Source organism: Pinus tabuliformis, chromosome Q, assembly GCF_031772625.1.
Source record: "Pinus tabuliformis cultivar Carrire ecotype Pingquan chromosome Q, CPIR1, whole genome shotgun sequence".
In the NCBI taxonomy this organism is placed as follows: Eukaryota; Viridiplantae; Streptophyta; class Pinopsida; order Pinales; family Pinaceae; genus Pinus; species Pinus tabuliformis.
Genome location: NC_142296.1, coordinates 328,730,959 through 328,803,047, shown reverse-complemented (window position 1 = coordinate 328,803,047; position 72,089 = coordinate 328,730,959).

Here is a 72,089-nt window from a genome sequence, read left to right as displayed (position 1 = left end):
CATCATAAACTATTATCTTTTAAGATCAGAATATCACTAATTTGCAGCTAGTTTGAGTGCTTTTTGGACTGTTCTTTCACTACTTTCTATCTGTGCTTTACACAGTACATGTGCTTTGAAGCATCGAGTTAGAAAGAGCAAATCATCACCACTAGTCTTTAAAGTAGAAGTTTTGATTTTAAGTGCTTATTAGACTATTTTCTCACTACTTTCTAATCATACTTTGCATAGTACATATGGCTGAAGTAGAGAATTAGAAATAGCAAATCATTATCATTAGTCTTTCAAGCATATTTTTCTCACTTTTCTAATTCCACATAAGCTACTTCCTATCCGTGCTTTACACAGTACATGTGCTTTGAAGCATCGAGTTAGAGAGAGATAATCTTTATTCTTGGGTTTTAAAAGTGACTCTCTTTTCTTTTATTAGCAGCAACTTGAACGGTGTCTAGTGCCATTGGTAGTGGTCATTTGCTTTCAAGTTTATTTCAAGTCATTTCAGTTCACTTATTCTTTTCAAGCATTTCCTTTCAAGCAAGTAATTAGAGATCACTCAACACACACTTTCACTCATTTAGGATTCACTCTACACACACACCATCACTCACTTGTTTATAAATTCTCACTCCATCTTAGGAACATAATTAACCACAACAACACCCCCAACGATAAGAAAAACTCTAAGAGGTTACTTAAGTACATATAGTACACCCTCACTTCATCAGCTTACGAGCCCCGGGTTGACAATAAATACTAGCAATTTAGATAACACTAAATTGACTAAACATTTTGGCGCCGTTGCCGGGGAAGTGAAATTAAGTAGCCATATTCTTAGAAAACAAAAAATATAAAGTTTCAAGGAAAGAAGTTAATAACCTATCTAAGTATGCTCTCCTCTTGCACTTTGAAGTGATCTAGAGGATCAGAAAGGAGAAAGTTATTGATTTAATAGTTTCTTGAGTATGCTCTCTTCTTGCACCTAGAGTGAACTGGAAGATCAGAAAAAAGAACTATTTAACTTGACTTGAAGATAAAATAAAAAATGACATGCATAGAGCTAGAGATTCTAGGGGAAGGTTTTTAGCTAAAGCTCGAAGTTCAATTTTTACAAGTCCATCTGCTTCAAGAGATAGACAAGAGACACCTCCCTTATCTCCAACCGAAACTCCTAGTCCTGAAATTCAAGAGCCAAGAGTTGACTCTCCTACACCTTCTATTGAGTTTGAACTAAGAAGAGACTCTTCTCTTTCTCCTACAAGAAAACCAATTGTAATTGAGGAAATAGACTCACCTGAAGAGGAAGGAGAAATCTCTTCTCATTCACCCTTTGTAGAAGAACCAGAAGATTTTGAAATCCCTAGGAGAATCATCATGGCAGAGGAAGAAGGAGGCGGTAGAGGTAGAGGTAGAGGAGGAGGAGGAAATAATAATAACAATGGAGGAGGTAGAGGTCCCATTGGAGGAAATAGAGATGGGGATAATTCATTTGGGTTTCCCATTGTTGATGAGGACTCCCGAGCCACCATGAAAAATATATCACCATCCGTCCTCCCAAATTTTCATGGATTAAGAACTGAGGACCCTGAAACATTCTTGTTTGAATTTGAAGTTGTGTGTCGAACCTATGACTATCTGGATGATACTCAAAAACTCAAACTGTTCCCATCAACATTAAAAGATCAAGCTTTGAAATGGTTCATGGGGTTAGTTACTCAATCCATTAGGACCTGGGATGAAATGAAACAAACCTTTTTGGATAGGTATTTGGACTATTGTATGCCTACTGATCATAAGGGTGAGGTTTTTAAAATGGTGCAAAAAGAAGATGAGAGCTTAGAAGATTTACTTGAGAGATTTCAATATAATTTAAAAAGAGCAAAAATGAGTACCTTGGATGAAGAGACCTTAAAAGCCCTCTTATTAAAAGCCATTAGGGATGAATGGATAGATATCTTAAACATGATGGGAAAGGGGGATATTTCTCAACTTTCTCTCAATGATATAGCAGAACTTTGTATCCATCTCTCAAGGGGCAAATCAAAAACTCAAAAAGGGCCTAGAGATCCTTCTCTCCTTAGGGCAAATAAATCTGCAACAGGATCAGTGAGTAGGGCTGAAATCGGTAATATGCTAGATGAATTTAAAACTGACATCTTAGGGAGTCTCAGTGAACAAATTGATACCCTTAAGATTCAAAATAAACAAAAAGCAGAAGCCGAGGCTATGACTATCTTTTGCCCGAAGTGTAGAAAGAAGCATGCTTTAAGGGAATGTCCCTTGGAAGCACAAGTTGTGGAAACCTGTGTAATTTGCTCAGAAACCCATGAGACCAAGGAATGTCCTTCAATCCCTGGCCTCAAAGCAGTCTTTCAAGAAGATCCAAGTACGCTTGAATCCCTTTGTTTTGTTGCAAGAAAACCTTGGCAGGGGCAGCAAAATCAAGGGTTTAATAACTCTATGAATTTCCAACCCCCACCAAATTGGAATCCTTGGTCACAACCACAAAATCCTTTCCAAGCATGGTTGCAAAGCATGCAAATGCAAAATCCTTATGGGAGATTTGCCCAATTCTATCAATATCCTCAATCCTTTCAGAATCAGCAAGCTCCCCAACTTCCAAATCAAGGTCAACAATTGTCATTACCATTCCCTCAACAACAACAACCTCCTCCACAAAATCAAAATTCTCAACTCTTGTTACAATCTCAACAGAGGCCAAATCAACTTCCCTCTCAACCTCAACCAAACCCCAATAATAGGAATCCTCAAAGTGCTTACGTGATGGAAGGTCAACCACTCATGGAAGGTCAACCATTCCCTACCTATATGGTTGTTCCTCTCAATGAGGTCCAACTCAGATCAGGTATAATCCTAGACCAACCTTCTACAAGTGCTCAACAACCAAGCATTTCTGAGGAAGAATCTCTCAAAGCCAATAAGGGTTCTGAAGTATCCCTTCAAAACCCAAGCATTAAAGAAAAAGAAAAAGCATCAACTCCCTTGGTAGAGCAACCCACATCTTCAGCTATTCCTCCTTTTCCTGAAAGATTGCAAATTGATAAAGGAGTGGAGAAGCAGATTTGGTTGCCTGACTATAGCTTTCTAGATGAATTGAAAAATGTCTGTATCAAGATTCCCTTGTTAACAGCCATTAAGGAGATTCCCATTCTAGCAAAGACAATAAAGGAGATGAGTTTAAAAAAAGCAATAAAAAGAACCAGAGATACCAAAAGGATACATCTAGTTGGAAAAATTGCAGACATTATGATGGGTAAAATTACCATGCAAAAATATGTAGATCCCGGTAGCCCTATTGTTAAAACTCATATTAATGGGGTTGAAATCCCAAATACCTTGATTGACTTAGGAGCCGCTATCAACATTATGAGTAGACAGACCATGGATCAGTTAAAACTTCCTAACCTTCTCTTTACACCTACTTTGTTGCAACTTGCAGATAGATCAATCATTAAACCTGATGGTGTATTGGAAGACATTCCAGTCTCACTAGACTCTTGGGAATATCCAGTTGATTTTATGATTTTAACTCCCAAGAACAATCTAGGAGGACATCCTCTTATTCTAGGAAGACCTTGGCTGGCCACAGCTGATGCTTTCATAAGTTGTAGGTCGGGAGACATGTATATATCAGATGGTAGTTCTACCAAGAAATTCAACTTGTATCCTCCCGCAAAGGCAACAACAGAAATAGGAGAAGATGAGTGGATTGATGATGAGGATACTCTTCAACCTGTTCTAACCATCTCTGAAATCAGTGAGGATAGTCAAATTCTAAATACATTAGAAAATTTTGAGGTACCCTTAGAATATGACTCTTCACAGTTCCAGTTAGATGCAGATATTGAATATCTCTCCTCTAGACAGATGTCTCTCTTCTCAATGGAAGAGTTTGGTAGTTCTACAGTTGAAATCTTTCCAGGAAAAACATTAAACATTAACAAGAACTTGGAAAGACTACAACAAGAAGAATTAACTAAACTGTTGCAAAAACATTCCACTGCCTTTGCATGGGAATATACTGACATGAAAGGAATCGACCCTAAGACTTGTATTCATCATATTTATATTGAAGAAAATAGCAGACCTATTAGGCAGCCACAAAGACGGATGAATCCAAATGTTAGGGAAATTGTGAAAGAAGAACTTCAGAAATTGCTCAAGGTAAACTTCATTTACCCCATTTCAGATAGCCAATGGGTTTCTCCCTTGGTTATAGTGCCCAAAAAGAATGGTAAATGGAGAGTTTTCATTGATTATCGAGAATTGAACAAGGCAACCTTAAAGGATCATTTTCCTCTACCTTTTATTGATCAGGTATTAGACACTTTAGCAGGTAAAAAGTATTTCTCATTCTTGGATGGTTTTAGTGGTTACAATCAGATTCAGGTAGCACCTGAAGATCAAGACAAAACCACCTTTACTTGTCCTTGGGGAACTTTTGCCTATCGAGTACTCCCTTTTGGCTTGTGCAATGCACCTGCTACATTTCAAAGGGCTGTACTAGGAATCTTCTCAGATCTGATTCATGATTGTGTAGAGGTATACATGGACGATTTTACAGTCTATGGTAATACATTTGAAGAAGCTTTGGCAAATTTGGAAAAAGTACTGGTAAGATGTAAGGAAACAAATCTTTCTTTAAGTCATGAAAAGTGTTTTATGATGTTTACTGAAGGGATTGTTTTAGGACATCATATTTCAGGAGATGGAATCAAAGTTGATAGATCTAAAGTAGAAGTCATCTCTAAGTTACCTGTTCCAAAATGCCAAAGAGATGTTAGAAGTTTTCTTGGGTTTACTGGTTATTACAGAAGATTTATTGAAAACTTCACTAAGATAGCATCCCCTCTTTTCAAACTACTTACTAAAGATTGTGAATTTAAGTGGGATCCTGAATGTCAATCTGCCTTTGAAGCTTTAAAGACTAGAATATCTGAAGCACCCATTTTAAGGGGTCCAAATTGGAAACTCCCTTTCCACATTTCTACTGATGCTTCAGATACAGCTTTAGGAGCTGTTTTGGGACAAAAGGATTTGATCCCTTATGCCATTTATTACACGAGTAAGAATTTGACTCCTACTGAGTTAAATTATACTGTTACTGAAAAGGAGTTTCTAGCCGTTGTTCATGCTATAAACAAGTTTAGACACTATATAACCGGCTATGAAACCTTTGTCCACACTGATCACTCTGCCATTAGATACCTCATGAACAAACCAGTCACTAATGGTAGAGTTACAAGATGGCTTTTGCTTTTACAAGAATTCAACATAACTGTGTTAGATCGACCAGGTAAACAGAACACAGTAGCTGACTTCTTGTCTAGAATCCAAAACACTAATGAGGACTCTCCTGTAGAGGATAAATTTCCAGATGAGTATTTGTTTGCAGTAACTACCAAAACTCCTTGGTATGCTGATATTGCTAATTATTTAGTTACTGGAAAATTACCTTTACATTTATTTCCTAATGAGAAAAGGAAAATCATTCAGGATAGTTCACTTTATTCTTGGATTTCTAATGAATTGTTCAGAACAGGGCCAGATTTGATGATCAGAAGATGTGTACGGGAGGATGAGATGCCTGACATCCTTAAGGCATGTCATGATGAACCTTGTGGAGGACATTTTTCTGATAAGAGGACTGCCTATAAAATCCTTTCATCAAGATATTATTGGCCTTCTCTCTTTAAGGATGCAAAGCAATATGTTAAAAGGTGTGACAGTTGTCAAAGAACTGGGAGACCAACTCTTTCGAATGAAATGCCACTACAGCCACAGGTATGCATCGAACCTTTCGAGAAATGGGCTCTAGATTTTGTTGGACCAATTAATCCGCCATCCAAGCAAAATAGATATATACTGGTTTGTACTGATTATGTTACCAAGTGGGTAGAAGCTATAGCATTAACTTCTGCTACTGAAAATTCAGTTGTTCAATTTCTTTTCAAGGATATTTTCACTCGTTTTGGTGTCCCAAGAGAAATTGTAACAGATCAGGGAAGCCAATTTACATCAAGGATGGTGGAAAAGCTGATGGAGGAATATAAGATTAAGCATAGAACATCTACTCCATACCATCCGCAAGCGAATGGTCAAGTAGAATCTACAAATAAAGTTCTTGAAAGCATCATCACAAAGACTGTTCATCTTCATAGAAGAGATTGGGCAGAAAGGCTTCCTGAAGCCTTATGGGCCTATAGAACTACATGGAGGAACACCACAGGACATTCTCCCTATGAACTTGTTTATGGGAAGGAAGTCCTGTTCCCCACTGAGTTCCAAATCAAGACCTTCAAGACAGCAGTTCAATTGGGGATGAGCTTATCAGAAGCCCAGAAGCACAGAATGGACCAGTTAAATGAACTAGATGAAATGAGACAAGATGCAATTCTAAGAACCGATCTAGTTCAGCACCAAAGAAGCAAATGGCATGATCGACATATCAAAGAAAAGAAGTTTCAAAAGGGTGATTGGACACTCTTGTTTGATTCAAAATTTAAGGACTTCAAAGGAAAATTTCAAACTCATTGGCTTGGGCCATATGAGATTGATGAAGTCTTTAATAATGGAGCAGTTAGAGTGAAGACTATTGATGAACTTCGAACTCCCTTTATTGTGAATGGCCACCGGTTAAAAGTCTACCACAAGCCACTCTCAAAAGAGGAGTTTGTTAAGTTATTCCAAGGCGATTCTGAAATGAGGCCGGTGGAGAAGAATTCTTCCCCTCCATCAGCCTAATCTCTGTTTCTTTCAATTTCAAAAAAAAAAAAAAAAAAAAAAAAAAGAAAAAAGAAAAAAAATGAATAAATGTATGAGCCTAAAAACCAATCTCTGATTGGCAGTCTCATGCAGAAAACATGAGGTGAAAATCAGGGTCACCTGACACCTCATGTTTTCCAAAAAAAAAAAAGAGAAAAAAATCTCTCTCTTTCATTTTCATTTCATTCATTTCATCTCACCATTTCCTTCCATCTTACCATCCTCACTTCACCTCACTGCTTTCCACTCACTCATTCATTCATTCCTTCATTCCATTTCACTTCATTAATAAAGTTTTTTTTAGGCAACTAAAGTATTTTATGCAGCCGGAAGACTTCATTACAGTTCCTGCAGCTATTTAACAATTCTGCAGCTGTTTAGCCTTCCTGCAGCCTTCTGCACCTGCACAAGAAACACAGTTTGTCTGAAGAAAATATTTACAGTTCAAAATCATCAAAGACAAGGAGGAAAGATCATGTGCTAGCAATAAAGTTAACAAAAGGTTAGTAGCAAATCATCAGAAGCCAAATCAAATGCGGATCCGAGGTATGTTTAAAACTCTAAACCTATGGTTACTTCATTATGTGGAATTTTCTGGGTTATGTTTTGTTGACCACTAATCGTAATGATTACCCATCTTCTTTTCCCATGCGACCACAAATCTACGAATCCTCCACGTCTACCAGTTCATAATAACCACGATTTTTGAAATCACACATGGCTGTTTCTGTCATTAAGGTCTCATACCCTAATGACGTAACCTACCATATTACGTCTCTCAGTTCTCGTCCCGCAGCCATGTGTCAATTCACAGCAGAAATCAGAGAATATAACCATCCCATTCATTATTTCGAAACCCTTTGTGCTCATAATACTCCATTCCTCGCTATCATCTCCCTTATTCCGTTTCACTCACTACGATTACCTCCATAAACCATCCTCTGCTTTCCCTCTGCCGTATAGCCAGTAAACCTGTGATACAGTCGTATTACGACTGTTAGTCACCATTTTCACTGTGTCCACGCTGTTATCCTCCGCTTAACTCTAATTCAAGCCGTGAATTCTCGGTGTCTGAGGCTGTTGATGCACCGTATACCCTCTGTTCCACAAAGTCTGAACAGGAACCGAGGAGTTACTGTGTAAAGTGACGGGGTTACTGTGTAAGGTCACCATCAAATTCGTGTTTTAAACAGAGCTGAGGAGTCGATGGGAAAGCTTTTAAGGGCTGAACCAGAAGGTTCGAAATTGTTGGAGGCATACCCTCAGGTTGAGGAAGCATTACGAAAAGCTAATTGGCTACAGTGCATCAGGAAGTTTAAGGGCTACCACAAAGAAGTAACAAAAGCCTTTGCAAGATCATTTAAGGACAAAGACAGTCAAGCAGAAGTGGGTGATTTAACATTTACAGTCAGCGAAGGCAGCATAGCAAGGGCTACCTCTCTTCCACAAACCGGTGAACGTTGGTTCAAAAATCGGGCAGTCCAGGATTAACAATGGAAGCGGATTTTTAAAAACCCAGGTATGGACACAAGTGTTTTCACCAAAGGAATTCCAATCTCCCATGTTAAAGAAGAATGGAAAATTCTATTGTTGTTAGTGCAAAAATTTTTCACGTGTGAAGGGAGATTTGGAGTATTGTACGTTTATCATGGTAAAATTATGCTGCAATTTCAAGGAGAACATGATATAAATCTTCCTTACTTTCTGTTCCAAAGCCTTAGGAAAATGTGTTCCATGGCTCAACGAAATCCACGAAACGTAGAAGCTTACCTCTGTCACCATGGTCTTGTAAAGTTATTGATAGAAGAACAGTTAAAAGAAAAACAAGACACATGGGAGAAATTCCTTGTAAGGAATCATTTTGCAGAACCTAGAGAATCTTCTATACCTAGAAAAAGCAGAAGGAAGAGAAAAGAAAGTATCTCTGAGACTGACATCTTAGAGGAAACTGTTCAAAGACAAACTGTAGAAGAAATAGAAGTCCATCATCTTGAACCTGAGATTAAACCCACTGAAGACAGTGCTCAAGAGGTCATCTCAGAAACCCTCGCTGAACTTGCCAAGGAAGCTACCAAGAAGAGAAGAGAAGACAAAAAGAAACAAAAACAAGACAAGGGAAAATCTATAATCCAAGAAACTGATCAGACCCCAGAGCATTCTAGTGATGAAGAAAGGGATAACCAGCCCTTAGCACAAAGGGTAGCTAAACTCCATGAGAAAACTGCCCTCTCTGAGAAAGTAAAAGTTCAAAAACCAAGGGAAAAGGCACAAAAAGAAACACAGAGTGCTGCCACGGTAAGAAGGAGTAGTAGATTGCAGAATAAAAGGAAAGCCACAAGGACACTCTTCGTTGATCTTAGCACACCTGAGAAGGGTGCTACAAAAGCAGACCTTGAGGATAGTCCATCACATGAGGCAGCCACTCCTCCAAGAGAAGACAGTCCATTTCAGCCGGAGTTTGAAACTGAAATTGAGCATGAATATAGTCCAAGGAAGTCACCAATTGTTGACCCAATTCAACAAGAGGTGTACAACTATTTTGAAACATTGGAGCAAAACACTGCTGGCCCAAGTAATGTCATACCTCATGAGCAGCAAATAGATTTACTTAAACAAGAAATCTATGAACTTGAAGTGCTAAACCATCACATTAAACAGAGAAATGAAGAAATGAAGCAGCAAGCTGAAATTGCCAAAGCAATCCAAGATAACACCTTTCTTCACATGAGCATGTGGCAGAAGAAACACAACAGACTCAAGAAGAGATATAGAAGGCTGAACAGAGCCTTAATCAATTTGAAATTCAGATGCATGTTCAAGAGGCCAAAGGTTAATGTTTCTACACAAAGGAAGAGAAGGAGATTGGATGTCCTAGCTGAGGCATCCCAGCAGATGGACTGAATTGTGTTTTCATTGCATGAGGACATGCAATACCCTCGGAGTGGGGGTATGTAGAGCCTCTATTCTACACCTACCTGTCTACCATTTTCCTCAGTTCTTCCTTATCTTTCCTTCACTTTTGCCTCATTTTCACCATAAAACCTCTCAGATCATTACATTAGGTGTCAATAAGCATGATCAAGCAAGTTTTGCTAATGGATGACTATTTGTTTAGATTTTGACTTACTTGCAGGAATCCTGTAGCTATCTGATGATCCCGCAGCTATCTGAAGATCCTGCAGCCTTTTTGTTAAACACAATGATCCACGTGTCGGTTTGCTAGATGAGCCACATGGGCACTCAGGTATCAACGTGCTCGAGGTTCCCGTCCCATTGTTCCAGCGATCCACGTCATCTCCACCAATGGTCAAAGCTGGTTAAGTTACGGTCAACTCAAGGCTGTTTAAACAGTGATTGAGAGCTGCTTGGTCACGTCATCTTAAATGGTGATTTGTCCATGTTCTACAGGTGGCAGGGTAGACTCAATCCAACATGGGATTTATTATCCATGACGACAGAACCACTAAATTCGTCCACGCAGCCGTGATGTGTCAAGGGACCATAAATACGCATGACTGTTTATTGTTTTTCTGTTAATTAGCTGTACGAGTAGGCTATCTTAGAAACTCCTATAAATTGCTGCGTCTGCGTACACTCAAAGAACTTTTTATTAGTTGTAATTTTCTGAGCTCGTGTGGAATTTAAGAGCTTTGTGAACTCTGTTTTCTAGTGCTATTCCAGCACTCTGTTTTGTATACTTTTTTGCAAATGGAGGAATAGACATAGCACTGTTTTGAAGTTTCCAGATCTCTGAGTTTTCTTGTGGCTGAATGAACAGAGGGCCCCTGCTCATCTCAGCCTTTGTAAAGTATTTTATGTGCAGTATTTCGTTATTTTCTTGTTTATTTCCTTAAGCATGTATAGTTTCATTTACTTGTTTTCCTTTCTTTCAAGCTGACCAGTGTTATTTCTTTGCAGGTTTCTTTTAGCCCGGGATTTATTTTTTTATATGTGTGTGTTTGCTTTACAGCTAATGGTATTTGAAGTTGACAATTCAAGTGCTGCCTTTATCTTTATAGTTGATTTTTAATCTTATTTCTCAAAGAGCTGTTAACATACATGAATGATCTTCATCATAAACTATTATCTTTTAAGATCAGAATATCACTAATTTGCAGCTAGTTTGAGTGCTTTTTGGACTGTTCTTTCACTACTTTCTATCCGTGCTTTACACAGTACATGTTCTTTGAAGCATCGAGTTAGAAAGAGAAAATCATCACCACTAGTCTTTAAAGTAGAAGTTTTGATTTTAAGTGCTTATTAGACTATTTTCTCACTACTTTCTAATCATACTTTGCATAGTACATATGGCTGAAGTAGAGAATTAGAAATAGCAAATCATTATCATTAGTCTTTCAAGCATATTTTTCTCACTTTTCTAATTCCACATAAGCTATTTCCTATCCGTGCTTTACACAGTACATGTGCTTTGAAGCATCGAGTTAGAGAGAGATAATCTTTATTCTTGGGTTTTAAAAGTGACTCTCTTTTCTTTTATTAGCAGCAACTTGAACGGTGTCTAGTGCCATTGGTAGTGGTCATTTGCTTTCAAGTTTATTTCAAGTCATTTCAGTTCACTTATTCTTTTCAAGCATTTCCTTTCAAGCAAGTAATTAGAGATCACTCAACACACACTTTCACTCATTTAGGATTCACTCTACACACACACCATCACTCACTTGTTTATAAATTCTCACTCCATCTTAGGAACATAATTAACCACAACAACGCCCCCAACGATAAGAAAAACTCTAAGAGGTTACTTAAGTACATACAGTACACCCTCACTTCATCAGCTTACGAGCCCCGGGTTGACAATAAATACTAGCAATTTAGATAACACTAAATTGACTAAACAGTATGCACCATGATATCCCAGACTTCTGCCTCCTCAAAGATACTCTGCATTCTCTCCTTCCAAACGCTGTAATTTATATGCCCATCCAGCCTATCCTCCACCGTCAATCCCAATGACATCCTGCTGTCCTAAAACTGAAAAATAGAACTGTTGTAGTAAAGATAAAACTGCTGTTTATAAAAAAATCAGCTTGCTGGAATTTTTTGAGTGAAAAATCAGCAACTGTAATTTTTCCTTTTGCTGTCCCAAACTGCCCTTCAGCACTCAAGCTCTGATACCATGTAGAAATTTATGTTTTCCCACCTCGGTTTTCAGTTTCTCCTTATTTCTCCCATATAGTTAAATGCCCTTTCCCATAACCATACATCTAACAAGCTGAGAAAAAATAAATTTGCTGAAAACACAAATTCTGGAAATTTTACAGAATGCTGGAAATTGCAGAAATAAAAATCAGCAGTAATAAACAGCCATTAAAACACATTTAAACACTGAGATTTTTGGTCAATATGACCATGGAAAAACCCCCTACAACTCTTGGGGAAAACCAGTTTGAGAGCTCTTCTTTATTTTTGAAAATTGCCTTTTACAGTGAGAAATTTTCAGCAGAAAATCAGCAAGCAAATTTACAACTTATCTATTTTCCCATGCTTCACAGCAAACTGGAAATTATAGCAAACAGGACAGCAATAAATGTTGTACGGTCTCCTCGATTTTTGTGCCCACTTTCAGCATTAAATGCTGTTGTATGGCCCTCGTTTTGCGTGCAAAAAAACCAGCAAACTTCTCCTCGATTTTTGTGCAAACCTCTCCTCGAAAATCGTGCCAAAATCTGCCTTTCACTGTGTGCTGAATCAGCTGTACAAATCTGCTCAACGGCTGCCTTGGAATGTGTGCCAAGCTGCTGTCTCCTTCTCCTCCCTGCTCAGAAATCTCTTTTGCTCTCTTGCTCTCCTTCTCCCAATCTGCTCATGAAAGAATTGAATCGAATGTGATCTTTTTCCCCTTTTCCTCTCTTAATATAACTCCAAATGACTTTTGGGTGATCCATGTGACTTTTGGGTGATCTCTAAATCCAATGGCTGAAATAGATTTAGATCAATGGCTGAGATTAAATGCTCATTTAAATCTCACTTTTTATTTTTTAATTCACCCCACTTTAATAAAGACCCACTTAGTCATTTATTTCCAAAGTCACTTTTCCTTTCTAATTTTTCATTGACTTTATAAAAGTCACTTTAAAATTAGACTTAGTAACTTTATCACTTAAAGTCACTTTTAAATTAGATTTAACTTTATAAAATTATAAAGTCACTTTAGGAGAAAAATTAAATTCTTTTGGACACTTTTCCCTAGGCCAAAGATCAAAGCCTAAGGGAACCACCTGTCCTCCGATACCAAATTTCAACATTAATTAATAAATAGATATTTATTCTTTCTTATGTTTCTAGGTTTTTAGTAATAAGTTAATTCTTCACTTTTTTAAAATCCAAATTTTTACTTAATTAAAAGTAATTCTAAATTTTATTTATTGTATAAAAAAAAAAATGTGTATTTATATTTTAGAAAGGAACCCTAACCCCAGACCTTGGAAATTTTGTTGCACGCACAAATGTCAGTCCTTGCATCTTCTGGGGGACAAAACTCGAGGGACGGAAAAGGCTCCCGATAATAATAATCCCCGACTCCCGTCTATTGTCATTCTTTCTCTTTGAATCTGGAGACTTTCCGAAGTGGGGCACCTTCAAACATTCGGGGGACAGAACCTGGTGAACAAGAACACCTTTGTTTCCATATTTTACCTAACTGGCCATGTTTTACAACACCACGTCACCCCGACGTTTCAACAAGTCCTCTTGGCATTTTCCACGTCACACCAACGTCCGTGTCACCCGACACTTTGATGACTAGCTTAGGTTGGGAAGTGCAGGGGAAGATTCTCCGGGGAATATCTGTCTTCTTACTATGCTCCTTAGCAGAACTTCAGTTTTGTTCCCTGGCTCCTGTCAAATGCTGCACTATTGTTCAAAGTGAAAAAGGCCTGAGGTTTTTTGCTGCGCTGCGTTTTGTTCTTATACTTCTTCCTCTTGTTCTGCATTGTCCCTTCTTCGCTTTTCAAAAGACTTTTCCTATTTAAAGGTGTCACATCCTTGCAGTCCTGACCAAGTTATATCGGCCTTGGTTTTTATAAAAAACAAAATCAATTCAACAATAAAAAAAAACAGAGGAATGAAAAGGAATTGAATTTCCATGGCGCAAAACCCTGAGATGAGTACATATGTCTGGCATCATTCCAAATCCAAGGAAATTAATTTAAACGTTGGATGAATACATATGTATGGCATCATTCCAAATCCTATCCAAGGAAGTAGGATTGGATGAGGTTTAAACTTTGCATATACCTTAATAATTATAATAAATAGTTATTTTTAATTATTATTATTATTCAATTTTAAAGTTGCGGTCAAATCAGACACTAAATTAATATATGAGGAATCTATGTTTGTAGGACAAGGGGCCTATCTCCATGCAATATATTACATAGCAATAAAAAAAATATCTATCCTAAATTTTTTAACAAATCTCACACATTGAGGAACCAACTCCCTTAATAATAGATTTTGACCTCCTCGGTCATTTAAGTTTCATGAATACCCATACATAAAAAAGAAAGCCATTAACAATGGAAAAGTAGAATTTGTAACCTTACCAGAATGAAATATGTAGCAAGAGAATTTTGGACTAGTTAATCCATTCAATCAAGCTAACATGTCTTATAATATCTTGAATGACTTGCATAAACTCCATATCCCTCTACCATTTTTGGATGTGATTGAAATTCTTTAGCAAAAGGAAAACCTTCTAAAATCTCTTGGAAATGAAGATGTATCTAATACAAGGGTAAGGGTAGAGGAAGCTATTATATCACATTAACAAAATAATCCTACCCCTCCTATCTAACATCATCAAAGTAAAGTAATTAATTTCTACATCTCATTAAGGTAAAGCAATTAATTTTTACTGGAGACTCTAGAGTTCATATTGCATAACTATTTAATGGATAGTGGTGCAATAAATAACATCATGTCATTTTATATCACGAAAGCAAGAGGTCTAGATTGCACTCCATATCATGAGACCAGTGAAAGTATTTGTGCAATCAATTGAAGAAGGGTATCATCTTAGGGTGAAATTAAATATTTTTACACTTCTATAAGATTGGAACCAAACTTCATCACTATCATTGCCATAGTAGTGGTCAATCTACCTATTGCATGTGGATTTGTGGCTTTGTCTTGGGATGAGAATGAATTTTTTTTCTTTAGGAGGATACATGATGAATGATGGAAGTTGCATGATGTTTCTCATAAGAGTACAAAAATATTTGAGTAGTCTAATCTATTTCAAGAAAAAAGTGATTGATAGAGTAATTGGATATATCAAATGGTCATGGAAATTATGCCATATTAAATGATGTAAATATTGTAAATAGTAGTGGTGTAAATTTATCACAGGGAAAACGAAAATTTTTATTCAATAGTGCTTCATCGAACATCGGATTAGGAGTTGGTAAAGTATTCGAGAATGGTTTCCATATGCATTTTTTATGTAATCTCCATCTACAAATATTGAAGCTAAATATGAGGCATTTGTTTAAGGTTTTCTTCTAGCTAATCATAAAAGAATTAAAAACATTTTTTGTTGTTGTTGGATATTCGAGGCTAATTGTCAAACATATCAAAAAGAATTATAATATTATAAGAATAGATTAAAATCTGATGTTGATAGATTTGGGAGCTATTACAAAATTTTGATTCCTTTAAGATATTTTTAAATACATGAGAACAAAATAAAAAAATAAATTATTATTTAGTCTTGGTAGCTTCTTTGTCCAAGTCAGAATATACTAATAATTCATACTAGCTTCATTGTTGTAATGTAACATTGCAACAATGAGTATTAGATTCATTGTTGTCTTGCGAGAATGTTTGTCACAATGTGATGTTTATTTTTGTACCATGTAAATGTCAAAATATGCAACCCTTTTGTAGTTTCACAATGTGACATTGAAAAATTGCAATTGAAAATTTTCCAACAACGATTGTCATATTTCTTGTCAAATTGCAACAATGTTTTTCATAATGCGACGTTGGATAGATTTCTTCACCATTCAAATGTCACAACATTAAACCCTAATGTTGTCTTAAACCCAAGGGATTAGTAAACCTAAGGGACTAATATTATAAACCCTAGTGATTAAAAACCGAAGGGGTCAATATTATAGACCCTAGTGATTATAAAAACATGGGGTTAATAAACACAAGTGATTAATATTATAAACCCAAGGGATTAATAAGCCCTAATTTTGTAATGTTTAGAGATGACATTAAATACAATGTTTGTCACAATCCAATGTTGGATTGATTTTTGTAGCATGAAAAGTTTCAGAATACAAAGCCCTATTGTAGTGTCACAATGCGACATTGAAAAAATTGCAATGTAATGTAAGGTTCCTATAATGATTGTCACATTGTGACAATGTTTATCACAATGCAACATTGGATAGATTTATGCAACATTCAAATGTCACAACATTAAACCCTAATGTTATTATAAACCTAAGGGATTAATATTATAAACCCAAGGGATCAAAAATTGAAGGGATTAATATTATAAACCCTGGGCATTATAAAGCCAAGGGATTAATCTTATAAGCACAAGGAATTAATAAACCTAAGGGATTAATAAACCCTAATTTTGAAATGTTGAGAGGCGAAATTGAATAAATTGCAATGTAATGTAACATTATGACAATGAGTATTATATTTATTGTCATCTTGCAACAATTATTGTCACAATGCAAGGTTGGATTGATTTTTGTACCCCGCAAACACCACAATACAAAACTCTATTATAGTTTCGCAATGTTTCATTGAAATATTTGCAATGTAAAGTAAGGTTCCAACAATTATTGTCATATTTCTTTTCAGATTATGACAATGTTTATCACAAGGCAATGTTGCATACTTTTTTGCACCATTCAAATCTCACAACATCAAACCCTAATGTTATACCAGATATTATAAACCCTAATAATATAAATAAAATATTATAGACCCTAACATTAAACCCAATAATATAACCATAATATTAAACCTAATATTACAAACCCTGATATTTAAACTAGCATTATAAACCCTAACATTTAACGTGGATATTACAATGTGGCAATGCAATCCAAGAAATTTCATATTGGGTTTCATAAACCCAATATGAAACCCAATACTAAAAGCCTTGATTTTAAACCATAATTTTGTAATGTTGAGAGGGGAAATTAAATAAATTGTAATGTAATGTAACATTGCAACAATGAGTATGAGATTTATTGTTCTTGTGATAATCTTTGTCACAATGGTTCACCATGATAATCGTGTTAACTATTGTTGGCTATGATTTTCATGTTGACTATAGTTGACCATGTCAACAAAATTCAACCATATTTAACATATGTTAATGTATAAATATTATAAATCCTAAAATAGTCAACCACATTTTCTTTTATTACATGTCACATTGTGACAATGTTTGTCATAAAGTGATGATGGATAGATTTCTTCACCAATCAAATGGCTTCATTTGGATTGACTTTTGTACCGTGCAAACATCACAATACAAATCCCTATTATATTGTCATAATGTGGCATTGAAATATTTTTAATGTAATGTAAGGTTCCAACAATGATTGTCATATTGTGACAATAATTGTCAGAATGCGATGTTGTACACATTTCTGCACCATTCAAATGTCACAATACCAAACACTAATGTTATACCATATATTGTAACCCTAACAATACAAAACAAATATTATAAACCCTAACATTAAACCAAATATCATAACCATAATATTAAAACCAATATTACAAACCCTAATATTTAAATCAACATTAGAAATCCTAATATGGTAATGCATAAATGGAACCCAAAGAATTTCATATTGGGTTTCATAAACCGAATATGAAACCCAAAACTAAAAGCCATGATTTTAAACTCTAATTTTATAATGTTGAAAGGGGAAATTAAATAAATTGTGATGTAATGTAACATTGCGACAATGAGTATCAAATTGTATATTATCTTGCGATAATGTTTGTCACAATGGCTCACCATGGTTGTCATATAGACCATTATTGACTATGATTCTCATGTTAACTAAAGTTGACCATGTCAACGAAATTCAACAATAATTAACATGCATTAATGTATAAATATCATTTGTTGAAATATTTTCGGAGAAACCACATTAGAGATAATTCATTAATGTGTTTCAAACCATCTAGTGTGATTCACCATCAGGACAAGATGGAGAATCAGATCATGGCACTAGATTAAATAGAGAAACCAATGAAGAGACCGCTAATATTTTTAATGGCTATATTCAACAATTAGTTTTGAAAGAAATATTTTAGGATATTAAAATTGACTCAAGTCAAATTTTGAAAAGATCAAATATTTAGATGAAGTCTAAGTTAAAATAAATAGCTCTAAAATTGAACTAATAAAATAATATTTTGTTATATATAATCAAATATTTATATTGAATTATATTAAAATTAACTTTATTCATAAGTTATAGATATATATTAAGTCAAATATTTAGATTCAAGAATTAAATTATTTGAAATAAAACACTATATGTCATAATATAAAATATAAAAATATAAAAATAATAAATTAAAGTCAAACTTAAAAATAAAATGAAGATGAAAATAAACCAATAATAAAATTCTTTGAATAATAAAAAGGAAAGCCTAAAAGTAAAAGATTAAATCGAATAAAATTTTAGTCTAGGTTTTAAAGAAATAAAATAAAGTAATTGACGAATATATATTATTTAATTAATTTATTAATTAATTATAATTATATTTATTCAAAAAATTATTAGTAAATTTAATGACCCAAATAATAATAATAATAGTAATAAATGAATAAAATTTAGGAAGAAAGGGTAGGAATCCAATCATCGCTAATCTTTGATCCATCATCCATGTTTAGATTGCAAGGTTTCCTATCAATCTCAATGGCCTCCCTAAACTTTTGATGAAACAAATGATCAATCCTTGCAATGACCTGAGCCTCTTCAATGCAGATATGACGTTTCGTCTTTTTCGCAGGCTCTGCGAAAGTTGAGGAGCATGTCCTCCCATATTTTATGTCAGCCACATGCTCATGGAACCTTTGATTTATCGAACAACCAGTTTCACCAATGTAGGGGGTCCCGCAAGAACATGGAATTTCATAAACACCTTTCATGTTCTTAGGATCAACCAGGTCTTTTAGAAACATTAAGGAGGTTGAATAGTTTTAATGGGCCTAAAGGTAGATGGAACCTCATGCTTTCTCAAGATCCTAACAATTGTATTAGTTGTCTCTTGGATAAAAGGAAGATGGAGACTTGAAATTTGATCTTTGGGTTCTTTCTTAATTGAAGGACCTTTTCTAGCCTCGAGGAAAGATTTGAGCCCTTGGCACCTAATGTATCCATTATTATTGAACAAATTAAGAAGATGGGCTTTTTCAAGGGAAAGGTGGTTTTCATCATAAACTCTTATAGTCAACCACCTTTTATTTTATTTCCTGTCACATTGTGATAATGTTTCTCATAATACAATGTTGGATAGATTTATACACCATTCAAATGGAACAACATTAAACCCTAATTATAGAGCCAATGGATCAATAAACCCAAGGGATTAAAACCCATGGGATTAATATTATAAACTCTAGGGATTATAAACCCAAGAGATTAATATTATAAACTCAAGGAATTAATAAACCGAAGGGATTAATAAACCCTAATTTTTTAATGTTGAGAGGCGACATTGATGTAATGTAAAGTAATATGTTATTGTAATGGACTTTCGGATTTTTTATTGTTCATTTTGCTATTTTATTTCATGTGAGAAGAATATTTTTTGTCATTTAAAACTTTCTATAACTGTGATTTTATTAGACAAAAATTATATAATTATACAAAAATTAAATATTAAACACCTTTATAAATGGAATTTGTAAACTAAATTATTAACTATACATTTTATCAATCATAATACAATTTATTTAAAAAATTAACCAACCCAGTCATTTTTATTTAAGTTGTCAGTCATTTTTATTTAAGTTCTCTAATATTACACGACTTCAATGTTGATTAAGAGAAAAAAGTTGGGGGAGTGGGGCTAGGGTTTTGAATAGGGAGCGATAGGAGCGAGCTGGTAACAATGGAGGGGCATGGAGGGGGGAGCTCCTCTCCCTCCTACAGTAACGTGGTATCAAACAGAAGCAAGGAGGTGAGTCTAAACAAATTATGGAAACCATCGGAGGTAGAAACAATGAAGACAAGCACTCAAGAGCTGAAAAGTAGCAAATCCCTTGAACATGAAGGGATCCAAGATGAAGTCAGGAAAGAAGCAAAATCAAGAGACAACAGTAAGAGAACTGAGAACATATCTGCGTCGGGACCTTGTAAGTCGAAGAAAAACTTTAAACCCCAAGTGGTCTTAAATGATCCTACACTACAGGTGCACAAAGATCACATGGCGACTTACGTGGTCATATGTAAGTTTATGGGCATATGGCCTACGGAGAAGGATCTGTACACATGGATAAGAAACAACTGGGAACCAAAGGGAGAAATAAATCTACATCTTGGGTCCAAAGGTTTTTTCATAGTGGTTTTCACTAACCTAGAGGACAAAGATAGAGTCTTTTAAGGAGGGCCCTACTTCTATGCTGCTGTAGGCCTTTACATCCGACCTTGGGTGATGAACTTTGTCTCGGAGTGAGAAATGTTCACATTGGTCCTGGTATGGATTAGATTATACTCCTTACCTTTAGATTATTAGCTACTCAAATCCTTAAAAGCTATAGGCAACAAATTAGGACATTTTATAAAGATATCATAGGTGAATCTGCAAGGTAAATATACCTCCTTCGCCTGCATATGTGTGGAAATGGACCTATCAGGAGCACTCCTGGATGAAGTCATCTTAGAATTATATGATGAGGAATGAGTACAGGCGGTAGACTATGAGCATATCCCATTCAGATGCCACAAATGTCATGAAAATGGGCACCTCTTCAGAGATTTCTCACTCAACAAAGGGGAGGACTATCTGAAACCCAACACAGGAAGAGACCTTGAAGGTTTCACCAAAGTGGGGGGTAGAGGGGAAGGAGGGGGAAAAAGTACCAAAAGAAACCTAGCGAGAACAAGCTACCAAGTCATAACAGCTTTGGGATCTTAGAAGAAGAAGGGGCAAAAAATGGAATGGACAAGGAACTGGAGGAAAGTCAGGAAGAAAAGGAAAAAGAGGATAGCATGGGAATCATAAACGAAAACAATGAAAAAAAGGAGGATCTACCAAGAACTATGCAGGGACCAGGAGATGACCCCAAGTGAAGGTGGTACGGAGGACCACGAACTTCAGGAGATTCTTGAGAGGGAGAATCTTGATCTAGAAAACTTTCTAGAGCAGGGAACCAACAAGGGGATTGACTCTCTACCACAAGAGGAGTTTGACAGAGTACAACAACTATTCCTTCAAAGGTCTCAAGCAAAGGCTGTTGGAGTCAAAAGGAACCACAACATCTAGGAGAACAGAGGGGTTAAATCAATGGAGGTAACATTAGGACACTCCACCAAGAACCCGGGCAAGAAAAGAGGAAGGAAGAGACAGAATGAATTACTGACAGAATGTTGGAAACTCATGATTAATTTAGGAAAGATGAAAGATATTACGAGTCACTCTTTCACAAGTCCATCATTATGAAGCTTACAACCTGGAATATTAGGGGTCTAGGAAGTAAAATAAAACAAAGAAATCTCGGTAACAGAATAAAAGAAGAAAAGCTAGATATGGTGTTTATACAGGAAACAAAATGCTCAATAGAAAAAATCAGAGAAATACATAGAAAATGGCTTATTAAATATGAGTACCTAGAAGTCAAAGAAAATAATACAGCGGGAGGAATTCTCACTCTTTGGAATCCTCAGAAATTTGGAATCCTAGATGCTGAGGCATCCAGGAACCACCTTTCAATGGTTATCCAACCTTTGGGGGACAAGGAATGTTACATGATCACAAATGTCTATGGTCCTCAAAAACTTGAAGACAAACTTAGGCTCCTCACCTCACTGGAGGAGTTGAGAGAGAGACACCCAGTAATGTTGTGGATTCTGGGTGGGGACTTCAACATGATTAGATCTCTCATAGAGAAAAAAGGAGGGACCAGAACACTAGGAAGAGACTCCATAGCCTTCCAGAACCTCCTAAACAACATGAGGCTGGTGGACATGGAAACAATAAATGGCACCTTCACATGGAACAATAAGAGAGGAGGAGCTTCTCAAGTTGCCTCAAAACTAGACAGGTTCATAATCTCGGAGGACCTCCTTCTCAATGGCCGTATCCTGACTGCTTTTATCCTGCCTTTCAGAGGCTCAGACCACTGGCCTATTCAGCTAGAAGCTTCGTTTATTGGCACTCTGAGGAATAGACCTTTCAGGTTTGAAAATGTCTGGCTTACTCACCCTGACTTCATCACTAATATTGGAAAATGGTGGGTGGAAGACATGCCCATTCAAGGCACAGAAATGTTCCTCTTGCAACAGAGACTCAAACACATCAAGCTAAGGCTTAAAGAATGGAAAAAAAATAGAGTTTGGAAATATTTTTGAATCCAAAAGAGAAGTGGAAAAAAGATTATAGGAAACTAACCAAATTCTAATCGCAGAAGGCTTCACAGAGGAAAGGAAAATACAAGCTGACTCTCTTCAACAGGAATGGGACAACATATGCCAGCAACAGGAAATCTTCTGGAGACAGAAATCAAGAGTGCAATGGATTAAAGAAGGGGAAAGAAACGCTAGGTTCTTTCACAAGTACACCATGGAACACAAGGCACATAATCGGATATCAAAACTCATAGATCCTCAAGGGAAAGAGCTAAACACTCACAAAGAAATGGAATCTGTGATCGTACAACATTTTCAAAGCATAGCAGAGGAGACTATCTAGACATATTTCAATTTATTAACAGCTTCACTCAGGATATTCCAAAACTGGTAACTAGGGAAGATAATTATAATATCAACAGGCGAGTGACTAAAGAGGAGGTCAATGAAGTAATTAAAGAGATGCACAATAGGAAAGCTCTAGGCCTAGATGGTTTCAACGTTGACCTTTTCAAAACATGCTGGGAAATAGTCAAACATGATATTCTTGATGTGGTGGAGGATTCGAGAAAATCAAGAACAGTTCTAAGAGCACTAAATGCATCCTTCATAGCCTTAATCCCTAAGCAAGAAAAATCCATTACATCAGATAGATTTAGACCCATAGCTTTATGAAATGTGGTGTACAAAATCATTTCTAAAGTTATTGCTAACAGACTCAAACCCCTTCTTCCAACGCTCGTGTCAGAGGAGCAAACTGGATATGTTGAAGGTAGACAAATTCTCAATAACATAATTCAAGCATGTGAAGTGGTTCACTCTCTCAAGACTAATAAGCAAGCGGGTATGATCATACAGCTTGACATAGCGAAAGCTTATGATAAGCTAAGCTGGTCTTACATCAAGGATGTTCTAAAAGCGTATGGCTTTGACCACAACTGGATAAGATGGGTCATGGCCCTGGTTACCTCAGCTAGTTATTATATCCTTCTTAATGCCTCTCCATCCAGAACCTTTTGGCCTTCGAGAGGTCTCAGGAAAGGAGATCCGCTCTCCCCCTTCCTCTTCATTCTCATGATGGAAGGATTAGGCAAGGCGATAATTTTAGCCAAGGTGGAAGGAAGTATCTAGGGACTCAAACTAGCTCAGAATGGGGACACATTGACTCATCAACAATTTGTCGATGATACCATGCTGTAGGGCACACACATAGTCAAGAAAGCCAAATCTTTCAAACAAATCCTGCACGATTTTGCAATGGCTGCTGGCACAGAGGTAAGCCTCTCAAATCAAAAGTTGTCCTTTTCAATACTAACATTTATATTTAGAGAAATCTCTCCATAATTCTCGGATTTCAAAGAGATCATCTTCCCTCCAAATATCTAGGAATGCCTCTCATTGACAAACCTCTGAGCAAGGACGTTTGGAAGCCAGTGACTAATAAATTGAAGGACAAAGTCAGTAAATGGACAAGCAGATCTTTGAATTTAGCAGGCAGGCTAGTTCTTACTAAGGCTGTTCTGCAAACCATTCCAATTTTCATGTTTTCAGCTCTTCCTGTCCCAAAAGGAGTTTCTCAACAAATCAGGAACATCCAAAGAGATTTTCTTTGGGGTAAAGGGGAAGAGAAAAAGAAATGGGCTCTGATAGCTTGGGACAAGATATGCTAACCCAAAACCCATGGTGGTTTGGGTTTCCATGACCCGAACACTCTAAGAAAAGTTTTGGGGGAAAAAATTTGGTGGAGATGGCTAAAGGAAACGAGAAACCCCTGGGTTAAGCTCTGGAAACAGAAATATGCAAAGGATTGGCAAGAAAGGGACCACATTCGAATGACAGGACAAATCACGGGCTCCCATATTTGGAATAATGCTTGGGAGAATAGAACCTTAGTTAAGAAACATAGTTTCTGGGAGATCAAAAGTGGGAATTTAGCCTAGTTTTGGGAGGATAACTAGTAGCAGGAACCTAACATATGCAGGGAAGGACTGGACATCATCAAAGAGGATACCATCAATAAAGGACTGGAAATGGTAAGTTACTTTTGGGATCAGACAAGGGACAATGGTAAATGGAGAATATGGAAGGTACTAGTTTACAGTGAAGAGACACCCCTAAAGGCCCAAGATGAAGTTCTTGAAGCGATCTTGGAAAAAAGGAAAATTTTGATTTCAACCTCGAATGACCAACTAGGATGGGGGAGAAATAGTGAGGGCAACTTCAACCTCAAAGAAGCCAAAATAATTGCCACTGGACTTGACTATCCAAGCCTTGATAAGACATGGAAGGACCTTTGGCAGAACCCACACTAGATGAAGATCAAACTATTCATGTGGATGGTACAGCATAAAAAGATTCTGACTTGGGAAAATCTTAGAAAGAGAGGTTTTGTTGGTCCATCAAGATGCCAGTTATGTGGTCTGTAGAAAGAAACTATGGATCACCTTCTCAATCTTTGCTCTTTCTCCTCCACCTTATGGAATGGGGTGGCCTCAATTTTCAGACATACCGATAGGAAAAAAAATGACGTCACTGAAACTTTAAAGAATTTGAGGAAATACTTCTCAGATCATGAGGCAGTCAACACAGCCTGGACTCTGATTCCAGGTTTTTTGATCTGGGGTGTTTGGAAAGAACATAACAACAGGATCTTCAAGGACAAATCTGGCTCAACCCAAAGTATCATTGCACAAATTTTAAGACAACTCAAAGAAACTGTTAATGCCTTCTGAAGCAACCACCAGAGAAACCCCCTTATCACAAGGATGCTCACATTATTGGACTGTTGGGGCTCTAGCAGCATGTCCCTCAGGACATGAACAAGACCGTAAGATACACTATAGAGGAAAAGGCTTTCTGGCAACCCCCTCCCCATGGATTTTTGAAATTCAATATAGATGGAGCCTCAAAAGGAAACCCTGGGGATGCTGGTTATGGAGGAGTCATAAGAGATGAAAAGGGTAATATAAAAGTCATCTTTCATAGTCATTTGGGGAATGCCACCAACAATATGGCAGAACTCATGGCCATCAAGCAATGCTTAGAAATTCTGATTGATTCCAATTTACATAACACAATCATAGAGGCAGACTCTGAATTAACAATTAATTCGGTCAAAAGGGTATGCACTAGCACAACTCCAAATAAGGATTCGAACCATTGGATACTTTTGTAGGTTTATCATCATACTAAATCACACCTAAGAATCCTAAGAACACTTAAATTTGTTCATGTTCGCAGAAACGCCAATAGATTGGCGGATCGGCTGGCTAATGAAGGGGTGCTCTGTATAAGAGACAATGAGAGTTGTTTGTAGGAGTCAGTTCCCACAGGGAAACTGCGTGAGGATTGCCACACTCTGGCAAGCGCAGATAGGGAGAATTATTAGTACATGAAGGGGGAAGAGCGTGAAGCTAAACCACAGTAAAAATAGTTTGGCTACAGTTAAAGTGGTTTTCGAGTGTCCTCAATACCTGAAGCGGTTTAATTGGAATGCTCCCGATGCCACTAACCGATCAACACGTGGCTCGAGGAGGAGAGTGAAAACCACCTTTTTAGGCGAGTATTCCTTGTTCTTCTTTTCAACCTGATATTCTTTATAGTTGTTGGATCTAGTAGAAGCAGATCAATGGCTAAGGACCATTGTGCAAGTTGGAGGGTCCGAGTTATCTTCCTTGCTCATTTCTCCTCAAGGTTGGGATCGGTGGAATTTGGGAAGACTACTTGCTCGAGGGTTATCCCCCTAGAGGACCCAAAATTTGTTTACTGTGGTCTCTATTTCCTCGTCAGGTCCGCTTAAAGACTTTTTGAGTTTACATGTTTTCGTTCCTATATAGATCCTCGTCCGTTAGATCTCGAAAGTTGGATCGAACGGTGTAGGCAGGATTTTTTGTTTTGTGGGCCCTTGGCCCAGATCTCGAGCCGTTGGCTCAGTACCCAAAGTTCAAGGTGCTAGTCAACTCTATGGCCCTCTTCTCCTTTGGGTTTGTTGTATTTTATGTAACCTATTTTTTCAGCTACAAGTGAATAGAAAGACCGATTCTTGCTTCAACCAAAAAAAGAAAGAATGTTGATTAAAGTTCAATATATTTAAATAAATGGTAAATCATAAAATTATATATTTAGCATTTACAATTAGTTTAAATTTAATTAATAAAAAGAAAAAAATCGTTATTTTTTAAACTACAACACAAACACGAACACTATATATATATATATATATATCCTTGTCATTTTTATAAGCTATATATTTTGAAATTATATGAAAACTATATATTTTGAATTATATAAGGGAAAACATCTATTAACTTTAAAAAATGAAAAATATATTAATTAAAAAAAATATATCTAAATCTATACAATACATTTTATTTTAGTTTTTTTAAATATTTCATTTAAAATTCCTTAGCTATTAAACCCTAACATTATTTAAATTTCATTTATATTAATTAAACAAAGAAATATCTAAATCCAAATCTATATAATCGATTTGTTATTTTGGTTTTTGTTTTCTTAATATTTTATTTAAAATTCCTTCGCTATTAAACCCTAACATTAATTTTATATATATATATATATATATATATATAATAAAATTCCTCTTCCCATAACCAATAACAAGTTATTTATATTTTCTTTGTGTAGGACCAGAAAACTTTATTATAGAATCCAACCCACTTTGACTGTGGGATAAATTCAAAAAGAAAAATTGTTTCCTATCCTTGTAAAAGTTTGTATATATAACAACTAATTCTACAATATAATACATTGAACTATACGTTGGTATTGTTCCAACCTATTCTCATTGTTGCCAAAATAATATGTAATCCCATGACTGTCCAGTGTTGTCGGATTCCACTGTCGGTGCTTGCAAGTTGCATCTGTTAACTAAATACTATTCGCCTTCCATTTCATTTAGTTGGCAAGCAAATTGATGAGTATATTTGGCATTAATGTACAAGCTCGCTAAGTTTTGCTTCCATCTGGGAATTTGTTAAGGATTTCGACGATCGTTATTCTACTCAATAATGGTATAGACCTTATCTTTGGTCACTGTTTCAATGTATAACACTTATCTGAAGATACGGGGTAATGTTTAATAGTGGAATTCTCTAGACTTTGGAAATACGTCAGAACATCACTTGATGGCCAGTTCTGAAAGGTTTTATAGTACTCCGTCTAACAATTCTGTATTTTTTAACAGAAATGCTACCTTGTAATTTGCTGAATTATTAGTTGATAGTTCAGTTATTAATGGAAATACTGTGAATATCGGTGTATGTTTTAAGTGCTTCTGTCTGAAATTTCTTTCTCCTTCACGTTTTCTTGTTGTAACATTGGAATGATTATTCTTCTAAAATATTGGATTATTATTATTGTGAGGTATTGTTATGTCACGGTTTACTGCATATTTTTGATAGCCGCCCAGAATAACCCAGAATTTTTTATTTTTATTTACCAACCCCTTTTTACTTTTATTTTTATTTTCCAACGACTTATTATCAACCTTACTACCGCCTTGACCGGACTTCTTTGTTTATGTTTTTTTTCCTACTGTTCTGATTGAGGGTAAAGGGTAACGGATAGAACTTATTCCAGGTTCTGCCCTTCCCCTCTACTATCCGTCATAGAATAATCTGTAATAGGGGTGTTGGGATTGGCACCTACATAGCGAACTGCTTGGATGTCTAACCCAGTTATGTGCTATTATTGATTATTTCGTTTTAAACTCAATGTTGCTGAATGCCTAGCAATGATTTCAGTTCCATTTTTTGTGGCCATTGCCTCAATCTTTTCTATCATTTACCAGGGAACATACCTACTACTTTCATAATAATGCCCAACGAGTCTTTTCATTTTCCTTTTCTGTCAAATTCTTTGCATTAACTTCTAAACATTAATAAATATTCATATCCATAATTTTTTATCCCTACTTTACTACCAGATATTCCATGGTTATATCGGCTTAGTAAAGTTTTACTGCAAATTAATTGTTAATTCTGAAAGTGTTAGATATTAATCTAGTAATTTGCTAGGTATCATTATATTTATTTCCATTCTCTATTAAGTGTTATAGTCACTTCAGATTTACTTCAGTGTAATGGAGTTTCACTTCAGTCATTTATGGTTGATGATTTCTATGTAATCTACTCTATAATAGGGTTTAAATGATTTTTGCTAACAAAAAAAAGTCATAAATCCAGAAGCCAAAAAAGCCAATCACTTTTACCTTGGTGAAGAAAAGCCAATGTGTCTTTTTCGCACCACAGAAAAAATAAAAGTTCTCAAAATTGTCAAAAAGTTCAAAAATCATGCAAAAAAGGCCAATCACTTTTACCCCGATGAAGAAAAGCCAGTGTGTCACTTTAGCACCATAGAAAAATAAAAGTTCGCAAATGGAATCCGTAATTTCCACCCTGGGTATCCTAGTCACTAGTTTGGAACATTTACCAAAATATGAGGGCTTTGGTGTAACAGAAAACCTCTTCATGGTAAAAGCCTAGACCCAAGTTCGATTCTCCCGAGTTACGTTTAAGGGGGGTGTTGGCAGATTTACCACACTTCTATGGAATCCGTAAGTTCCACCCTAGGGATCCTAGTTACTGGGGATCTTAGTTACTAGTTTGGAACGTTCCATTCCCCTAGTTGCGTTTGAAAGAGGTGTTGGAGGAATCACCACATCTCTATATGGAATCCGTAATTTCCACCCTGAGAAACCTAATTACTGGTTTCCTGCAAATTTTAGTGTAAATAAAAACTTCTTCTATCAAAAAGTTCGGAAATCTTCCCAAAAAAGAATAGCGCTGAAGCAGGTGAAATAATGAGTAACATTGCGCATAAAACTCACATCGGTAGATGCTTAAACAACAACCCAAATTTTGAAAAGAATGGAGCGGCTCAAAAGGAATTTAAAAAAAAAAAAAAATGGTTTCATATTAAATTTTAAATAATCGAATAACCTTTCAAAAGTTTAAAAAAAAGAAAAAGGGGTTCATATTAAATTTTAAATAGTCGAATAACCTTTCGAAAGGTTTTTTTAATAAGGGGTTTCATTTAAAAAATAAAAATAAAAAGGGGAAAAAGGGTTTCTCGTTAAAATGGGAGGTAGCCTTTTTATTAAAAAATAATCGTTATTAAAACAAAAAAATAAAAATAAATAAATAAACATTTTATTAAAGTGTTTTTTTTTTAATCTTTGAATTTGTAAAGGGTTAATAGAAAAGAAGGTATTGTTTTTTTAGAGATATTTTTTTATATTTTGAAAAGAATTCTTTTTACATGTTTACATTAAAAAAATGGCTTTTTCTAGTACTTTGCCATAGACTCACATTTCTTTGAAAAAAAATACTAGTTTTGGTCTTTAAGAATGAAGACCTTTTTGTAAGCACCGGAATGTTGGGATATCTTGACGAATGGTTATGTAGAGCCGACCTAAGAACAATTAGCAACGATGAACAATAATCAGAGGAATGTCGCTACAAAAGTAAGAGATAAATAACATAGAGTCAAATATTGGATACATAACTCAGTGAATGACCAGAGGAATGTCGCTACAAAAGTAAGAGATAAATAACATAGAGTCAAATATTGGATACATAACTCAGTGAATGACTCTATCTTCGACAAAATAACCGGTGCATCAACGACCAAAGAAGCTTGGGATATTTTGAAAGTTGTGTATTAAGGTAATGATGTAGTGAACATTGTTAAGTTGCATACATTGAGAGCTCAGTTCAAAACCTTGAGGATGAGGATGACCGCCACATAGAATGTTGATCAATTCGTGACTAGAGTCACGGGAATAGCCAATCAAGTCAAACTCATTAGTGAAACCATTACATATCAAAAGATTGTTGAAAAGGTCCTTCAAAGTCTACCCAAGAAATATTACATGATTATAACAACAATTCTCAAATCCAAATATTTTACAACTTTCTCTCTATAAAAGTTCAATGGATCACTTCTGGAACATGAAACAAGACTCAACTTGGAAGAAGATTCCATGAAACAAGCTTTCAAAGCACAACTCTGTCTTGGTAGAAGAAGAAGTAGAGGATATAGAGGCGGAAACAAGAAAAAAAGAGGCCTGGGCAGAGGCAGATCAGAACATCATCATGCAGCAGAGCAACGGAGACCTCCATAAAACCAAAAAGAGAGAAGCAGAACATGGAGCATATCTAATGTTCAATGTTATTATTGCAAGAATTTTGAGCATTATGAACATGAATGCACAAAGAAATAGTCATAACAACAAAGAGGGAGTGTCCATCTCTCCAACAATGAAGGAGAATCCTACGAGACCATGTGTCTTTCCTGCCATCTTTGTTAAGACAGACACAACGATGACCTTTCGTTGTTTGATAGTAGCTGCAACAATCATACGACAAGTAACAAAACTCTGATTTCTTATCTTGATGCTTCCATAACATCATAAATTACTCTTGGAGATCGTTCGTGTATTAAAGCTGCAGGGAAATGTATTGTCCCTATCCTTACCAAACAGAATCAATAAAATACATACATGATGTTTATTATGTTCCACATCTGAAGCATAACCTTATAAGTGTAGGTAAATTAATGGAAGGTGGTTATGATGTAATATTCCAAGGGAACAAATGTTATATCTATGACAAACCTCCAAATAGAATACTAGTAACAAAGGTTGAAAAATCCAAGAATCGGATGTTTCCTTTGACTCTTAGAAGTCAAAATATTTCCCAGTCTTTTGACCACAATGTGTCAAGAATAAATGAGTCTCGACTATGTCATTCTAGGTATGGAGACATCCCATTCAAGAGTCTACGTTTGCTTCAGAAACATTCAATGGTCATTGGTCTCCCTGTTAAGAATCAAAAAGATTGTAATTGTTAAATTTTTGTTCCAGCCAAGCACAAAAAAGACAACTTTCCGTTACATTGATTTTTGAACATCAAAACAATATTAAAAAAAATAAAATTATATATATTTTTTAATTTAATATTTCATAAAAATAATAACTTTTAAAAATTGAAACTAAAAAATATTTTAATAACAAACTATAAAAAATATTATATACTCTATAGGGCAATAGAGAAAATGAAAATAATAGTTTTATGAAACAATATATTATGATATTTTATATGGAAAATATGAAAATAATAGATTTTATAAAATGATATACTATGATATTTTATAATATTTATTTAATTTCAAAAATATTCTTAATATTTAGAACATTAAAACTAATAATTTTTTCATTAACTTTCAATAACTTCAAAATTTTGATAAAATTTCAATAATGTGAACATTAATTTATGAAAATTTTGAAAAAACAATAAACACAATAAAATTTCTATAACGTCAAGATTAAAAAGAAAGAAAAAGTAAGTTATTTTATAGTTAACACTACAATACAGGCTAACGTTCTTTATAGTTAATGCCACAATACACCGTTACGTTCTCTATAGTTAATTACAATACACCGTAGCGTTATTTATAGTTAACGCTACAATACAGAGTAACGCTATTTATAGTCTAACTTTTATAACGTTATATCGACCTACTACCCAACCCAAAGTAACTCACTCACGACTACACCTCACAAAACTTTCGAGAGTCTTAACTAAGGCAATTACAAGAAGCAGTGCGAATTTCCATACGTTCAGGAACGGAATCTTCATTCCCATAAATTTGCATACATATCACAATTTGTAACAATAAAAATAAAACGTTATGGTTAACCTTGTTATATATAAAAAAATATTAATAAAATTATAAACGTGTACTCTGTAGTCTAATGAGGCCGATTACAACGAGACCGAGGAGTTGCTCGGAAAGTTATAGAAATTTCAGTCATATTTAGAGAAAATCTGATAAGGATTTTTATAAATCTAAGTTATAGTTGTTAAACTTCAAAATTTTAGGTGTCTTAGACGTTTTTGATGATGCGGAATCCATTTCCACCATCGAAAACAAGATTCAAACACTGCCTCTACAAGATTTTTTGAAATTTTTTTGCCCAGATTCCAGCCACTTTTGACCGTCCAGGCAATTTCTCCACCAGTTGTGCAGTGTATTAAAAAAACAAAAAAAAAAAATCCCGATAAAAAAAATCAAAAAAATTTCCGACCAGCGAAAATTCCGGGCAATTCCTTCGCCTGGTTAGAGTACTCCAATTTGAAACCTCTTTTTAGACTACGCTATTAATCACCCTTCGCTTCTGGTTTTTCTAATTCCTTTTTAAGTTATTTTAAATATGTCCGTGTGAACCCGCCTTTTTTTTCTTTGGAAACGGTAAAAAGAAAGTCCCAATCCACCTCAGTTTTCCATCATAATTTCATTGTCCCATCACATCACTCTTTCTTTCCGTTTTTTCAGTCTCACTTTCACTTATTTTTTAATATTTCCCGATCGCACTTGTTTTTCTCGAAATGGGTTTGTTTTACCATTGGTCAGAGCAGAATCTATATGTACCATTTACTGTTTGGCCGAAATGTGACGTCATCCGAAATATTGATGAGATGATTGATCATCAAATATAATCAATAATTCTTTGAAGGTAACGTACATACTGCCACTAATCAGTCTTTTAATAATCCATTATTGAGTTCAGAAACATTTCATGCGCTCGAATCTTATCGATAGCTAAGTAAACAATACGGCGGTCCCGGCGATTAACATGGTCCCAAGGAAGAAAGAGTCTAATAAATTTTATTTTGATTTTATGGGATTGGATGCTGGTCATAACATGGATAGCTTAAACATGTGGGTGGTTTTGTCCGATTACTTTTTATTCAGCGCAATATTTATTCAATCTAAGAGTTTCACATTCAATAATATACGGGAATATTAAGAACGTCCGAGGATTTGACATTAATATACCAAATATATTTGTTTTTAAATTTGATAAATAATTTAATTATAAATGTGTATATTTTAAATTGATATTGTTGTTCTTTCAGAGGATCTTTTCTTAAATTATGAATTATAGAATTTCTAATTTGAGAAGATATTGTTAGGATTTGGTGGGTTTTTCAGATTAATTAATGTTGTTTATTTTCAAAAAAATAAAATAAATGTTGATCAAATTTTGATGATATGATTAAACAAAAAAACATTCATATTTGCAATATAGACCATAAAAATCTAAAATCTAATATTTTATATCCCAATATTTGATGCTAAATATTTGCAACTTTTTTGTATGGAGGGTCATTTTCTTGTGTGTTTTAGTATTAGCTTTCATTTATCTTATTGATTTCCTTTTGTGTTTCAGTATATATTTTCTTGGATTTGTTGGGTCTGAGTGTGCTTTCTTTGGGTTCCTTGTTATATTTGGATTTGCGTTGTTTTGTCTTATAGAAAACACTCAATGTCAAAATAGTCTATGTATCTCATTTCCATTGTTGTGTTTTGTTTCATCTCTCTTTTTCTTAAGCATATTAATGTTATTGAGATTAAATCTATGACTTGTAAATCAATTTAAAAGTTACTATTTCTCTGTGAAGTGCGTTGTTATATTTCAATTTGCTTTGTTTTGTCTCATAAAAATCTCAATGTCAAGATAGTCTATTTATCTTATTTCCAATGCTATGTTTCGTTCCATCTCTTTTTCGAAGCATATTACAATTATTGAAATTAAATCTATGACTTATAAATTATCTACCAATATAATTTACAAATTATTACATAATTTAATTGTTAATTATATATGGCTTGAAGTGATTTGATAGTTGAGAATACAACTTTATTATGTTTAATGGTTAAGAAGATATATTTTCATGCTATGTTTCATTCCATCTCTTTTTCAAAGCATATTAGAATTATTGAGATTAAACCTATAACTTATAAATTATCCGCCTATATAATTTAAAAATTATTATATAATTTAATTGTTCATTATATATGGTTGAAGTGATTTGATTATTGAGAATACAACTTTATTATGTTTAGTGGTTAAGAAAATGTATTTTCAAACTTATACGAGAATAGATTATGTTTGTTTTTATAAATTTTAACAAATCATATTATTGAATCAAGATAAATAAATTCCTTATATCCAACCAAAAGATCTTATTCCCTAATCTAATATAACTTAATTGTCTTAAAATTTTATTATTATTATTTTATTCACCTGTGAAAAGCATAAGTGTAATTTGTAAAATTGTTTTGGCTATAACATGTTAAAAAAATATACTGCGAATTGGAGTAATTAATAATGTCTGTGGATTAAAACTGATGCAAGCCAAAGGGAGATTCTTTCTCTAGTAAATGAGGCCAAAGTTAAAAAAAAAAAAAACCAAGTTCGAGGCTCAGCTTATATATATATTTATGCAGCCAAATGGGGAGTTCAGCCTAAATAAATTCAGATTCACCATCACAATCGAGCCCTTAATATATATAACAAGTGGGAGGAACTTTATGGGCCTAAAAAAACACCAGATCGAAGCCTTTATACGATAGCCACTGGAGCCAAGCCCTTCTGAACACAACAAGGACCAAATTTCTGTTTAAATACCACGTAGGGAGGAGCCCCACAGGACCACACTATACGACCAGCATCCCCGGAACCCTAACCCCACCTTGGAAATTTTGTTGCACGCAACAAATGTCAGTCCTTGCATCTTCCGGGGGACAAAACCCGAGGAACGGAAAAGGCTTCCGTCAATACTCATCCCCGAATTCCGTCTATTGTCATTCTTGATCTTTGAATGTGGAGACTTTTTGAAGTGGAACACCTTCAAACTTTCGGGGGACAGAACCTGGGGAACAAGAACACCTTTGTTTCCATGTTTTACCGAACTGGCCATGTTTTACAACACCACGTCACCCCGACGTTTCGACACGTCCTCTTGGCATTTTCCACGTCACACCAACGTCCGTGTCACCGGACACTTTGATGACTAGCTTAGATTGGGAAGTGCAGGGGAAGATTCTCCGGGGAATATCTGTCTTCTTACTATGCTCCTTAGCAGAACTTCAGTTTTGTTCCCTGGCTCCTGTCAAATGCTGCACTATTGTTCAAAGTGGAAAAGGCCTGAGGTTTTTCGCTGCGCTGCGTTTTGTTCTTATACTTTTTCCTCTTGTTCTGCACTCTCCCTTCTTGGCTTTTCAAAAGACTTTTCCTATTTAAAGCTGTCACATCCTTGCAGTCCTGAACATGTTATATCGGCCTTGGTTTTTATAAAAAACGAAATCAATTCAACAATTAAAAAAAAAGGGAATGACAAGGAATTGAATTTCCGTGGCACAAAACTCACTCTGTCGCTCTACTATATTTTATTAATTCAAACCCTGAGATGAATACATATGTATGGCATCATTCCAAATCCTATCCAAGGAAATAGGATTGGATGAGGTTTAAACTTTGCATATACGTTAATAATTATAATAAATAGTTATTTTTAATTATTATTATTATTATTTAATTTTAAAGTCGCAGTCAAATTAGACACTAAATTAACATATGAGGCATCTATGTTTGTAGGAGAAGGGGCCTATCTCCATGCAATATATTACATAGAAATTAAAAAAATCTTTATCTCAACTTTTTTAACTAATCTCACACATTGAGAAACCAACTCCCTTAGTAATAGATTTTGACCTCCTTGGTCATTTAAGTTTCATGAATATCCATACATAAAAAAGAAAGCCATTAACAATGGAAAAGTAGAATTTGTAACCTTACTAGAATGAAACATGTAGCAAGAGAATTTTGGACTAGTTAATCCATTCAATCAAGCTAACATGTCCTATAATATCTTGAATGACTTGCATAAACTCCAGATCCCTCTACCATTTTTGGATGTGATTGAAATTCTTTAGCAAAGAGAAAACCTTTTGCAATCTCTTGGAAATGAAGATGTATCTAATACAAGGGTAAGGGTAGAGGAAGCTATTATATCACATTAACAAAATATTCCTACCCTTCCTGTCTAACATCATCAAAGTAAAGTAATTAATTTCTACATCTCATTAAGGTAAAGAAATTAATTTTTACTCGAGACTCTAGAGTTCATATTGCATAACTATTTAATGGATAGTGGTGCAATAAATAACATCATGTCATTTTATATCATGAAAGAAAGAGGTCTTGATTGCACTCCATATTATGAGACCAGTGAAAGTATTTGTGCAATCAATTCAAGAAGGGTATCATCTTAGGGTGAAATTAAATATTTTTGCACTTCTATAAGATTGGAACCAAACTTTACCACTATCATTACCATAGTAGTGTTTGATCTGCCTATTGCATGTGGATTTGTGGCTTTGTCTTGGGATGAGAATGGATTTTTTCTTTAGGAGGATACATGATGAATGATGGAAGTTGCATGATGTTTCTCATAAGAGTACAAAAATATTTGAGTAGTCTAATTTATTTCAAGAAAAAAGAGATTGATAGAGTAATTGGATATATCGAATGGTCACGGCAATTATGCCATATTAAATGATGTAACTATTGTAAATAGTAGTGTAAATTTATCACAGGGAAAATGGAAAATTTTATTCAATGGTGCTTCATTGAACATCGGATTAGGAGTTGGTAAAGTATTCAAGAATGGTTTCCATATGTATTTTTTTATGTAATCTCCATCTACAAATATTGAAGCTAAATATGAGGCATTTGCTTAAGGTTTTCTTCTAGCTAATCATAAAAGAATTAAAAAAAAAAAATTGTTGTTGTTGGATATTCGAGGCTAATTGTCAAACATATCAAAAAGAATTATAATATTATAAGAATAGATTAAAATCTGATGTTGATAGATTCTGGGAGCTATTAAAAAATGTTGATTCCTTTAAAATATTTTTAAATACATGAGAACAAAATAAATAAAAATTTTATTATTTAGTCTTGGTAGCTTCTTTGTCCAAATCAGAATATACAAATAATTCATACTAGCTTCATTGTTGTAATGTAACATTGCAACAATGAGTATTAGATTCATTGTTGTATTGCGAGAATGTTTGTCACAATGTGATGTTTATTTTTGTACCATGTAAATGTCAAAATACGCAACCCTTTTGTAGTGTCGCAATGTGACATTGAAAAATTGCAATTGAAAATTTTCCAACAACGATTGTCATATTGCTTGTCAAATTGCAACAATGTTTTTCATAATGCGACATTGGATAGATTTCTTCACCATTCAAATGTCACAACATTAAACCCTAATGTTGTCTAAAGCCCAAGGGATTAGTAAACCTAAGGGACTAATATTATAAACCCTAGTGATTAAAAACCGAAGGGGTTAATATTATAAACCCTAGTGATTATAAAAACATGGGATTAATAAACACAAGGGATTTATATTATAAACCCAAGGGATTAATAAGCCCTAATTTTGTAATGTTGAGAGAAGACATTAAATAAATTTTGATGTAATGTAACATTGCGACACAGAGTGTCAAATTAATTGTCAGCTTGCGACAATTTTTGTCACAATCCAATGTTGGATTGATTTTTGTAGCATGAAAAGTTCAAAATACAAAGCCCTATTGTAGTGTTAGAATGCAACATTGAAAAAATTGCAATGTAATGTAAGGTTCCAACAATGATTGTCACGTTGTGACAATGTTTGTCATAATGCAACATTGGATAGATTTATGCGACATTCAAATGTCACAACATTAAATCCTAATGTTATTATAAACCTAAGGGATTAATATTATAAACCCAAGGGATTAAAAGCTGAAGGGATTAATATTATAAACCCTGAGCATTATAAAGACAAGGGATTAATTTTATAAACCCAAGGAATTAATAAACCTAAGGGATTAATAAACCCTAATTTTGAAATGTTGAGAGGCGACATTGAATAAATTGCAATGTAACGTAACATTGTGACAATGAGTATTATATTGATAGTCATCTTGCAACATGTATTGTCATAATGCAAGGTTGGATTGATTTTTGTACCATGCAAATATCACAATACAAAACTCTATTATAGTTTTGCATTGTGTCGTTAAAATATTTGCAACGTAAAGTAAGGTTCCAACAATTATTGTCATATTTCTTTTCAAATTATGACAATGTTTGTCACAAGGCAACATTGCATACATTTCCACACCATTCAAATCTCACAACATCAAACCCTAATGTTATACCAGATATTATAAACCCTAATAATATAAATAAAATATTATAGACTCTAACATTAAACCCAATAATATAACCATAATATTAAACCTAATATTACAATATTTAAACTAGAATTATAAACCCTAATATTCAACCTAGATATTCCAATGTGGCAATGCAATCCCAAAAATTTCATATTGGGTTTCATAAACCCAATATGAAACCCAATACTAAAAGCCTTGATTTTAAACAATAATTTTGTAATGTTGAGAGGGGAAATTAAATAAATCGTAATGTAATGTAACATTGCAACAATGAGTATGAGATTCATTGTTATCTTATGATAAACTTTGTCACAATGGTTCACCATGATAATCATGTTAACTATTGTTGGCTATGATTTCCATGTTGACTATAGTTGACCATGTCAACAAAATTCAACCATATTTAACATAGGTTAATGTATAAATATTATAAACCCTAAAATAGTCAACCACATTTACTTTTATTACTTGTCACATTGTGACAATGTTTGTCATAAAGTGATGTTGGATAGATTTCTTCACCAATCAAATGGCTTCATTTGGATTGACTTTTGTACCATGCAAACATCACAATACAAATCCCTACTATATTGTCATAATGTGGCATTGAAATATTTCTAATGTAATGTAAGGTTCCAACAATGATTGTCATATTGTGACAATATTTGTCAGAATGCGATGTTGCACACATTTCTGCACCATTCAAATGTCACAACATCAAACACTAATGTTATACCATATATTATAACCCTAATAATACAAAACAAATATTATAAACCCTAACATTAAACTGAATATCATAACCATAATATTAAACCCAAAATTACAAACCCTAATATTTAAACCAACATTAGAAATCCTAATATGGTAATGCATAAATGGAACCCAAAGAATTTCATATTGGGTTTCATAAACCGAATATGAAACCGAAAACTAAAAGTCGTGATTTTAAACCCTAATTTTGTAATGTTGAAAGGGGAAATTAAATAAACTGTGATGTAACGTAACATTGCGACAATGAGTATTAGATTGTATATTATCTTGCGATAATGTTTGTCACAATGGCTCACCATGGTTTTCATATAGACCATTATTGACTATGATTCTCATGTTAACTAAAGTTGACCATGTTAACAAAATTCAACAATAATTATCATGCGTTAATGTATAAATATCATTTGTTGAAATATTTTCAGAGAAACCACATTAGAGATAATTCATTAATGTGTTTCAAACCATCCAGTGTGATTCATTGTCAGGACAAGATGGAGAATCATATCATGGCACTAGATTAAATAGAGAAACCAATAAAGAGACCCCTAATATTTTTAATGACTATATTCAACAATTAGTTTTGAAAAAAATATTTTAGGATCAAGTCAAATTTTGAAAAAATCAAATATTTAGATGAAGTCTTAGTTAAAATAAATAGCACTAAAATTGAACTAAGAAAATAATATTTTTTTATATATAATCAAATATTTAAATTGAATTATATTAAAATTAACTTTATTAATAAGTTATAGTTAGATATTAAGTCAAATATTTAGATTCAAGAATTAAATTATTTGAAATAAAACGCTATATGTCATAATATAATATATAAAAATATAAAAATAATAAATTCAAGTCAAAATTAAAAATAAAATGAAAATGAAAATAAACCAATAATAATAAAATTCTTTGAATAATAGAAAAGAAAGCCTAAAAATAAAAAATTAAATCAAATAAAATTTTAGTCTAGGTATTAAAGAAAGAAAATAAAGTTATTGACGAATATATATTATTTAATTTTTTATTAATTAATTATTATTATATTTATTCAAAAAAATATTAGTAAATTTAATGACCCAAATAATAATAATAATAATAATAAATGAATAAAATTTAGGAAGAAAGGGTAGGAACCCAATCATCGCTAATCTTCAATCCATCATCCATGTTTAGATTGCAAGGTTTCCTATCAACCTCAATGGCTTTCCTAAACTTTTGATGAAACAAATGATCAATCCTTGCAATGACCCAAGCCTCTTCAATGCAGATATGATGTTTCATCTTTTCTGCATGCTCTGCGAAATCTGAGGAGCATCTCCTCCCATGTTTTATGTCAACCACATGCTCATGGAACCTTTGATTTATCGAACAACCAGTTTCACCAATGTAGGGGGTCCCGCAAGAACATGGAATTTCATAAACACCTTTCATGTTCTTAGGATCAACCAGGTATTTTACAAACATTAGGGAGGTTGAATGGTTTTAATGGGCCTAAAGGTAGATGTGACCTCATGCTTTCTCAAGATCCTAACAATCTTATTATTTGGCCATTGAATAAAAGGAAGATGGACACTTGAAATTCGATCTTTGGGTTCGTTCTTAATTGAAGGACCTTTTCCAACCTCGAGGATAATGTATCCATTATTGTTGAACACATTAAGAAGATGCGATTTTTCATCAAAAAGGTGGTTTTCATCATAAACTCTTATAGTCAACCACATTTTATTTTATTTCTTGTCACATTGTGACAATGTTTGTCATAATACAATGTTGGATGGATTTATACACCATTCAAATGGAACAACATTAAACCCTAATGTTATTATAGAGCAAATGGATCAATAAACCTAAGGGATTAAAAACCCATGGGATTAATATTATAAACTCTAGGGATTATAAACCCAAGAGATTAATATTATAAACTCAAGGAATTAATAAACTCAAGGGATTAATAAACCCTAATTTTTTAATGTTGAGAGGCGACACTGATGTAATGTAAAGTAATATGTTATTGTAATGGACTTTTGGATTTTTTATTGTTCATTTTGCTATTTTATTTCATGTGAGAAGAATATTTTTTTTCATATAAAACTTTCCGTAACTGTGATTTCATTAGACAAAAATTATATAATTATACAAAAATTAAAAATTAAACACCTTTATAAATGGAATTTGTAAACTGAATTATTAACTATACATTTTTATCAATCATAATACAATTTGTTTAAAAAAATAACCAACCCAGTCATTTTTATTTAAGTTGTCAGTCATTTTTATTTAAATTCTCTAATATTACATGACTTGAATGTTGATTAAGAGAAAAAATTTGGTGGAGCGGGGCTAGGCTTTTGAACAGGGATCGATAGGTGTGAGCTGGTAACAATGGAGGGGCATGGAGGGGGAAGCTCCACTCCCTCCTACAGTAACGTGGTATCAAACAGAAGCAAGGAGGCGAGTCTAAACAAATTACAGAAACCAACGGAGGCAGAAACAAAGAAGACAGGCACTCAAAAGCCGGAAAGCAGCAAATCCCTTGAACAGGAAGGGATCCACGAGGAAGTCAGGAAAGAAGTGAAATCAGGAGACAACAGTAAGAGAACTGAGAACATATCTGTGTCGAGACCCTGTAAACCCAAGACAAACTTTAAACCCTGAGTGGCCTTTAATGATCCTCACTACAGGTGCACAGAGATCACATGGCGACTTATGCAGTCATATGTAAGTTTATGGGTATATGGCCTATGGAGAAGGCTCTGTACACATGGATAAGAAACAACTGGAAACCAAAGGGAGAAATAAATCTACATCTTGGGTCCAAAGGTTTTTTCACAGTGGTTTTCACTAACCTAGAGGACAAAGACAAATTATTTGAAGGAGGGCCCTACTTCTATGTTTCCGTAGGCCTTTACATGCGACCTTGGGTGATGAACTTTGTCCCGAAGCGAGAAACGTTCACATTGGTCCTGGTATGGATTAGACTATACTCCTTACCTTCAGATTATTGGCTACCTGAATCCTTAAAATCTATAGGCAACAAATTAGGACATTTTATAAAGATATCAGAGGCTACTCTGCAAGGTAAATATACCTCCTTCGCCCACATATGTGTGGAAATGGACCTATCGGGAGCACTCCCAAATGAATTCATCCTAGAAGTATATGATGAGGAATGGGTATAGATGGTAGACTATGAGCATATCCCATTCAGATGCCGCAAATGTCATGAACATGTGCACCTCTTCAGAGATTTCCCACTCAACAAAAGGGAGGACAATCTGAAACCCAACACAAGAAGAGACCTTGAAGGTTTCACCAAAGTGGGGGGCAGAGGGAAAGGAGGGGGGAAATGTACCAAAAGAAACCTAGTGAGAACAAGCTACCAAGTCATAACATCTTCAAGATCTTAGAAGAAGAAGGGGGGAAAATGGAATGGACAAGGAAATAGAGGATAATCAGGCAGAAAAGGAAAAAGAGGATAGCATGGAAATCATAAATGAAAACAATGAACAAAAGGAGGATCTACCAAGCACTATGGCAAGGACCATGAGATGACCCCAACTGAAGGTGGTATGGAGGACCATGAACTTCAGGAGATTCTTGAGAGGGAGAATCTTGATCTAGAAAAGTTTCTAGAGCAAGGAACCAACAAAGGGATTGACTCTCTACCACAAGAGGAGTTTGACAAAGTACAACAACTATTCCTCTGAAGGTCTCAAACAAAGGCTGCTGGAGTCAAAAGGAACCACGAAATCTAGGAGAACAGAGGGGTTAAATAAATGGAGGTAACATTAGGACACTCCACCAAGAACCCAGGCAAGAAAAGAGGAAGGAAGAGACAAAATGAACTGCTGACAGAATGTGGGAAACTCATGATTAATTTGTGAAAGATGAAAGATCTTACTAGTTACTCTTTCACAAACCCATCATTATGAAGCTTACAACATGGAATATTAGTGGTCTAGGAAGTAAAATAAAAAAAAGAAATCTCAGTAACAGAATAAAAGAAGAAAAACTAGATATGGTGTTTATACAGGAAACAAAATGCTCAATAGACAAAATTAGATAAATACATAGCAAATGGCTTATTAAATATGAGTACCTAGAAGTCAAAGAAAATAATACAGCGGGAGGAATTATCACTCTTTGGAATCCTGGATGCTGAGGCATCCAGGAACCACCTTTCAATGGTTATCCAACCTTTGGGGGACAAGGAATGTTACATGATCACAAATGTCTATGGTCCTCAAAAACTTGAAGACAAACTTAGGCTCCTCACCTTGCTGGAGGAGATGAGAGAGAGACGCCCAGTAGTGCCCTGGATTCTGGGTGGGGACTTGAACATGATTATATTTTCTCATAGAGAAAAAAGGAGGGACCAGAACACTCGAAAGAGACTCCATAGCCTTCCAGAACTTCCTAAACAACATGAGGCTAGTGGACATGGAAACAATAAATGGTACCTTCACATGGAACAATAAGAGGGGAGGAGCTTCACAAGTTGCCTCCAAACTAGACAAGTTCATAATCTCGAAGGACCTCCTTCTCACTAGTTGTATCCTGACTGATTTTATCCTGCCTTTTAGAGGCTCGGACCACTGGCCTATTCAACTAGAAACTTCGTTTATTGGCACTACGAGGAATAGACCTTTCAAGTTTGAAAATGTCTAGCTTACTCACCCTGACTTCATCACTAATATTGGAAAATGGTGGGTGGAAGACATGCCCATTCAAGGCACAAAAATGTTCCTCCTGCAACAGAGACTCAAACACATCAAGCTAAGGCTTAAAGAATGGAACAAAAATGGGTTTGGAAATATTTTTGAAGCCAAAAGAGAAGTGGAAAAACGATTACAGGAAACTAACCAAATTCTAATCACAGAAGGCTTCACAGAGGAAATGAAAATACAAGCTAACTCTCTTCAACAAGAATGGGACACCAGATGCCAGCAAGAGGAAATATTCTGGAGACAGAAATCAAGAGTGCAATGGATTAAAGAAGGAGAAAGAAACACTAGGTTCTTTCACAAGTACACCATGGAACACAGGGCACATAATCAGATCTCAAAACTCATAGATCCTCAAGGGAAAGAGCTAAACACTCACAAAGAAATGGAATCTGTTTTGGTACAACATTTTCAAAGCATAGCAGAGGATACTATCATAGACATATCTCAATTTATTAACAGCTTCACTCAGCATATTCCAAAACTGGTAACTAGGGAAGATAATTATAATCTCAACAAAAAGTGACTAAAGAGGAGGTCAATGAAGTAATTAAAGAGATGGAAAATGGGAAAGCTCCAGGCCCAGATGGTTTCAACATAGACTTCTTCAAAACATGCTGGGAAATAGTCAAACATGATATTCTTGATGTGGTGGAGCATTCGAGAAAATCAAGAATGGTTCTAAGAGTGCTAAATGCATCCTTCATAGCCTTAATCCCTAAGCAAGAAAAATCCATTATTCTAGATAGATGTAGACCCATAGCTTTATGAAATGTGGTGTACAAAATCATTTTTAAAGTTATTGCTAATAGACTCAAACCGCTTCTTCCAACGCTCATGTCAGAGGAGTAGACTAGATATGTGGAAGGTAGACAAATTCTCAATAACATAATTCAAGCACACGAAGTGATTCATTCTCTCAAGACTAATAAGAAAGCGGTTATGATCATACAGCTTGACATAGTGAAAGCTTATGATAAGCAAGCAGGTCTTACATTAGGGATGTTCTAAAAGCGTATGGATTTTACCACAACTGGATAAGATGGGTGATGGCCCTAGTTACCTCAGCTAGTTGTTCTATCCTTCTTAATGCCTCTCCATCCAGAACCTTTTGGCCTTCGAGAGGTCTCAGGCAAGGAGATCCACTCTCCCCCTTCCTCTTCATTCTCATGATGGAAGGATTAGGCAAAGTGATCATTTCAGCCAAGGTGGAAGGAAGAATCCAGGGACTCAAACTAACTCAGAATGGGGACACATTGACTCATCAACAATTTGTGGATGATACCATGCTACAGGGCACACCCACAGTCAAGGAAGCCAAAGCTTTCAAACAAATCCTGCACGATTTTGCCATGGCTGCTAGCATAGAGGTAAGCCTCACAAAATCAAAAGTTTTCTTTTTCAATACTGACATTTCTATTCAGAGAAATCTCTCCAGAATTCTCGGCTTTCAAAGAGATCATCTTCCCTCCAAATATCTGGGAATGCCTCTCACTGACAAACCTCTGAGCAAGGAAGTTTGGGAGCCAGTGACTAATAAACTGAAGGACAAAGTCAGTAAATGGACAAGCAGATCTTTGAATTTAGCAGGCAGGCTAGTTCTTACAAAGGTTGTCCTGCAAACCATTCCAATTTTCATGTTTTCAGCTCTTCCTGTCCCAAAAGGAGTTTCTCAACAAATCAAGAACATCCAAAGATATTTTCTTTGGGGTAAAGGGGAAGAGAAAAAGAAATGGGCTCCGGTAGCTTGGGACAAGATATGTTAACCAAAAACCCATGGTGGTTTGAGTCTCCATGACCCGGACACTCTAAGCAAAGTTTTGGGGGCAAAAATTTGGTGGAGATGGCTAAAGGAAATGAGAAACCCCTGGGCTAAGCTCTGGAAATAGAAATATGCAAAGGACTGGCAAGAAAGGGACCACATTTGAATAACAGGACAAATCAAGGGCTCCCATATTTGGAATAATGCTTGGGAGGATAGAGCCTTAGTTCAGAAACATAGTTTCTGGGAGATCAGAAGTGGGAATCTAGCCTAGTTTTGGGAGGATAACTAGCAGCAGGAACCTAACATATGTAGAGAAGTACTGGACATCATCAAAGAGGATACCATCAATAAATTTCTGAAAAGGGTAAGTGACTTTTGGGATCAGATGAGGGACAATGGTAAATGGAGAATATGGAAGGTACCAGTTTACAGTGAAGAGACCCCTTTGAAGGCCCAAGCTGAAGTTCTTGAAGTGATCCTGGAAAAGAGGAAAATTTTGATTTCAACCTCGAATGACCAACTAAGATGGGGGAGAAACAGTGAGGGCAACTTCAACCTCAAAGAAGCCAAAAGAATTGCCACTAGACTTAACTATCCAAGCCTTGATAAGACATGGAAGGACCTTTGGCAGAACCCACACTAGATGAAGATTAAACTATTCATGTGGCTAGTACAACATAAAAAGATTATAACTTGGGAAAATCTTAGAAAGAGAGGTTTTCCTGGTCCATCAAGATTCCAGTTATGTGGTATGTAGGAAGAAACTATGGATCGCCTTCTCAACCGAGTCTGCGCTTTCTCCTCCACCTTATGGAATTGGGTGGTCTTAATCTTTAGAAAAACTGACAAGAACGAAAATGACATCACTGAAACTTTAAAGAATTGGAGGAAAGACTTCTTAGATCATGATGCAGTCAACACAGCCTGGACTCTGATTCCAGGTTTTTTGATCTGGGGTGTTTGGAAAGAACTTAACAACAGGATCTTCAAGGAAAAATTTGGCTCAACCCAAAGCATCATTTCATAGATCTTAAAATAGCTCAAAGAAACTGTTAATGTCTTCTGAAGCAACCCCTCGAGAAACCCCCTTGTCACAACGATGTTCACATTCTTGGACTGTTTTGGATCCAGCCACATGTCCCTCAAGGCATGAACAAGACCGCAAGATACATTACAGAGGAAATGGCTTTCTGGCAACCCCCTCCCCATGGCTTTTTGAATTCAATATAGATGGAGCCTCAAAAGGAAACCTTGACGATGTTGATTACGGAGGAGTCATAAGAGATGAAAAGCGTAATATAAAAGTCATCTTTCATAGTCATTTGGGGAATGCCACCAACAATATGGCGGAACTCATGGCCATCATATTAAATCACACCTAAGAATCCTAAGAACACTTATATTTGTTCATGTTTGCAGAGATGCCAATAGATTGGCAGATCGGTTGGCTAATGAAGGGGCACTCTGTATAAGAGACAATGAGAGTTGTTCGTGGGAGTCAGTTCCCGTAGGGAAACTGCGTGAGGATTGCCACACTCTAGCAAGCGCAGATAGGGAGCATTATCAATACATGAAGGAGAAGCAGCCAGTTGAAAATTAAGCAGATGGATGATAAGGGTTCGGCTAACAAAAGACCCAAGAATCGGCACAATTGGGTCTCTCAGTTGGATGCAGGGCAATGGGGGAAGAGCGTGAAGCTAAACCACGGTAAAAAGAGTTTGGCTACAGTTAAAGTGGTTTTCGGGTGTCCTCAATACCCGAAGCGGTTTAATAGGAATGCTCCCGATGCCACTAACCGATCAACACGTGGCTCGAGGAGGAGAGTGAAAACTGCCTTTATTGGGCGGGTATTCCTCGTTCTTCTTTTTAGCCTGATATTCTTTACAGCCATTGGATCTAGTAGAAGCAAATCAATGGCTAAGGACCAATGTGCAAGTTGGCGGGTCCAAGTTATCTTCCTTGCTCGTTTCTCCTCAAGGTTGGGATCGATGGAATTTGGGTGGACTACTTGCTCGAGATTTATCCCACTAGCGGACCCAAAATCTGTTTACTGCGATCTCTATTTCCTTGTCAGGTCCGCTTAAAGACTTTTTGAGTTTACATGTTTTCATTTTGATATAGATCCTTGTCTATTAGATCCGGAAGTTGGATCGAACGGTGTAGGCAAGATGTTTTGTTTTGTGGGCCCTTGGCCCGGATCTTGAGCCATTGGCTCAGTACCCAAAGCTCAGGGTGCTAGTTAACTCTATGGCCCTCCTCTCCTTTGGGTTTGTTGTATTTTATGTAACCTATTTTTTCAGCTACAAGTGAATAGAAGGACCGACTCCTGCTTCAGCAGGAAAAAAGGAATGTTGATTAAAATTCAATATATTTAAATAAATGGTAAATCATAAAATTATATATTTAACATTTACAATTAGTTTAAATTTATTTAATAAAAAGAGGAAAGTCGTTATTTTTTAAACTACAACACAAACACAAACACTATATATATATATATATATAAATAAATCCTTGTCATTTTTAAAAGCTATATATTTTGAAATTATATGAAAACTATATATTTTGAAATTATATGAGGAAAACATCCATTAACTTTAAAAAATGAAAAATATAATAATTAAACAAAAAAATATTTAAATCTATATAATACATTTTTTTTTTAATATTTCATTTAAAATTCCTTCGCTATTAACCCTTAACATTATTTAAATTTCATTTATATTAATTAAACAAAGAAGTATCTAAATCTATATAATCGATTTGTTATTTTGGTTTTTGTTTTCTTAATATTTCATTTAAACTTCCGTTGCTATTGAACCCTAACATTATTTAAAACTACATATATAATAAAATTCCTCTTCCCATAAGCAATAACAAGTTATTTATATTTTCTTTGTGTAGGACCAGAAAACTTTATCATAGAATCCAACCCACTTTGACTCTGGGATAAATTCAGAAAGAAAAATTGTTTTCTATCCTCGTAAAAGTTTGTTAGACTTAGCATAAATAAGTTTTCTTAGTTTTTTCTTTTCTTTAAAAATAAATAATAGAAATAAAACCCGACTACAAGGAATGATTCACTACATATATAACAACTAATTCTACAATATAATACATTGAACTATACGTTGGTATTGTTCCAACCTATTCTCATTGTTGCCAAAATAATATGTAATCCCATGACTGTCCAGTGTTGTCGGATTCCACTGTCGGTGCTTGCAAGTTGCATCTATTAACTAAATACTATTCGCCTTCCATTTCATTTAGTTGGCAAGCAAATTGATGAGTATATTTGGCATTAATGTACAAGCTCGCTAAGTTTTGCTTCCAGCTGGGAATTTGTTAAGGATTTCGACGATCGTTATTCTACTCAATAATGGTATAGACCTTATCCTTGGTCAATGTTTCAATGTATAACACTTATCTGAAGATACGGGGTAATGTTTAATAGTGGAATTCTCTAGACTTTGAAAATACGTCTGAACATCACTTGATTGCCAGTTCTGAAAGGTTTTATAATACTTCGTCTAACAATTCTGTATTTTTTGACAGAAATGCTACCTTGTAATTTGCTGAATTATTAGTTAATAGTTCAGTTATTAATGGAAATACTGTGAATATCCGTGTATGTTTTAAGTGCATCTGTCTATGAAATTTCTTTCTCCTTCACGTGAAATTTCTTTCTCCTTCACGTTTTCTTGTTGTAACATTGGAATGATTATTCTTCTGAAATATTGGATTATTATTATTGTGACGTATTGTTATTTCACGGTTTACTGCATATTTTTGATAGCCGCCAAGAATAAACCAGATATTTTTATTTTTATTTACTAACCACTTTTTATTTTTATTTTTTTTTCAGGAAGAAAAAATCGGCATGTTATATATTGAGAAAAATATATTGATCGTGTTACATTTTGAAGACCGTAGTCTTGGAAGTATATGGATGTATAGATCCGAATGAGATCGTATGAAATATCACGCCGGATAATCAGCAGTATGAGTGCCATATAGAGAGTATGAGGGCGCATGAGTCGACCTGTATAACAGCAGTTATTTTTATTTTTATAACAGCTTATTATCAACTTTACTACCGCCTTGACCGGACTTCTTTGTTCATGTTTTTTCCTACTGTTCTGATTGAGGGTAACGGATAGAACTTATTCCAGGTTCTGCCCTTCCCCTCGAGTATCCGTCATAGAATAATCTGTAATAGGGGTGCTGGGATTGACACCTACATAGCGAACTGCTTGGATGTCTAACCCAGTTATGTGCTATTATTGATTATTTCCTTTTAAACTCAATGTTGCTGAATGCCGAGCAATGATTTCAGTTCCATTTTGTGTGGCCATTGCCTCAATCTTTTCTATCATTTACCAGGGAACATACCTACTACTGTCATAATAATGCCCAACGAGTCTTTTCTTTTTCCTTTTTTGTCAAATTGTTTGCATTAACTTCTAAACATTAATAAATATTCATATTTATAATTTTCTATCCCTAATTTACTACCAGATATTTCATGGTTATACCTGCTTAGTAAAGTTTTAATGTAAATTAATTGTCAATTCAGAAAGTGTTAGATATTAATCTAGTAATTTGCTAGGTATCATTATATTTATTTCCATTGTCCGTTAAGTGTTATAGTCAGTTTAGATTTACTTCAGTGTAATGGAGTTTCACTTCAGTCATTTGTTGTTGATGATTTCTATATAATCTATTTTAACTATTTTGAATATTGAGAAGAGCAATATCTACTCTACCATAGGGTTTAAATTATTTTTGCTAACAAAAAAAAGTCATTGATCCAAACAAAAAGTGCAAAAACAGCTTGAATTTATCACTTGTGGAGGAAAAAAAGCGAATCACTTTTACCTTGGTGAAGAAAAGCTAGTGTGTCTCTTTCGCACCATAGAAAAATAGAAGTTTGCAAAATTGTCAAAAAGTTCAGAAATCGTGCACAAAAAGCCAGTCACTTTTACCCCGATGAAGAAAAGGCGGTGTGTCACTTTCCCACCATGGAAAAATTAAAGTTCACAAAATTGTCATGATGGAAGAATCACCACACCTCTATGGAATCCATAATTTCCACCTTGGGTGTAACATACCTCGGTAACCTCGCAGGTAAAAGTAGGGAGTTAGAATTAATTTATACAATTACCATGAGTAATTAATCAATTAACAACTCCACAAATCATCACTAACCATTAGATATAACATTCACTAATACATCAGGTAAATTGCAGTGAAAGACAATAAGTTATATATCTCATAACCGTTAACCATCCATGTGGTAGTGTTCTGACATAAGCTGTCTCATGAATCCCTGTATCCATTACTTGATATCCTTAACCATATTAAATAATCATGCACTAAGACATTATGCTTGTCAACAACAAATAAAGAACCATCATCATCAAGGACCCATCATCAACAATGGACACATAAGGCAATCACATCAATCACACCATTGAACACGGATATACCCTGGAAACCCCGTAGGGTGAAAACCAGCAAACGTTTAATCTTCTTATTAAACGCTCGTGAGGGTTTTCACCCCTCACTCAATGGCTTATAAGGGATTCCATCCCTTAACCATTGTATTAAAATCTTTACAATGAATTATCATTAAGCTATCACATAACTAGCTGAAAGCTAATACAGCTTACATGTAATCTTTTATTTACATACCGCCACATACAACATCCCTTGTGGCATAATGGTTCCAGCAATAGACAATACTGCAGCTTGAATCCATCTGCATGGACGAATAATCCTTTTTCCTGCCATAATGTTAACACACACTTTCCTTGGCACCATCTGCCATCGTTTCCTGTCAATGCAGTCATTAACAATCTTGGCAACAAGATTAGTTACATTACTATTCAAACAATAATCAACATCTAAGAGATCTTTTAACATCTACTCATATGCATGAGCACGCATAACATACTAGCTAACTAGCATATATATATACCCAATAATAGTGTTTGACCTCCACAATGTTTACTAATGCATAACTCTTTTTAAGAGTTCTAACCATTAGTTTACAAGTCCATGTTTCTTCTAATACATATAACACAAGGGTCAAGATTTATGCATACAAAGAACACATCTCCCTAACACGATGACTGTTCTTTGAGCCATTAGCTTACCTAATACCCCTTCTTTAGTATATGCAATGGACATAGTCTTTTAATGATACAAGCATCAACTCATTAATTACTTCTTTAACCAAGAAAAGAGATAAACTATTCAGCCTTTTACCATACACAATACCACATGCATTAACCTATTCTCTTACAAAGAGAACATCTAAAATCAATCATTCTTCTAATGCATGCACTTTCTATCTTTGTGATCCCATGACAAAGAAAGCAACCATGCTTGAATTTACTCTTAGCACTCTTCATTTTAATGGACTTACGGTCAGTTAACATACAGCCACGGTATCCGAATTGTATTCGCTACACTCCATAATTTGCTCATACAAACTCTCCCAATACCCTAAGCAATCAATACATTACAAAATGTGTTATGACTTTCAACAATGTAAATTCAATTCCAGATTCATGATATATTAGCACATCAACTGGTCATGCTGCCATTAATACCCAGCGTTTGACTCCATGGTTTTCATATTTCCCAGCGTTTGACTCCATGGTTCTTCATATTTTAGCACATCAACTGGGCATGCTGCCATTAATACCCACGGTTGAACCCCACGGTTCTTCACACAGATCTAAAAGTAGCATATTATTGTTGGCTACCAAATTTACTATCGCTCTATTTCCACAACAGGATCTTATGTGGTTTCGCACAGAGCCAGGTTAGATTTACGCATTAATAAAAATATTTGTTTTACAAAAATATTTCTACAGATACTAATATCCTAGTAGCTTTCACACAGACTTAAAAACAAAAACATCATCCCACACAAACCCCTTTGCTGGTAGCTTCGTTGTCATGTCTCATCTGGCAGCTATCTCGGCGGCCTTGCACTTCCAACACAAACCCCTTTGCTGGTAGCTTCGTTGTCATGTCTCATCTGGCAGCTATCTCGGCGGCCTTGCACTTCCAACACCGCTCAGTCGCCCAATTTTTCCAGGAAGTAGCAAATCCATGCTCTCCATGACATTCGCGGTTAGAACTTCGATCTCAAGAAGAAATTCCGGGAATCCGTTTCGAAATCAAGAATCAGTTTCCATTTCCCAAGCCCCCATTAGCGCCCTCTCTGCCATTCTTTAATCGATCGCTTTATGGATAATAAAATTAGTTTTTGTAACTAACTCGTGATCTTTTCTTTTAAAAAGAATTATTATTTCATAACCCAATAATTTATGCTAATTTATTACCACAGGGATGTTACATTGGGGATCCTAGTCACTAATTTGGAACTTTTACCAAAATGTGTGGGTTTTGGTGTAACAGAAAACCTCTTCATGGTATCAGAGCCAAGACCCAGGTTCGATTCCCCCGAGTTGCATTTAAGGGGGGGTGTAGGCAGAATCACCACACCTCTATGGAATCCGTAATTTCCACCTTGGGGATCCTAGTTACTGGTTTGGAACGTTTACCAAAACCTACGGGTTTTTGTGTAACGGAAAACCTCTTCATGGTATCAGAGCCTGGACTGAGATTCGATTCTCCCGAGTTACATTTGAGGGGGTTAGAAGAATCATCACACCTCTATGAAATCCGTAATTTCCACCCTAAAAATCCTAGTTACTAATTTGGAACGTTTAACAAAATCTGCAAATTTTAATGTAACTAAAAACTTCTTAATATCAAAATGTTCAAAAATCGTGCCAAAAAAGACCGGCGCTAACGCAGGTGAAAGAATGCGTAACATTGCGCATAAAACTCACATCGGTAGATGCGCAAACAACAACCCAAATTTTGAAAAGAATGGAGCGGCTCAAAAGGAATTTTTTTTTAGAAAAACGAATAGTCTGGTGATAGTCAAACGTCTCCGTTGTGGTTTATAGAGTTCATTATTATCAGACCGACGACTCCACGAATTCTAGGCTCACGACAAACCTTGTTTAAGAAAAACGGTCAACACCAAAAGGCTACCAACTTTTTTTTTCCCAACTCTTGGGGTTTCGTATAAGTCCAAATTTAGTTTGAAGGGCCTTTGTTTACAGAATCGAAGACCTTCCAAGTTCATTTTTCAATAATCAAATAACCTCTCATAAGGCGCTTCCATATTGAAAAAGGGTTTCACATTAAGTTTTTAACGATCGAGTAACCTTTTAAAAGGTTCTTTTTATAAGGGGTTTCATATTGAAAAAAACAAAAAAAAAGAGTAAGTTTCACATTAAAATGGGAGGAAGCCTTTTTATTGAAAAAAAATTCATTATTAAAACACAAAAAAATAAAAAACATTTTATTAAAGTAATTTTTTTTTTTTTTTAATTTTGAATTTGTAAGGGTTAATAGTAAAGAAGACATTGCTATTTTTTTAAGTTTCTAAAGGAATTTGTTTTTGCGCATGTCTACATTTAGGAAAAATGGCTTTCTCTAGTGTCTATAAACATTTTACTGAAGTGTTTTTTTTTTTTAACTCTGAATTTGTATAAGGTTAATAGTAAAGAAGGCATTGTTATTTTTTTAAGTTTTGAAAGGAATTTGTTTTTGCGCATGTCTACATTTAGGAAAAATGGCTTTCTCTAGTGTTTATAAACATTTTACTGAAGTGTTTTTTTAATTAAAAAAAGATTCGTTATTAAAATAAAATAAAAAATAAACATTTTATTAAAGTGTTTTTTTTTTTTTTTTTTTTTAACTTTGAATTTGTAAAGGGTTAATAGTAAAGAAGGCATTGCTATTTTTATAAGTTTTGAAAGGAATTTGTTTTTGCGCATGTCTACATTTAAGAAAAATGGCTTTCTCTAGTGTCTATAAACATTTTACTGAAGTGTGTTTTCTTTTTAACTCTGAATTTGTAAAGGGTTAATAGAAAAGAAGGCGTTGCCTTTTTTTTTTGAGATATTTTTTTAAGTTTTGAAAGGAATTTTTTTTTTGGGTATGTCTACATTTAGAAAAAATGGCTTTCTCTAGTGTCTTGCCATAAACTCTCACTTTGTTTGGAAAAAATATGAGTGTTGATTTTTAAGAATGAACACATTTTTGCAAGCATGGGAATGTTGGGATACCTTGCCGAATGGTTATATAGAGCTGACCCAAGAGCAATTAGCAGCCATGAATAATGATCAAAAGAATGTTGTTGCAGAAGTAAGAAATAAAGAGCATAGAGTCAAATATTGGATATAGAACTCAGTCAATGACTCTATCTTTGACAAGATAGTCGGTGCATCAATGACAAAAGAAGCTTGGGATATTTTGAAAGTTTTGTATTAAGGAAATGATACAGTGAAGACTGTTAAGTTGCAGGCATTGAGAGCTTAGTTCAAAACCCTGAAGATGACTGCCACAAAGAATGTGGATCAGTTCATGACTAGAGTCATGGGAATAGCCAATCAGGTCAAACTCATTAGTGAAACCATTACATATCAAAAGATTGTTGAAATGGTGCTTGAAATTCTACCCAAGAAATATTACATGACTGTAACAACCATTTTGGAATCTAAAGATTTTACAACTTTCTCAGTACAATAGTTGACTCGATCACTTCTAGAACACGGAACAAGACTCAACTTGGAAGAATATTCCATGGAACAATATTTCAAAGGACAACCCTCTCTTGGCAGAAGAAGAGGTAGAGGATATAGAGGTGGAAGTAAGCAAGACAAAGGCCTAGGCAGAGGTAGATTAGAACATCATCATGCAGCTGAGCAATGGAGACCTCCATAAAACGAAAGACAGAGAAGTAGAACATGGAGCAAATCTAATGTTCAATGTTATTACTGTAAGAAATTTGATCATTATGAACATGAATGTAGAAATAAACAGTCAGATCAATAAAGAGCCAGTGTCCATCTCTCCAACAATGAAGGAGAATCTTGTGAGACCACGTTTCTTTCTTATCATCTTTATTAAGATAGACACAACGAGGACCTTTGGTTGTTGGATAGTGGCTACAACAATCATATGACATGTAACAAAAATCTTCTTTCTTATCTTGATGCTTCCATAACATAAAAAATTACCCTTGGCAATCATTCGTGTATTATAGATGAAGGGAAATGTATTGTCCCTGTCCTTCTAAAACATAATCAATAAAATACATACCTGATGTTTATTATGTTCCACATATGAAGCATAACCTTATAAGTGTAGGTCAATTGATGGAACATGGTTATGATGTAATATTCTAAGGGAACACATGTTATATCTATGAAAAACCTCCAAATAGAAGCCTCATAGTAAAGGTTAAAAAATCCAAGAATAGGATGTTTCCTTTGACTCTTAGAAGTCGAAATATTTCCTAGTCTTTTGCCCACAATGTGTCAAGAATATATGAGTCTCAGCTATGACATTCTAGGTATGGTCACATCCCATTCCACAGTTTAAGTTTGCTTCAGAAATATTCAATGATCATTGGTCTCCCTGTTATGAATGAAAAAGATCTTAATTGTGAAATTTTTGTTCTAGCCAGGCGCAAAAAAGATAGCTTTCTGACGTCTTCCTCTAGAGAAAAAAAGCCTTTAGAGTTAGTCCACATAGATTTTTGTGGCCCAATGTAGACACAATCCATTGGTGGTAGTCTTTATTTTCTAACCTTAATTGATGATTATAGCAGGAAGATATGGGTGTATTTTCTCAAAAATAAATTAGATACATTTTCAAGATTCAAGAATTCAAAGCAGAAGCAAAAAAAGCAAAGTGGAAAGCCTATAAAAGTCCATAGGTCAGAAAGAGGAGGAGAGTACAACTCCAAGGACTTTAAAGTTTTTTGTCAACAACAAGGAATCATAATGCAGAACACAACAAGATATACTCCACATCAGAATGGAGTAGCAGAAATGAAAAAATAGTCAGTCATGAACATGGCTAGATGTATGCTCCATGAGAGGAAGTTGTCAAATGGCTATTGGGATGAAGCAATTTGAACAACAATATATGTTCTCAATAGATCTCCAACAACCAGTGTCCAAGATGCAGACCTCAAGCAACATGGGATGATAAGAAAGTGAATGTATCTCATTTTAGATTTTTGGATCAGTAGCTTTTACACATGTTCTTGAGCAGCTAAGAAAGAAGCTTGATGATATAAGTGAAAAAATTATTTCCGTAGGCTATAGTGAGCAATCAAAGGCCTATAGATTTTACAGTCGAGTTACCAAGAAGTTTGTTTTAAGCAGAGACATTAAATTTTTTGAAAATAACTCTTGGTCTAATCATGTTGATGAAGCTTCAAATAATCCTTTTTATCCACCATAACTGCCAAGATTTCATTTTTAGGAAGAGCCATACCATTTTGAAATTGGTACAATTTCAAGTAGTGAATCCACTAGTGATTAAACAACTTTAGAAGAAAATCATAAAATAATAAGCATCAGAGAAACATATGAGAAAGAGCATGAGTTTGATCAACTGAACATGTGTGTCTTTCTTTCAACTCAACAAACCCATTTTGAACAAGCAGTTAAAGAAAAACATTGGGTTGATGCAATGAACCAAGAAATTGCTTCCATAGAGAAGAACCACACTTAGGAATTAGCTAATCTCCCAAGAGAAAAAACCAAATTGGTGTAAAATGGGTATATAATACAAAGCTGAATGAAAAAAGGATAAATTGAGAAACATAAGGCAAGGCAGGTTGCCAAAGGATTCTAACAACAATTTGGTGTCGACTATGGTGAATTGTTTTCTCCATTAGCAAGGCTAGAAACTATGAGAAATTTTATCCACAACAACACAACACAAATGGAAAGTCTCTCAACTTGATGTGAAATCTATTTTCTTAAATGGTATATTGCAGGAAGACGTTTATGTAGAGAAAACTCCTGTTTTTGAAGTTCCAAGATTAGAGCATAAGGTATACAGATTAAAGAAATCCTTGTATGGCTTGAAACAATATCCGAGAGCTTGGTACAATTGCATCGACACCTATTTCATCAAAAGGGGTTTTTACAAAATCAATCATGAGCCAGCTTTGTATAACAAAACTCATGAAGGTAAAATTTTTATTGTATGCCTTTACATAGATGATCTTCTCTATACATGAAATATGATATTAGAAGACTTCAAGGCAGCAATGCAAACAGAGTTTGATATGACTGATCTAGGGGTGATTAAATACTTCTTAGGCATTGAAATTCAACAATCTGATAATGACATTTTTGTTGGTCAACAAAAATATGCCACTGATATCATACAAAAGTTTAGAATGACCAATTGCAAACCAGTTGATACACCAAATTCTCAAGGAACCAAGATGAGCAAAGAAGATATTGCACCACCAGTTGATCCCACATTGTATAAAAGTCTAGTTGGTAGCTTGTTATATCTCACTACAACTAGACCTGATATCATGTTTGTGGCAATTTTTGTCTCCAGGTTTATGCAGTCACCTAAGATTTTTCATTGGAAGGTTTCAAAAAGGATATTAAGATATATTGCAGGTAGCATAGATTATGGTTTGTTCAACACAAATTTTGAAAATTGTTCACCTTTAGGTTATATAGACAACAATTATGCAGGAAGTCAAGATGATCGCAAAAGTCCCCCAGGGTATGCTATTCACCTTGATACCAATCTGATTTCATGGGCATCCAAAAAACAATCAATTGTTTCAATATCTTATGTAGAGACAGAATATGTAGCAACGAATTCAGCAGCTTGTCAAGCAGTGTGGTTGAGAAGATTATTGAAAGATATTTCAAATGTTTAGAAGGATCCAACTCCTATTTAATGTGATAACAATTCAGTAATTTCTTTATCAAAACATCCCATTTCTCACAAAAAGCCCAATTACATTAACACATGTTTTCATTTCAATTGTGAGCTTGTCAATGAAAAAGACATAGTACTTATTTTTTGTGGTTCCAAAGTTCAATTTGTAGATATTTCATAAAGCCATTGAGCAAAAATGTATTTGAATTTCAAAGAGAGGAATTAGGAATTGTAAGTGCTTCTAGTTGTAATAGCTGAGATTAGGAGGGGATGTTGACATATTAATCTCACTATCTTCTAGGTATCATCACATTTATTTCCATTATTTGCTAGGTGTCATAGTCAGTTCTTATTTACTTTAGTTTAGTCGAGTTTCACTCCAGTCATTTATTGATGATTCTTTCTATATAATCTATTTTCACTCCAGCCAATTGCAAACCAACTAATACACCAATTTCTAAAGGAACGAAGTTGAGCAAAGAAGATGTAGCACCACTAGTTGATCCCACATTGTATAAAAGTCTAGTTGGTAATTTGTTATATATCACTGCAACTAGATTTCATATCATGTTTGCACAAGTTTTGTCTCTAGTTTTATGCAGTCACCTAAGATTTTTCATTGGAAGGTTGCAAAAATGATCTTAAGATATATTGCAGGGACCATAGACTATGGTTTTATCAACACACATTCTGAAAATTATTCACTTTCAGGTTATATAGACAGTGATTATGCAAGCAGTCTAGATGATCATGAAAGCCCCTTACGGTATGATTTTCACCTTGGAGCTAATCTGATTTCATGGCCATCCAATAAATAGCCAATTGTTTCAATATCTTCTGTAGAGACAAAAAAATGTAGCAATAAATTCAGCATCTTGTCAAGAAGTGTGGTTAAGAATATTATTGAAAGATATTTTGAATGTTTAGAAGGTGCCAACTCCTATTTACTATGATAACAGTTCAACAATTCTTTATCAAAAATCATGTTTTTCACAAAAAACATAAGCACATTGACACATGTTTTCATTTCATCTGTGAGCTTGTCAATGATGGGGACATAGTACTTGCTTTTTGTGGTTCCATATTTTCATAAATCCATTGGGCAAAAATATATTTGAATTTCAAAGAGAGGAATTATGCATTGTAAGTGCCTCTACTTGTAATAATTGAGATTAGGAGGGGGTGTTGGCTTATTAATTTTACTGTCTTCTAGGTGTCATCACATTTATTTCCATTGTCTTCTAGGTGTCATAGTCAATTTAGATTTACTTCAGTTTAGTCGAGTTTCACTCTAGTCATTTGTTGTTGATTCTTTCTATGTAATCTATTTTAACTATTTTGAGTATGGAGAAGATCAATCTAGAAGCGAAATAGAGATTGCAATTTATAGAAACCATTTCATAGAGTCATTCATTCCATTAGCGATGGAAATACTTATTCAATACTAATAGAAAATGCACGAAGTTATTGAGAATAAAGAAATCCTACCTCTTATGTAGGATTATAAGAGGTAGGATTTATTTTGTATATCAATATCATTAATTGGAACTCCATCTTAGATTTTAATCTCAACCATATCACAATCATGTTTAATCATAAGGTCATGTTTGTTGCAAAGTTCATTAGGAAAAAATAAATTGTTATAGACTTCTAGGTCTTATTTAAAAGTAAAAAAATCATATAATATGCTTCTCATGCTTATTAATTAAAAGTTAAATACAAATACACATAGTTTTAATAATCAATCACATAAAAACTTATAGCCATTATTGAAAAATTCTTCTAATAAAAAACAATATAATCTAAAGTTCAACAATTAAATAGTTATAGTTTGTCATAAAACCTATAGATTTGCAATAAAAAAGTTCGACCATAACATACAAATTCCATAAAAATATTAACAATATAATAAAAACATAAAACTTACCTTTTATTTTTTCTGGCCCTAAATAACCCTCAATGAATAAGCATAATAAAAATGTTAAACCATTTTATGATTTTCTAATTCTACATGTTGGAAATTACTAACCATTAATTAAACTTGCTAATTATTTACATTTATTCTTTCATATTGTTAAGAAGTTATTCCTCGTTATAACTTCGTATTTATTCAATGTGACAACTGTCTTTATGCTATATGTACAAGACAGAGGTTCAGGAATGCTGTCAGGCTCTAATGTCTTAGAAAAGGAGTCTCAACATGCTTTTTCCCTCATTCAACATATGCAGAGTGTAGATTCTACTGGTTCAATCAGCTCAAAGCAAAATTAAGTCATGACTTTACTACATACTCAATACTCGAATTTACAATCAACATAAACTCAAACTCTGCTGCTAGGCCACTAAATATCACACATCACACAGTGAATAACAAATATCATATGAATTGGGATATTTATTTATCAGGATACGAGGATCCGACAATATATGTCTCGGCATGTGTTGCAATCATTATGCTGAATGCATGATGTTAACCTTTTATCTCACTTTCGTGGATTGCATTGGTTATTGCGTTTACTTTGTTTTGTTTTATTTTATCTCATTCCTCACAGGCATTTGGTATTACCTATGTTTGGCTCGCTTAACACTCCCAATCACCCGGTAAACTTAATGGATTTAAAAGTAGTGGAACTAACAAGAATATATCCATGACATGAAGATAATAATTTTTCATGGACACATTTTCTACTTGAATTCAAGTATAAACATTTCAATTTCATTGTTTTGTGGATGGAATTTTAAGGTTAGCTGAATTTTTAAAAATTGGATTAATTTTTTAAAAACAATATAACATACATTAAATTTAATTTAATTAAATTTAGATGTTAATATTCATAGTTTAAAATTAACTTATAAAATTGTCACGTTCATTATCTTACGTTCCCAAAAAAAACCATTCCATCTTAAATGAAATAATGATAACCCATCAACATTTTGATTTTTAAATATTATCATTTGATTCTCACCACTCAAATCTGTCTTATAAAAATTGATAAATCTTTATTATAAATTAAAAACAACAAAATACCCTCATGCCTTTAAGTAAATTATCCAACTATCCATCATAATTACAACATTGAGATCAAAGGGTTGTTTATTGAGTGGCAAATTTGTTTGGTAAAATCTCTTCGAAATTTAGTCATTTTTTCTCAAAAAAAAATTGATAGTGGAAATGTGTGAATCAATTTTTTAATGATAGAAATAGATTTAGTGCTATAAAAAAATTTCCTCACAATAAAATTTTCAAACTTAACAACTACAACCCAAATTTCCCAAAATTTCTACTACATTTTATAAAACTCTATCAAAGTTCCCATCTCCCAAATCTGAAACATCTGTTTAGACTACGCTATTAATCACTCTTCGCTTCTGGTTTTTCTAATTCCTTTCTAACTTCCGTATGAACCCGCTTTTTTAACTCTGGAAACGGTAGAAAAATGTCCCAATGCACCTCAGTTTTCCATCATAATTTCAATGTCCAATCACATCACTCTTTCTTTCCGTTTTTTCTGTGTGACTTTCACTTATTTTGAAATATTTCCCGATCGCACTTGTTTTTCTCGAAATGGGTTGTTTTACCATTGGTCAGAGCAGAATTTATATGGACCGTTTACTGTTTGGCCGAAATGTGACGTCATACGAAATAGTCATGAGATGATTGATCATTAAACATAATCAATAATTCTTTGAAGGTAAGGTACCATATTGCGACGAATCAGTCTTTTAATAATTTCATTATTGAGTTTAGAAACGTTTAATGCGCTCGAATCTTCTCGATAGTGGACTGTGGACTCTGGAGTTAAGTAAACAATCTGCCGGTCCCGGCGATTAACATGGTCCCTAGGAAGAAAGAGTCTTCAATAAATTTTATTTTGATTTTATGGGATTCGATGCTGGTCATAACATGGATAGCTTAAAGATGTGGGTGGTTTGGTCTTATAGAAAAAACTCAATGTCAAAAGAGTTTATGTATCTCATTTGCACTGTTGTGTTTCCTTTCATCTTTTTTTAAGCATATTAACATTATTGAGATTAAATTTATGGCTTATAAATTATTAATTTATTGACATAATTTAAAAGTTATTATTTAATGATAGAATGCCTTCTTATATTGTAATTTGTGTTTTTGTTCTCATAAAAAAAACTTAATGTCAAAATAGTTTATCTATCTTATTTCCAATGCCATATTTTGTTTGAGCTCTTTTTTTAAAGAATATTGGCATTATTGAAATTAAACCTATGACTTATCAATTATTTACTGACATAATTTAAAAATTATTATATGATTTAATTGTTAATTATATATAGTTGGAAGTGTTTTGATAATTGCGAATACAACTTGACTATGTTTAATGGTTAAGAATATGTATTTTCAAACCTATACGATGATAGACTATGTTTCCCTTTTTCAACTTTAGCAAATCATATTATTGAGTTGAGGTAAGTCAGTTCCTTGTCCCCCAAACAAAGAGGTCTCATACACTAATCTGATGTAACTTAACTGTAACCTTAAAATTATATTACTTCTATTTTATTCACTTGTTAAAACTATAACTGTAATTTATAGAATTATTTTGGCTATACAATGTTAAAAATATACAGAAAATATTTTTGATGCAAAGTTGTGAGCTCAAGAGGTAACTTCTCAAACCGAATTGTGTTTTTGCATTAAGATTGATCATATATATATACATGGAGGGAGAGATTCTTGGGCTTCATCTCCCAATGTCTATTCATATTCTATTTCTCCTTATTTTTTATAACTTAACCATAACCTTAAAATTATATTACTTCTACCCGGATTCGGGTGAAAGTACTGAAAGCATGGCAAGGCCACATGGCCAGCAAGAGCTGCCACGAGCCAGCCCGTGGAGGGACGAGGCACATCATGCCGGGGGAATAAATGAGGGAGCCCCTGCTCCAGGTCTTAATGAAAATTAATGTTGGCAGAAGGTGAGAGAAGAGCGCATTCATGGCGCTCAGGTTCCAAGAGAGGGCCATGGATTTTAAGGCTGGAGCAAGGATGTTGCAGCGACATTCTTGGCAAGACCAGTTTCAGGTGCAGACGAGCCGGAACATTCTCTGCCCTCTGGAGACTCTGGAGATTGGGAATTGGATCCGTGAAGCGGACATTCTGGGCAGTTTCTCTGTTCATATGGCAAGAACAAGAGAAAGACAACCATGTCGAAGAGGGCCTGGTCGTGGGGCACCTTCTCGCCCTCCCGCAGCGGCAGAAGGGCATCACCACTGTTGTTGTTGCTACTGTTTTCGTAGAGTTGGAATTCCCCACCTGCAAGTATCTCAGTTCATGGACACCTCCGCCCCGAATGAGGGACCGCCAGGGCAGCCTACGCTTCCGGCATTTGGCATAGCAGTATTTAAGCTGGGCAATCTTAATGCCCATATTTCAATCCTCTTTGCCAGAGACGCAGAGGAGGACCTCGATGGAGCAAGCAGCAGAGAATTACCCTCTGCGAATCCGTTGGACAAGGTCGAGGATCAAGCAGTTGATGCAAAAGGGAAGGCGCCCATCCAAACTCAGACGCAGGAGGCGTCGTTGTCCAGAGCGGGAGCAAAAGAGGTCCAGGAAGACCCATTCGAAGGCTTTGGGTACCCGGTCGTGGAGATGGACCCGAAAGAATTGGAGCCAGAAGAATAGAACCATCATCCTCCCTCCTTTCAGGTCCTGTTTTGTAGTCTTCTGTCTTGGTCGCTTGGTACTGTTTTGCGGTCCTCTGTCTTTGTCGCTTATTATGAATGGGTCTGGTTATCTTTATATAGGCCCTGCTCTATTTTCAATTATGTCACCTAGTTTATTATGGAAGTCTGCTAATATACAGGGTCGCCCCTGCGTGGGTAGTGTTTTTGAGTCTCAGCCCCTGCGTGGGCAATGTCAAAGTTAAACAATGACTTTTTGATAAGGTTTTGGGGCATCCAGCGCACAATGCAAGCAACTGTCAGCTGCAATACCACAGTGCCATCGCTGGCCTTGGAAAACTTGTTTCACTGCATGTAATTTCTCTCTGTATATAATATAATTTCCTAGAGTAGTCTTACTGAGAAAAAAAATTAATTATATTACTTCTATTTTATTCACTTGTTAAAACTATAACTATAATTTATAAAATTATTTTGGCTATACAATGTTAAAAATATACAGAAAATATTTTTGATGCAATTTTGTGAGGCTGAGAGGTAACTCCTCAAAGTGAATTGTATTTTTGCATTAAGATTGATCATAGATATATACATGGAGGGAGAGACTCTTGGGTTTGATCTCCTAGTGTCTCTTCATATTCTAATTCTCCTTATTTTCTATTTACACTATTTTACATGGATTTACCTAATCCCAAAGATTAGGTGTCAACATTCTCACCCTTAATTTGAAGGGATGTTCGTGAGTTCGAGCACCATTTTGTATCTTTGAATTTTTCTCTTCCACGTGCTTTGGTGAAGATGCCCGCAATATGCTCATTTGTGGAACAATGGCGTAGGTGAATTGTCTTGGCCTCAATATGAAGTCGAATCAGATGCTATTTTGTATTGATGTGCTTTCTTCGATCATGGAACTTTGGGTTCTTGGCCAATTTTATTGCAGAAGTGTTATCAATCATGAGAGGATTTGAATGCACTTGATTCTCCTCCAAATCTTCTAGAATTTTCCTGAGCCACACAATTTCCTTTGTTGCTTCAGTTGCTGCCACATATTCTGCCTCAGTTGTGGAATCTGCTGGAACTGATTGTTTACGTGACCTCGAGGAGACAACTGCTGGTCCAAGATTCATAGTATAACCTACAGTAGATACCCTAGTTTCTTTATCTCCATCGAATTCTAAATCAGAGTATCCAATCAAGTTGAAGTCACCCACCTGTGTGTACTTAAGTCCAAAGTCTTGAGTTCCCTTCAAGTACTTTAGACCTCTTTTTGTAGTAGGCTAATGTCCCTCACAAGGCTTTCGCATAAACTTGGAGAGGATTCAAACATCAAATGAAATGTCTAGTCAGGTAGTTCAGACTTCATACAAGATGTCTATACTTCGTTGCATCCTGAAATTCTTTTCCTTTAATGGATGTGAGATTTAAGTTCTATTCGATTGGAGTAATCAGAAGATTGCACTCATCAATGCCAAACCTGTTCAATATATCTTCAATGTAATTATTCTGAGAGAGGAATATAAACTTCGGATATTGAGTTACTTCAATACCAAGATAGTAGTGAATATAGCCCAATTCAGTCATGTCAAAACCTTTCCTCAATTCCTTCTTTATGGATGCAATGAAACTTTAATTGTTCCATATCATCAAAAGATCATATACATACACCACAAGATATACAATTGTTTTTCCTAACTTTCTTGACAAACAAAGTTTCATCATTAAGATCATAATTTTTGAAGTTGAGTTTCAGAAGATGCCTAGTTAACTTCTCATACCAGACTCATATTGCTTGCTTCAGGTCATACAAGGATTTTATGAGTTTGCATGCTTTGTGTTCTTGACCCTTCACAAAAAATCCTTTTGGTTGGGACATAAAAAATTCTCTTTCAGATATCCATTCAATAAAGTAGTTTTTACATCCATTTGATGGAATTTCCAACAGTTCTGAAATGCCAAGGCAAAGAGTGTCTAGATGGTAGCCCATTTTACTATGGGGGGAAATTATCCTCATAGTCGACCCCTTCCTTCTATGCAAAACCTTTTTCCACAAGATTAGATTTATGCTTGCCAAGTGAGCCATTTGCTTTATACATGTTCTTGTAGACCCATTTGCAACCTATTGGTTTGGTTCCCAATGGAAGATTAACCAGCTTCCAGGTGCCATTCTTTATAAATGCATCATATTATTTTTGTGTTGCTTCTTTCCATTCATAATGAGAAGTGGCTTCTTTGAAGGAAGTTGGTTCAAAATATGTAGACAAATTCGGTTCACAATCATAAGAAACATCCATATCAACAGGCGATCAAAATCATCTACATCACCTCCATTTTGCCTGGGTGTGCTTCTTGTTCCTGTCTTTCCAATCTCATCATGATGAACACTTTCAAGTGTTTTTGCTAGCCATTTTGAGGGCCTTTCTTAGATGGCCCAGGTTGCTTAGTTAAATGAGTTGGGGTTGAATCAAGATTTAGTCTCCCAAATCTGTCAATCACATCACTCAAAGTGTCATGAGTGGTTGGAGCTTCATGTCGGGGAGAGAGTGTTTTAGAAGAAGATTCCACAGATTGATCCAGTATAGGAATCCCCCCTTCAAGATGTAGAATCTTATTATCAAATTCCTGAAAAGACTTTGCTTGTCTAAATCTATCCAAGCGATCAATTTGACGCTCAACAACATTGTCAGCGTTGGAAGATTCAAGAAATATAACATCTCTAGACATTATAAACATCTTATTAACTTCATCATAAAGACAATATTCTTTGAAGGTATTTGAATACCCCAAGAAGAAACACTTATGACTTCTTTCACCAAGTTTGTTTCTTTGTTCCTTAGGTGTCAAGGAATAACAGGTGGAACCAAAAACCCTGAGATTCTTCATCGAAGGAATGTGGCCATGCCACATTTCATAGGGAGTCTTGTTTTTTATAGAATCAGATGGACACCTATATTTTATATACACAACACATAGAGCTCCGTTAGCCCAAAACATAATTTTAACATTATTGAAAAACCTCATGGAACATATCGTATTTGATATTTTCCTATTCATTCTTTCAGCTACTTCATTCTGTTGGGGATTATAAGGCATATTTGTTTGATGTTTGATCCCATGTTGGCAAATATAGTTTTCAATTTCATTTGAAGTGTATTCTTTTCCATTATCAGTGTGAATAGAGCCAATATGAGATTGTGCATCATTTTCAATCCATGCATGAAAGTTCTTAAATATTTCAAAAACATCAGATTTGTTCTTCAATAAATAAACCCATCTCATTTTGGTGTAGTCATCAATAAGTGACATCATATATTTATTACAATTTGCAGAAGGAATAGGCATTGGGCCACATAAATCTAAATGAATAAGTTCAAGTTTTCCATGTACTCTACAATCAAAATCATTAATGACTATTTGTTGTGCTTTCTTACAATAAAAGCATCACATTGTTTAAGTTGCCTAGGAATTGTAGGAAAGCGAGTAACACCATTTTTCTTCAACAAACAAAGGTTATCATAGTTCAATTGTTTAAATCTAGCATGCCATAAAAGACTTAATGGAAATGTAACTTCATCATAGTGGGAATTGTATGAAAAGTTATGTGCACGAGCAGAGGTTCCTTGCGGCTTCAAAAGTCTTTCTTCTTCTATCCTCATCATCACAAGTTAGTGATCTGTGCTTTCCTGACCTTGACCTTGCCATAAATATATATGAATGGAGTGTCCTTACTGTAATATGTGTACCAAAGACAACGAGTTTCTCCTCAGCTCTTGGAGGTATAGAACATCATGCAGAAGAAAGTCTGGAAGACCAGGTAATTTGAGTCTGATGGTGCCAAGCTCTAATGGCTTGCGTTTTGACTTATTTGCGAAATATATAGCTCCATCAACATTGTCAATGAATTCTAAAAAAAAAATCTCTCCTAAAAGTCATGTGGAAAGTTGCTCCTGAATCAAGCAACCAATCATCTTTCCATGAAGCAAGTAAAGCATTGAATAAGTCTTGAGTTACTCCAATGTTGCAATGTTCCACAACATAGGGAGAGGATTCGGGTGCTTTACCTTTCCATTTATCATTGGTTTTACCTTTGACTTCATTTATTTCCTACTCAATTTTGTCCCAAGGAAACTTACATGTGGATGCATCATGTCCACATGATTCATCAAATAAGGCAGATCTACGGTCAGGATCGATCGTGTAGGTAGGTGGGTCTAGGTGGTTAAGTGTCATGCTTCTAAGTGCTGCGAAATCTTCTACTGCTGCTGGATCGGGCGAGGAGATTGGACGGTTGAGATTAAGGATGCTTGTTTCGTTTCTTGGTGGGAATCATTGATTTCCGCTCGTTCTACAGGATTTCTGTGGGAAGAACGTATGACTTCAGCAATGTCAGTCTTTTGAGGATTTTGAGGTGTTGTTGGTAGGGTTCAGGGTTTTTGTCTTTAGCTCGATACCCTTGGCAGTTAGAGAATAGTATTTCCAAGGTCCACAGTTCCCCACGGACTGTTGTATTTTATGTAATTAATTTTCTGATTTAATGAAATAGAAGGTACGACTCTTGCTTCAGCAAAAAAAAAGTAATATATATATATATATATCTATATATATATATATATATATATATATATATATATATATATATATATATATATATATATATACACACACACATATATAGATATATAAGTTGAAAACTATTTGTAATCTATTTATAAATAAAAATTTATGAGGTTGTTACTTTGTTTCACAATTGCAAAGTGGTGCAGAGGGGTGTGTCAAGATATGTAGACAAGATATGCAGACATATGTGAAATTTAATTTAAAAAACAGAAGTTTTTTTAGCCAAATTATTATTGTGGTGTTTTAAATTTATTTTTAAATAAATAAATATATTTAATATTATTAAAAAATAATTTTATATAAGTTCATTTAGTGTAGAATAAATGGTGATGTGGTTTATTGTTAACACACTTCCTGTTGTGAAGGTCATTCCCCCAAAACTCACGGGCCAAAAATCTAGCCATGTTAAGAGTTGGTGTGGCTTAGACAGATTTAGGTGTTTTTGACTATTTATTGTGCCGAGAGAGGCTCTATACAACCCAATATGGGGTATATTTCACTTAAAAAAGTTAATATTTAAATTTAAATTTAACTTTTTTAATCTAATGTCGGCCCTATCAATCTATCAATCAATCTAAAGAGGTTAGTAAACCTCTTTAAAATATAAAGAAAACATGTAATGTTTAAAATTTAACATTTTTAATCGAATGTCGGCCCTATTAATCTATCAATCTAAAGAGGTTAGTAAACCTCTTTAAAATATAGAGAGGTTGAACACTCAAAAAATTGTATGGTAAATAAAAAAAACTATAAATAAACCAGAGGTATGGTAAATAAATAAAACTTTTTTTTTAATATTTACTAGAGAGGTATGGTAAATAAATAATACTTCTTTTTATATTTACGGTGTAGACATGTTTATATTCAAGAAAACTCAAAAAAGAGGTTTTATTTAGGTGAAGCCTATGGGCCAAATACCATGGGCCAAATTATTATTAATCATGCAAAAACATATTATTAACTATAATATTAATATTAATATTAAAAAATTAATATTATTAGTACTATTATTAAATCTAATATTCATATTAATATATTATAATATGAATATTATTAAATTTAATAATTTTTTATTAATACAATATTAAATATGTTATATTATAATATATATTAATCTATCATGATATATACTAACTCTAGATATATATGGGAGGGAAGAACAAAGACATAGAGTGATAGAGGTGGAGACATAGGGGGACTGACAAGGAAGAGATGAAGATAAACTGAAGGAGAGGGGAGAGGAGGAATGAAGAGAGAGAGAGATCGAGAGGAGTGAGAGAGGTAGAGAAGGGTAAGAGAGGGAGAGGGAGACATAAATATGGAGGGGGGGAGAGAAGGAGAGAGGGAGGGAGATAGTGAGAGGATTGGATGGAAGAGAGAGAAAGATGGGGGAAGAGAGAGGGATGTAGGAGAGAAAGGGAGAGAGAGAGGAGAAGAGAGGGAGTGATAGATAGATGGAGTTGGAAGGGGAGAGAGGGAGGGAAGAAGAAAGAACTAGAGAGAGAGAGGTAGTGATAGTGTGTATGTTTAGGGGTGAGATAAAGAGACAAGGAAGTAGAGATAGAGAGAAGGGGGGAAAGAAGGAGAGAGAAGGAGAGGGGAAGGGATATAGTAACATACTTGGAGAGAGAGAGAGAGAGAGAGAGAGAGAGAGAGAGAGAGAGAGAGTGATGGGGGAAGAGAGGGAGGTAGGGGAGAAAGGGAGAGAGAGGAAGAATGAGAGACAAGACTTGAGATAGAGGAGGAGAGTGATGGGGGAAGAGAGAGGGAGGTAGGAGAGGGAGGGAGACAATAGAATTATGACAATGATAACTTGAGAGAGAGGAGGAGAGAGGGAGAGAGAGAGGAGGAGAGAGGGAGGGACAGAGGAGGAGGGAGAGAGAGGAGGAGAGAGGGAGGGATAGGGAATTAGCTTTTATATCGCATTAAAAATTCTTAGCTTTGGTAAATTCAGGATTCTTGTATTCTCAGTTAACGGTTGATAATTCCTAAATGCAAGTGGGTGCGTCAAGTATCTCCACAAAGATGACATACAAGCATGTGCATATAAATTGAAATATACATATGTCAAAATAATGAAAAATGTTGCATATAAACAAAAACTATATAGATGTCTAAATTTTGAAAAACTATAGTTTAAAATTTATACACCTGTACCACATTTGTCAAAAGCCCCATTTTGTGCCTCAGCTTTTGAATGCTACAAGAAACCAAAACATTGGAAAATTCCTTGTTATGGCTTCTTCTAGTTTGCTTCTAGCATTTTTATGCTCACTTCCCATTTTTGCATCTTAAAAAATTCTTACAAAGGGATTGATATTTTTATTTCTCTTGCTAGTTTTTGATTTATAAATGTTCGGTTAATAATGTAACACCCTCCTCCCACATTTACCAAAGTTAATTGGTTCATTGGGGTAACATGTGACGATATTCTACTGTGATCTGATTCAACCCCCCATGTACAGTTAAGGAAGTGGAACTAAAAAAACACAACCAATTTGAACCTTCAGGAGCCAACCAACCCTTCCAAGTGACTAACCCCTGAGGTAAGTTGAATTTTTACTAACCTAGAGCCTCAGTCGCTCCGATGACATGGGCATGCATGCGTCTGGGACCTTCCAATTGCTCCCACAACAAGGGCATGTCAGTGACTGGGGACCCTTTGAGCTAGTTATGAACTTGCAACCCCAGAGTTTTTGCCACTTTTTCAAGGATAGGTCTCAGTTCACTACCCAAAACATTATGAGACTTCCAGAAATGAAACATAACATCAAAACAATGATACTAATGCAAATAATTTAACAAATACTTAACATGACCCCTACTAGCAATGCCAAGCATTTCGTCAAATATGTCACAAATATGTATTCTACTTGTTTTAACAACATATCTGAGCATAGGGGTCTTATACTTATGTGAGAATAGGTAAGAAGCATTGCTGCTTTATACACACACACATACATACATACATACATGCATACATATACATACTTGTCGTTTATGCATATATATGTACAAGATAACCAGAAACAATGCAAATACTGAGAATAAATATAGAAACTGGCAAAGATTGAGAATAAATATAGAAGATGGCAAAGACTGAGAATAAATATAGAAGCTGACAGAGGTGAACAATAAAATTAATTCTAGAAATTTCAACTATAATTCTATTATCTTTATAGACAAAACCATTTTCAAAGAGAAATCTGAGTATTGAAACAAAAAGGGAAATACACAAACATTCATCAAGGTAAACATTAGTAGAAAGACTAT